We start from the raw sequence: 71346 nt of genomic DNA on the forward strand, positions 1-71346 counted from the left end.
CTGTCGACAGAGCGAGACGCCCGGCTCTCTCCTCCTGATGAACACGTCCCGCGAGGACAATGATGGAGTTCCTGCGAAATTTTTACCGCTGACCTTTTCTCCGCCGTGGAGCGGGAATGCGTCTCCCAGTGAAGGCTGGGGACAGCGGAGAACATGTTATAACGCTGGAAAATGTGACTCCGTCTTTGTGGAATGCCATTTTTTTTCCCCCCTTTGCTTCCCTTTTCTTCTCCCCTCCCCTTTAGAAAAATGCGGCGCTGAAAACTTGAAAATTTAAGGCAAAAAATTGCCGTCTGCTCCCCCCCCCCCCCCTTCCCAGCTCCGTCTGAACAAGCAGCCAAGCTGTTAAATGCTTTTACCTGCTGTGTCCAAGTCAAAAGTTAAATAATGTGTGAACGAATGTGGAAGGAAAACAAGAGGCAGGGAGGGAGTGCCGGAGAGAGCCCCTCTTACAACAAGATAATTGTTACATTATGAGAAACAAATAACACGCTGCTCCTCTCCGGGTCTGTGTCCGTGACATCTTGACAGGTACATCTGAAGTTAATTACGTGCCTCTCGTTGCGTTTCGCTCCGCTGCCGGGGCCGGATCCTGCAAACAGGCGGACCAGAGCTTCGCGCCCCGGCAGCCAGCGCTCACTTTTCGGAGGTCAACGGGTTTGCGCCGGGGTCGGTTTGCTTTCCCTCGCGGCTGCAAAAATGCCTTCTCCAAGAGGCTGGGATATCCCAACCGGCCGTGCGTGGTGGATTGGATGTTGGTGTCGCGGGACCTGCCTTTCACCCGTGCCCGCTAAGAGAAGTTTATGGCTCCTGCCAACAGGAGAGAGGTATATTATTCTTGCTAACTAAATAGCGCAGTTGCCACATCTTTTCTCCCTGAGGCTTGTTTGCTGTTCCTTGATGCTGGAAAGCTTTTGTTGTCTAAGCCGATGCATTCCTGTTCACATAGAGATGCTGGTTTAACCCTGCGTCTTTCCACCGTTGCTGAATCTCCTTCACCGCAGCTCGAGTCCGGCACTCCTTCCTTCTGCAAACCCTCCGTCGGATCACCCATCCCACCTTCGTCCCTGTGGTGGGGTGTCCTGGGTGTCCGTGAATTATTTTTGAGTGCTAATAGTTGGGTCAATGTGGTAAATGCAAGGGCCCTTGGTCCCTTCTGGACATCGATTCATCTCAGCTCCATCAGCGACCAGATGTCTTTGGTTGCCCCGAGCTGCCTCTGTGTTTGATGGAGAGTTTTGTGGAGAGCAGTTCATCTGTCTTCTTCCATGGCTGCATTTAGGAGAAGAGGTGCATCAAAGTGTCCCTCTCTCTGTGTTGTCTCTAAGGGAAGCTGGACATTTCCTCAGATGGAGGGGACATGCTGATGAATGCATTTGGTCAGACGTCTCCTGCCTCATGCGTAGAAATGTGTGGTGCACTCATTAAGGATGCTACTTTATTCTCCTCTTTGTTTTAATATTGCTTTTATTGTGGTTCACATTCAGACAGAGGAAGAATTCGATGATGGAGGAGTGATGTGGGTTTTCCTTCAAACTCTTCCCCCAGACCTGCATTTGTCACACTGGATCTGAGTTCCTTAAAGGGAGGGAACAAAGGGAGAAGACTGTACATGCACAGTACAGAAGGGACAACATCTCTTCTGCTGCCCTAGTTGGGCGGGATGAGCCCAGGGCCACCAAGGCTGACCCAGCAAAATGGGTTTGTCTGCATTGCTGACCAGAAGGACACTAGAAGATGAGCCTGAGGCCATCCCAATGGTCCACGCTGTTCACCCCACCTGCTCCATGCCCAGCCTGGAGCAAGCTTCCTCAACAGTCCTCATGGGCGTGGAGTGTGAGTCTGAACCTGGTCTGGCCCCTTCTGTCCCATGCATAGACCTATAGCACTATCCCAGCAGGCTTCACACCCTCAAGCATCAGTTTCGTGCTAGAAAACACCACTCCGGTGGTCTGCAGCACAGCCCGCATATTATTTCAGACGGTTTAACTTGGCCAAAACACACAAAACAGTTGTTATGTCTTGGGGCCAGAAGGGCAACACAGGAGCTGGGGGAAAGCCGGCTCCATGTGCGGTGGGGGGCGGACGTGCTCCAGACAGGGACAGCCCGGAGCGGTGTGGACACCCACCGGACCATAGCCCTTGGCCTCAGGGCCAGGGACACTTGCTAGGCAGTATAGACATGACCTACAAATCCCACTGCTAGGAGCTTCTGTGTCACTTTCCATGATCTTCATCCATAGCCCGACACTAACTGCAACTCCTTGGGTGTGGATGTCTGGCTACGTCCACAGCACCAGGCTATGCAGAGTGAAAAAGTGCTGAAGACTTGTCATCCACAGTTCAAAGAGGGATTTTTTTTTGGACTAGCTATAGCCTGGACCCATTCTTGGTCAGCGTGTGATAGACCCTGGAGAGGGTCTTTGGTTTGGGTTTGTTGTGAACTGAAACATCAGTGGAGATGCAGGCCCTCCCCTTGAAGAGGTGTGATGGTGAGGAAGACCATGAAAACCTTCCCCCCCCCGCCCAAGTCCATGTTCTTTGACTTTTGCTCCAACTTTGAAGTTAAAATAAAAGCAGAAACTTGAAAGAAAACCTCATCCCAAAGCTTCCCAGAGGCAGCTTCACCCTCGCAGCCATAGCGAGACCACAAGCTGTTTGCTCGGGGTAGGGTACCGTGCGCCGCTCTCTCACCAACGCTCGGCAGAGTCTCACCTCCGTCTCAAACCCCAAGGCCAGATGATCTCTTTCTGCCCAGAGTTTTGCTTTTTACTTGCACCCCACTAATAATGATGTTACTATTCCCCTGGTCATCTTCGTCAATACAAATGAATGTGTCCTGTGTCTTTTTCTCCAAGGATGAATTTTGATGAGTCCCTTCAGCTATTACTTTAAGGTACATTATGGATTTCCTATGATCAGTGCCTTCTGACTTTCTAACTTGGTTGAAAAATTCCCACAAAGAAAATAATCAATGGCGAGTAAATAAGCATTGCCACACACTCCACAACAAATTTATGATCTGGATACCCTCAAGACTTCTGAGTAAAGACCACATGTATTTTTTTTTCAAACATTTTATTTGGCAGGTGTTCCTGGAAGACCAGGGCTCAGTGGTGGGGTTGGGAACTGACTGAACAAGACCCGGAGCCCTGCTTATGAGATTGCAAGCATTTTTAAAGCTCTTGGAGAAAACACCAAACAAAATAGTTTGAAATTAGGTTGAAGGTACTTTCTCAAGGGCTTTTATTCCCCCAAAAGGCAAAATATATCACACAAGGCTCTCGTCTTTCTATAGCTCACAGATAGAAAGGAAGGTAACTCATTTGATGTTCACTCCTCTGAATAGACCTGCTTCTAGCCTACCATGCATTTTTAATATTAGTCCTAAAAACATTCCAGGTACAGTTCTAGATGCTGGAGGGATTTCAGAAATGCTTTTGTGCTGCATGCCAAAATGCTAAAAGCAGGGCTAGATCGTGTCATCAGTTTTCAATCAAGCCTCTCTGTGCCTCTTTTTGTAAGTTGCTAAAAAAGTTATACATAAAATGGTGAGCAAATACTTTCCATATAGCTTAAAAAATGAGGTTCCTTACTGCATCTGCTGTAGGTGGTTTGGGGTGTTCTGCTGAAGGACCTGGTCCTGTCTGGGTTCATATGGCAGTGGCAAGAAGAGGGGAATACTTTTGCTTGGCTTAGTTTGCACATTTGCTCTAGTTTGCACCAAATTTGATCATCATATTTTACAATTCCATTCCAAGCAGGAAATCTAGACTATGGATCAGTGGCTGCCCTAATTTTTATTGGCAAATCATGATCTTTATTGGTGGAATTATGAGCTAGCTGGACTTTACAGTCTTTGTGTAATGAAGCCAATATATTACTACCAGTGTGATGTTTTAAATTTAATGTAGCAAAGAACAAAGGTGGCTTTCTTCTTGCTTTCCTTGTCTTTCTCTTTCTTCCCTTCTCTCTCTTTTTTCTTCTTTCCTCTTTTCCTTCTTTTCTTCTCATTCTTTTCCCTTCCTTCCTTCCTTCCTTCTAATTATTTAGGTTGGAAAGGACCCTTAAGATCATCGAGTCCAACCATTAGCCTAACACTACCAAGTCCACCACTAAACCATGTCCCTTCTGGATTGACAGCAGGTCAGTCACTCCAACACGGACACAGTTACTTTGACAAAAGGGCTTGGTATTAGAAGAAGAAAAGAACCAATACTAGCAAGATGAAGGGGTTTTGCTGGTGCAGCTGTGGCGAGAACTGCGTCTTTACGCAGCTTGGGCCCACTGATAGGTGAGATGGAGCCCTAAATCCAGAGATCACAGATATAAAAGTCACTCTGGACTTTTCTGTTCTGTTTTTTTCCAAGCCAGAGATCCACATTGCCAAAAGCATCCTGCAGCTTAACAATCCTGGTGATTATGCTAGTCTGAAATGGGAAAGGCTTATTCAAGTCCCCTGCAGAGGAGTGTTTGAAAGGGACAGCACTGCCCAGCACCTTTGGAGGAAGCAGAGCCGGCTGGATTAGACACCCACCTTCAGGAAGGCTGAAAAAGGCGGACATGAATCCAAACTCTTGTGGCTAAGGTTTTGTGGTTATGGTTGGATGGCACCAACCAACCTGAAACGCAGCAGCTCCCAACCAAAATGCCAGCTCTGACCTCAGCTCCAGGGCTCCCAATTGCCCTTTGAAGCATCCTCTCTCCCTCACTGCCTATGGAAGGTCCAAAGGATCTCAGACAATTACTGTAAGTGCTTAAAATTATAATAACCCCCATCCCTTCACCTCCCCCCGGGGTCTGCCCCAAAGAGTTGGAGTCAGGATGGGAAGGTCAAGGAGAGGAATAGGGACATGGGGTGAAACCATGGGCTTGGCAACACCCCCTGGTCACTGCTGGAAAATCTCCATTTCTAAATCAGGATCGAGCCATCAAATTGCTCACCAGCGATAAGCTCCAGCAGGACTTTGTTTTTCACTTCCAAAAACCTAAAAAAACCCCTACCAGCCCTTTTTGTGATTTTGTGATTTTTTAATTTTTTTTTCAGGATAGGAGTGATCACAGTGGTGATGCAAAGGATGAGAAGGATCTGGCCCCTGGTACTGCCGGAGGTGGTGTCTGTGCCAGAGGAGCACATCTGGCTTCTAAGATCCTGGGACAGGTTGGCAGTACGAGCAAGAAACAGCGATGATTTATTTGTAAACCATGCAAAGTTACAATGGTGTCACTGCAGCACAATAACCATTGAGTCCCACAATACCAGTTTTACAGTCTCCATCCAGACCAAAGCATTGCTTTAATATTGCTTGCACATAATCTTCAGTTTGTAACATTTACTTAATTCCTTATTGTTAAAAACCCCAGAGGAAGAATAGGCTAGTCCTAACCTCTTCTGGACCACAGTTCTGAGCTATTAATCTGTCATGTCAGCATATTTTATTAATACTGTTTTCCTGCGGACGATAGGTGGAATACATCATAAGTCACTTACCATCTGCTCTGTAAGTGCGTTGTAAAGTATCTTTCTTCCACAGATTATTGCTTTGATAGATTAGGGCTTTGTACAGCCATGATACCTCATCCCATCAATTTTAAGCTCCCAGGAGAGCCTTCACGGCTGAAGTATCTGATCAATGCAAAAGTCTTTAACGGCATCTCACTGTGTCCCCGCAGGCTAGGAAAGTGCTATTACACCCGCTTTCCAGATGAGGACACGGCATCCCAGTTTTGTGCTGCATTGCTTTAATTAAGAGCATTTTCTCCTTCTCCTCCATCCCTAGGCAATGGGCAGAGATAAGCAGGTCTAGAGGGGAACAGCCTTTTCTCCAGACTGAATCGGGGACAGATCTGGGACTGGAAGCTTTCCTGGAGGTGCCTTGTAGCAACCCAGCCACCGAGCCATCTGCTCCGCTCTTTCAGCTTGAACACGTCTACACAACCCGTTTTTATGGGCCGACCTGCATCAGTGCAATGGTTGACCTAGAGCCCAACCCAGAGCGGCGGCGTCCGTGGGAGCAAAGCTCACCCCCTGCCGTCAGAATCCACCTCATGCTGGCTTAGCTGTATTTAAATAAAAATTCATGTCCGCCTTCTTCAGCCTTCCTGAAGGTGGGTGTCTAATCCAGCTGGCTCTGCTTCCTCCAAAGGTGCTGGGATGCTTAAGTGTAAAGAATTGTGTTGAGATAAAAAACGAGAAAAAGGGAAGCATGACAGAAAGGGTTTATCTCCAGCCTAGAGAAGGTATCTGAAGAAGGTGGGCTGAACTGGAAGTGTGCTTGCTCCATCCCACCGTAACTGCAAAACAGTGTCAGTCCCTTTCATTGCGCTTTTTTCCCCACGTTTACAGAGATGGGGAATCCGTGGGCAGCTGATACATCAGCCATCCCCATTCTGCCTTCCCTGATGCGATGTGTTCTGCTGGTTTTTCCCCCCAGTAAATCCTTGTCCATGACGCAGCTGTGTCTGTGCTTTGCTCGGGTCTATTGAGTCCTCGCCTTGATTTCTCCTTGAGAAGACTGAAGAGCTTTCTGAGCTGGTGGTCCATAGGAGCCACTGAATGGACGAGTGTGGCCCCAGGAACCAGTGGTTTCTGGTGGGCTGGAGCTGCTGTCAGACCTGAAAACCACCTGAACTTAAGGGGTCCTTTTGGGAAAATGCAGTTTCTCTGGAGGAGGGCTTGGAAAACAAGGACTGATCAAAGGCCTGATTCAGCAAGATGTAGAGCAAGAGGGACAAGGGGCTTCTGAGTGACATACATCTGGTAAAACTTGATGAGTGTGGGGTTTTGTATGAAAGTAGACATTAAATGCATTAACAAATTCAGCATGAAGAGCTCAGGAACAGATCAAACATGAGACCATGAGGGTGGGGAATAAAGATGTCAATCAAAGGAATAACGCATATCAGCCTGTTGTCCAAGGGATGCCAAGGAGACCGTGGCACTTGGGATGTGGCATTGCCCAGCCGGATTTTCCCTGCATCTTGGTCCCCAGCTACCCCAAACCAAAGTGGACCGCCCCTCCTTGCTGCCCCTAAGGACTCATCTCCCACACTTTGGCATGCTCAGCATCCCAAAGCCCTCATCTACCTGAAAGCAGTTCAGCATCCTCAGGGTTAAATCAGATTTGGTATCCAACCAAGACCTGGCAGCTGAATTTCAGCCCAGCATGAGTTTTTACGATCAAATTATAGACCCCAGAAAAAGAAAAAAAAAAAACAAAAAAAAAATCCAGTCCGAGGTTTATAATGGAAATCATGACAGAGCCATGATTGTAGTAACAGGAACAGCATCACTGTAATACAGTCGTAAACTGGTACCGTCCTGCGGGGTATTATAAAAGGAAAAAAAGTCGTCTAAAGTGCACTTGGTACCTCCAAAAGGTCTGAGGAGGTGGGTGCCATGACTGGATGGGAAAAGGGCTACTTGCCAAGATGAACTTGAAAGGATTAAATCTCCCCCCGGTGCAAAACGGCATCCATGGTGTCTCTGCGGCCCCGTGTCGAGGGAGGTGAGATGCTGAAGCAGCCCCTTCGCAGGGCTCATGCCAGCTCTTTGCACCCCTGAGATGGGCAAAACCAAATGTATCCATTTCCAGGATGGACGGCTGTCTATATATGGGTAAACTCAAATTATATTGGGCAAAGCAATGCTGGATTGCAGTGATTTTTTCATAATGTGGGTCTAACAAGGTAGAGGTGCAGCCTTTTCCAACATTTAAGTAGAAAAAAAAGTAATAAAGCTTCTGGATCTCATCTTTATTATTATCTGGCCATAAAGGGAGGCAAAGCATTTGTGAGCTGCTTGCAAATCCCAGCTTCTGAACTCCTGCTCTAGATCCTGGGTTTGCAACAAGTTTGGTCCATCGTCTCCAGGACCTCTTAAAAAGACAGAGCAGAAATGATGTTTGGCTCCGGCAGAAAGTGAAAGCCAAGAATGATACAATAAAGAAACAATGGTCACATTTTATTGCCTTACTCACCCATGGTTTCTTGAGTATGACTTATGGAAGCTTTGATTTACGCTGGTGCAAGCTTTATCTGCTGCTGTCTTGGCCAGCTCATTCTTAATACCGAGACCTATGGGCCTCTGCTGACTTTCTTGGTTAAATAAATTAAAGCAAATATAAACGTTAATGGAAGCCACTTTATTTATGGCTAGATTGGAGCACTGTCTCTTACACCATGGGTCCAATCCAAAACCCATTAATCCAAAGTCTACTGACATCCCTGCATCAGGCCCTAACTTTGGGCTTTTCCTTCTCACAATGAAAGGGGCAGTTAAAAAATAATTTTAAAGGAGATTACATTATCCCACGAAAGCCATTCTGCACAAAACTTTCAGCCCTTGGCACCTCTGGGGAGGTGGAGCATTCGGGATAGTTTAGTGGCTGTTGTTTGAAGGCTAAAGATATCCCTCCCGCAGCGATGCCTCCCCCCCATTTCCTCTTCATGCCAACCATCCCACTCTCTAAATATCTCCTCATGAAACGTTTTGCAATGCATCACAAGCTGTTTGTGGCCAAACGCATTTTTGGCTCTTCTGTATGATACTTCCAGCTCTTCAGACACTTTCTCAGATTGTTCCTTGCCAAACATTTATTTTTTGGGCCGGGTTGGATGGGAGAGAGCTTTCTGCTTTATTATTATTATCATTATTATTATTTTATTATTGTTTATTCAGGGATGCTTTCTGCCACATGTACTTGGATAACTGCTGGCTTGCCATTCCAGTGTCTGCCTTAATGCATTCTTGTATGCTCTTTCCCCTTGCCCCTATATTTCACTTTCTCCAGTTATAAAAAAACCCACCTCCAAACCACCACAAAAGCAAGAAAACAAAACAACACCCCAACAACCAAAGAAGAGTTGTGTGCTCTTTTTGTGCTGAAGAGAAGAAGACCAGAAGAAAGGGGAAGCACAAAATGTTAAAAAAGCAGAAAAATATAGGAGTTGTCCTGCAGAGTATTAGGATGAGTCGGTAACTGAAGCTGTTGTGTTTTCATATGGAAGTAGCAAGTTCTGGGTTATTCTTGTAGCGTAAAATCTTACTGTTATCACAGCTGTGGGAGGAATAAAAGGGGCACCGAGAAGGAGGATCAGCTCCTCAGCGAATATGAGTTATTATAGTTTATCAAGGCTGTGGCTTTTCACATATGATCATGTCCTGTTGATATTAATAGTTTTTCCACTGAGTCAAGTGGGGACTGGATTCAGAAGCTGAAGGACAAGAAGAAAGCATTTGGTTAGACCTCCAGTATGGAGAGGGATGGGGAATCTACCCAGGATGGTTACAGCATCAAGCCCCCAACCTCTGTGTGAGCACAAGTGCATCCTTTGGGATGGCATCCAGACTTGTTGGGCTTATAGACAGCGTGGTCCTTTCCAGCCGTGACTGTTAAAGCACACGCACACCCAGATGTGGTATCCATGGCTCTGCAGGATTAGGAAGTTACCAGAGAAGGCCTGATGCCTTTGTATCCGTGTTTAAAAATGAAGAATGCTATTTATGTTGCAGCAGTGGTGTTTGGGAGCCCTGGCTTGCTTTGTGCCAGGCAACTTGTGTGCACATAGTAAGAGGGATTTTGTACCCATGACACTCCACTGTCCCCAGGAAAAGGATGGGAGAGGAGACAAGAGCAGTGAAACTACACACAAACAAGTGGGGAATTGGGGCAGTCTTAAATTAACCCATCATCCCAAATATTTCAAAGACGACATGCCAGCTCTGACTCTCAGTACCACCTTCTCACCACCACATGCCTCTAGCAGCTAAACTGGCAGTGGTTTGGTGAACCTCACAGGTTGCTGAAGGGTGCTCTCCCAAGCTGGTGGTCCTATAGCCCAGTCTCCAGGCCAGATTTGGGGACTGCTCACAGTTTGGTTGCACTATTTCTTACTGAATTTAGGACAAGAACCCTCACTACGAGTGAAAAAGGCATGTTAGGCAGGTGAGGTGGGGGTGAGATGTCCCCAAGCCTCTGTGAGCTGAAGAAGCAGCACTAGAATCCCAGCATGGCCATCCTCTGCCAGGCACGTCTTCTAGAGGCATCCAGAATTCTCCTTAGACCTGTCTCACAGGGCTTGATGGGGACCAGGTATGGAGATGGGGACAGAAGAGGGGATTTTGCTTGCTGTCTTCAGACTTTCGTGGCTGCTCCGCATGCAGCTCAGCATGAGAAAAGTCTGCTGGTATTTCGCTTTCCTTTTCCATGCACGTCAGCACTGGTGGGCTGCGGGGATGTGCCCAGGTAAGGTGGCTCAAACAAGACCTCATTTCTGTTCCCCATTACCTCACGTTAATGAACTCCCCATAATCACCCTGCCAAGCCCTTGACTTTTTGAGCAAAGTGAGAAATGGCTTTCAAATCTGCCTTGCATTCTGCTGAGGAAAGAACGGACTTTGTGAATATTTACCCTGCAGATTTCCTCAATTAAAATAGCTTTGTGAATATTTGTTCTGTAGATTCCACGCGATTAAGTCAATAAGCGATACGTAACAGGCTGTGTTTTCCAAGAGCAGGATGGTGTCCAAGCGATAGCGCAGCAATGCTACAAGGAGGCAAAAGGAAAAAATGCCTGCCTGTGTTTTTATGCCATCCTATAATTAACCCCTGGAATACCTCAGAATAAAATTCAAGTAACTCAGTGTTAAGCAGGCCCTGAATCCATACTACAACCTCAAAAGTTCTGTACCTTGCTCAGCACCTATTTCACAAAGTTTTTATGACGGACATGCTCCATCATGGAAGAGGAACCAAAGCCCACAGTCAGGTGTTTGTAGGTAAATGGAAAGCCTAACGGAACTGTCAAGGTGGAATCAGAGAGAAGTCTCATCAAGATCAGAGAGAAATCCCTCAGGAAAAAAAAATCACTGCTGTCAACAAAAAGGATTAATCTCCATTGTTTTCCTGGAAGTTTTAGATAAGAACAAAACAACCAAGCCTGGGTGTTTCTGGGAAAAGATGAAGGGTTTTCATAGCATCCCCTTGAAGACCATTCTTTAATAAAATCAACTGGAAGGGAAGATAACTCAAGCTGGATGTCTTAAGAATATCTTAAGGATGTTTTAAAGGATGTGTAAGAAAATCAGAGGCCAGGTTTTTGGAAACTGGGCTCCCAGCAGAGCAAGCAGATGAACAACTCTGGGTGCCATTGCTGTTTTTAGGAGAAACTAGCACCCAGAGTTGAGAGAAGAGCCATGTATTAGCTGTGACTAAATGGGGTGAGGATGCTTGAAAATTAGACCCCATCTGAGCTGTCCACAGGAGCTTCAAATTTACCTCTCCAAGCCAGGAAGGGGTGAGTGAGACAGATGTATGAAATGACTCCTGTGAAATGCAGGGAAGATTTTAGGTAAAAATATAAAAGCCTGGTGTTACCTATGGTTTATGATTATCTAGAGCAGACTGTATCTGGGAGAGGTTTTCCTTGTCCGAATGGTTCCAGACTGAGTTCAAAGCATGGTACCTTGTCTGGCACCTTGCCAGCTCTTGTCAAGTTAGGTCCTAAGGTGATTATGCCATTAATCTTCTTACTGTCCCCAATCTTCACCAAAAACCAGCTTTTTCTTACAGTTGCAAATAGAAATATTTGGCTAAGATGGGGCACAGTGGGTTGCTTTAGGATCCTTCCCCAGTCGGCCAAACATTTTCCACTCAAGGCCATGGATTGCAACCAACCAAGGTGACCCATGTCCCACCCCGGTTTTGCTTTGTTTTGCCCTTCGGCAGAGCAAGTCGTGTCTGGATCTTCAGAAATGTTCAGCCCCTTTGGACACAGCTGGATTTGCAGAGGTGTTCAGCTCCCACTTAGGCAACAGAAATCCTATTTTTGAAGGATGTTCACACAAACAGCATTGGAATATCTGCCCGGGAAGGGTGGCAGCAGGGATGGCTGCCTTGAGCCCTGCAAAAAGTCCACCTTCTTTTCTGCAAGTCAATCTTGTCTGAAAACCTCCCCAAAGGCTGTTTGGATAACCTGGCCCTAATGCTGCCTTGCATGAGATGGTCCCAAGACCCACTGAGTCAGAGCAAAACCTGGCACAGCATTCTTCTGGTCCCTGCTTCCCATCACAGAATCAGAATGAATGTTGGAGAAAGGAACTAGATTAAAAATGGGCAGAAATAGGGATGTCTAACAAATTTCTTGCTCACAAATGAGGTGTTTTTACTCTCGGCCAGCATTTGCAAAGCTGGGACCATTAATGGCAGACGCTTCCCTGAACATTTTACATTATTCCTCCTATTCCAAAAAGGCTATTCAGGCATTTTATCAGGCAGTTGGTCTCTGTCCCTCCACTCTTGCAAATCACTGTTACTAATTATGCACCCACTGCTAAGCCTCCCTGCAAGGAGGACTCCAGCTCCAGCGCCGCAGCAAGGGAGGGGTTACTGGACTTCTTCATAGGGAAGAGAAAGCGCTACCCCACCCTGAAGGGATCCTTCAGCTTTGGAGAGAGGAGCTGACAGCTGGTTTTTATTAGGACGGAGGCCTTTAAAAGGCAGTGTTGGGGTAGGGGTGGGACCTTTGGTCCGGAAGAGAAGCATGTTCTGCTCAGTCCCTGGGCTGGAAGGTCGAGCTTGCGTGGTCTCCGGCCAAATGGCGCAAGAGTCGATAAGCTCTTGCTTTGATTTTGCTTTGGCTGGTGATGGGAGCTGGGCTGGTGCAGCGGGACAAGAGTTGGCCTCTGCTGCGGCTCGGACTGGGCAATCCTACAGCGCAGGTGATGAGTGATGATATGAAAGACAAGGTGAGGGAGACAAATGCCACTGAAATTTAGGGAAAATAAGCTATGGCTACAGCTCTGAATCCTGCCCCTCTGCAGGCAGGTAAGCAGGATGTTACTGTACAAAAATCTCTGTTATTTAAGGGCAGGGGGAGAAAAGAGGTGGAATAAAGCAGAGCTGTGAGGCTTCAGGCTTGCATTTCACCCTGGAAAATACTATAATCTTCTGCAAGATATCTGGTGGGGGGAAAAAATCTCAAGTTGCTGCAATCTTTCTGCTATGCAGGGATGGCCCTGCCGGCCTATGCTATAGGTACGAAGGAGTTTTCATATGGCCTCTGTAAGATCTGGCCTCTGTCACCAGGGTTTGGCCACTACAAGGAGAACAGCTGAGCTTTCACCTCCCTCTGGCTGCACCTTCTTGGGACAAAAACCTCTTTTCTGTTATTTGCCTTAGTGCTGCCACGCACCACGGAGCTGCATCCCCTCGACGCACGTGGCGGTGCGATTGATGCTCACACATTGCTCCTCTGCACCCCGGTCCCTTCTCCGTCCCTGCCAAGCTGTATTCTTGTTTTAACCTCCCGGCTGGCTTCAGATCAACCTCATGTTAAAAAAAACCAAAACACCTGTATCTGAAGTTGTCTTCCTCTTCCCAGAGATGTGGCATTTCTCCCTGGATGCTGTACAGACCAGGAAGGGCCATATCCATTCCTGTTCCAATGTGTTTACCCCTCAGGAGGATCAATGCTTGCTATTAAGCAGTCTAAAGAAAACGCTCCTTAAGTATATGGCCTATTCTTGATTTAATTTGGAGGAACCTCAGTTACCGAGTCCTGACTTTTATATATGCTCCTGCTGTTCAGCATTTTGCAAAAGATTTTAGCATCCAGTGTTCCTTCTTTGTTCTCCTCGTCAGAAGAAAAAGCATGTGGGTGAATATTCAAAACTCATATGATAGTAATTTGGCTTTTTTTTAGTAGATGGGGAAGGCTTAAAAAAAAAAAGTCCCTATCAATGCTTGAAATTGAAATTTAAGAGACCCAGTGAAAAACTTGTATCTGCTTAAACTAGTAACTAAATAGTGTCAAGGGCACAAACCTGGGCACTGACCTAAAATTTATTATTAATTGGTGTTGGTCACCAAAGCCTGGGCAGGGCTTGGGGGATTTAAGAGAGATGTTTCCCAATGCAGAGTGTGGATGTGGTTACCCTGTTTTGGGTAATGTAGCTTAGTTTTACATGCCAGTTGTGCATTGGGCCAGTAAATGGCCACTAGCCCAAAGTTATTTATATTTATAGCTGGAGCCCGTGTCTGAAGATGGCCAGAATACTTGTTTAAAATGGAGAAACGGCATCCTGTCGCAAGGCGTGCTGTCACATGCCCTGGCACCTTCCAGCCACTGGTCCCAGCTAAATAATTAAGAAAAGCCCTCCAGAACATTTATCAATGGCTCCTTTGACTGTCACATGCAGAACACACACTAATGCTGGGTGAAGTGCTATCCTAACCCCTCTGCGGGTATGATGGCTTTCATAGCTCATTCATAGCACACAGCATCTTGAAACTCACTGATAAAACCATAATACCACACCCCACAGTATACATAACTATGTCATATTAATAAATATTTGCAGAGTGCCACGACTTGGCACAGTGCTTTAGAGATTTTTTAAATAAAGGAGCATGGCCCCCTGCTCCAGGAGAGTTTACGCTCAGGTCCTGGTTCTTCATAGGTTTAATGTTATCCTGAGTCATCCATGGAGGGTCTTCTCCTCTTGCGGGGGGCATGGAAGACAAAGAGAGGGTGAGGAGACACATGCATAAAAAAGAATGATAAATGATGCTACCGAAGGCAGCATGGGTGGGCCAAGGACATTAGTAATGCAATATGCCTTTTTTGCATCTATGTGCTTGGTTGAGATCCAGTTGAGCTCCTCAGCACCTGAATGGTATCCTGGGAAAAAAACCAACCAAACAAAAAAAAACCCAACAAAATCTTATTTTCCAGACCAGTATCTTTCTGACATGCTAAAAAAATGTATTTATACAGCCCAAAGATATTTCTAAAGACTAACAAGAAGATGATTTTTCCAAACATTTCTTTGAATCTAATAATAAGGTCAATTAGGAAATGCAATCCAGAATATACTGTCCCACTGTCCCCACTTCTAATAATGGATGAATACATCCATACCCTACATAAAGACTGTGTCTTTGCAGGCTGCAATGCCAAAGAGGGTGGTTTGCTCAATAACCGCTTGCTTCCCATGGGGCTTAAATGCTTTTGGAAAGTCCCAGCTCTGGTTTATTTATTGTCACACTGCTGTGGCCAGTTGTCTTTTATGAAAACCCCATGGAAAATGGTGAATCACATTGTCTTCCGCTGATGAAAATGGTAATAGCTTTGACCCACAGAAGCAGTAGAAAAGCTAATGATTGCTAAACTTTTAGATTTAGGCCCCTGATTTAGCACTCAGGTCCCGTGAAATAAAACTCCATACGCACACTGAGGCAGCTCCCCACTTCCCAGGTACCCCAAAAGCATCCATGCTTCGCCCCCAGACCCACACCCCACTGTGTGCATGAGGAGCAGGAGACAAAGACCCGCAACGTTTCAGCAGTGGACGTCCCTGATTCAGCAAAGCACTTGGAGCACAATGTGTCACATAGAGATTAAGAGGATTTAAACATGTGCTGAAATATTTTGGCATACCAGGGCCTGGGGGCTTGTCTATGCATGAAATTGTCTCAGATTAAGTGTTTGGGGTGGTTTTAAAGTTCCTAAAGCTCTTACTGAATAACTCCCTATATGCCTGTGGTTAGTCCAGAGCATATTTATCCTATATCCTTTATGTACACATCCTTTCTCACTAGCCTTCTGGTTTCTTACTCTTTATCCCACTTTTTGACTTCTGTCTCCCATGTCCTTCTGTCCTGATGAACACCGCGGACAAGCAGCTCTCATGAACACTACAAGGAGTAGATACTTGTGCTCCCAATGCCATTTTTTTTTAATGATTCCCCAGCACATTCTCCCATCATAAGAAACCTTAACAAAGTGCTAGGGCTGAAGACAACCATGCAGACTGGGACCGTCTCCTTCTTTCCATATTCCTCCTCCACGCCATCATTTTTGGCTGTTCTACTCTCATCACCGATATTTAGACAGTGAAGGTCTGGTGGTAGGATTTGCCTTGCTGTGTTGTGTTTGCACAGCTCCGAGCACAGCAGGTGCCTACTGCAAAATCATGAGTATTACAACTACTGCTACTTACTACTTCTCCTCGTATTGATTAATAACAACTGCATTTTCCCAACAGCCCTTTAAAAATTAAGGTAATTTGGAAAAAAGCTATTCATACAGAAATCAGGGCATTTGCACAGCAAGCCGGACTGCAATAGATATTCCAGGCAATTTCCCCATGTAAGTAAGTCCTCCTTGGAGAACCCTGACAAAACCTCCTCCTCGTAGGTACATGTTACTGGGGGGCAGTGGGGTGGGAGGGGGGGTCTGGGGAAATGGGAGTCTCAAGCAGTTTGAGCACTTGTGGATAACTGTCACACAAAGAAAAATGGACATACTGTGCAAAGCTGCTGGCAAAACTGGGTCTTAAACAAATAATATAGTGGCTTTGGGAATTTGGGATTGTGTATACAGGGTTCTTTGCAGTTCACATAGGAAAGCCCATTAGCGACCTGTGTATGTGAACGCAATCTTTCCGGCACAGGGACACATACATAAAAATATTATCCTATATAAATAGCTGTTCTGAAAATAGACCTTTAGGAAATTTATTCTGAGTCTCTTGGTCCTGCGACTAAAGCATTTATTCTTTTCTTTCCTTTCACCTGAAACCCATGATTAAACTGAGTGATCAAAATGACACTGGTACTTTTGCAACCAGCACCCAGTTATTCACAGTCCATAGCCGACACAGCTGTCTTAAATTCAGAGTCATGAGGCTTTAGGCTACGAAGACAGTTGTGCTCTTTCTTAAGGGTTTTTTCCTTAGCTCTCTTTTTCCTTTTCCTTTTTTCTTTTCCTTAGCCCTCTTTTTCCTTTTCCTTTTCCTTTTCCTTTTTTCTTTTCTCTTTCCTTTTTTCTTTTCCTTTTCCTTTTTCTTTTTTTCTTTTCCTTTTCCTTTTTCTTTTCATTTTCCCTTTTCTTTTCCTTTTCCTTTTTCTTTTTCTGTTTCTTCTTCTTTCTCTTTTCATTTTTTTCTTTTTCTTTTCCTTTTTTCTTTCTCTTTCTCTCTTTCTCTAGCAGGCAATCACCAAGCCTCCATCCTCCGACACCGGCGTGAAAGCAAAAATCAGATCTCAACATCTGCACTTTCCACTGATTAAAGACAGATCAAAGAAAAAGAGGTTGTGAAACCTGAAGGCTGACAGCAGGACTCAATGAGGCACGACATGTGCTTGCAGCCCGCGTTCGGACTGCGGGGCAGTGATTTCTTAGCCTCGCAGGAGCAGGAAATCCACCTGACAGCCCCGTGCATGAAAAGTATCTTTGTCCTTTAATTGGGAAGTCGGTCGCGCAGCCCGGCGAGCGCTAATCACCCTCCGGAGAGGTAACTTTTAAAAGTTTCCGCTGAAAACCCCAACCGGCTATTTTAATTTTTTTTTTTTTTTTTTTTTTTTTTTTTTGGTTGTTGTTGTCGCCAATCATTAACCGCTCATTTAGAAAAACTCCCTTAACGGTCGCGGGGGACTTGCCACCCCCGGGGGACTCTACGAGGGGTCCCACCTCTCCACCCCCCCGTTCCCGAGGGGGGATATCCCGGTCGAAGAAGGGGATTTGGGGTGCTGCCGGTGGGTGGGTGGTGGGTCCCCCCGCCCGCGGGTGGGGATGCGCGGTCCGTGGAGCGTTCCTGGCGGGAGCCCTTTTGTTATGCTAATGCGGGCTGACATCACGCCGCATATCAAAGCCGAAGGGGCCGCATATAAAGGCTGCTCCGCCGGCTGCCCCCGCCACAACAGCCCCGGCCCCGGGCGGAGGTAAGCGGGGACCGGGCACCGGGCTCGGGGAAAGGGTTTGCGAACCTCTGGTGGGAGCTGCGAGAGTGTGTGTGTCCCCCCCCCTCCAAAAGGCGAAGGTACGGGGGTGGGCAAGAGCAGGGGGGTCTGCTCTGGGAGGGGGATGTAGGGAGAGAGGGGGCTTGGAGGCTGGAAGGGAGAGGGGAGAGGCTGGGGGGTGCAGGGAGAGAGGAAAGGATTGGGGGGGGGGGGACCACCTGAGAGGCGGTGGGGTGCAGGAGAGAGGGTGGACACGGAGGCTGCGGGGGGAGAAGGAGACCCAGAGGGTGTAGGATCGATGTGCTGCAGCGGGGGACGGGGGGGGGGAGAGGAGACTCAAGAGCTGTAAGGGAGACTGGACACCGGGGGCTGCAAGGGAGAGGGGGAGATGGGGGAGGGTCTAGGGACACCCGAGATTTGGGGGCTGCAAGGGAGAGGGGGAGATGGGGAAGGGTCTAGGGACACCCGAGATTTGGGGGCTGCAAGGGAGAGGGGGAGATGGGGAAGGGTCTAGGGACACCCGAGATTTGGGGGCTGCAAGGGAGAGGGGGAGATGGGGAAGGGTATAGGGACACCCGAGATTTGGGGGCTGCAAGGGAGAGGGGGAGATGGGGAAGGGTCTAGGGATACCTGAAGATTTGGGGGCTGCAAGGGAGAGGGGGAGATGGGGAAGGGTCTAGGGACACCCGAGATTTGGGGGCTGCAAGGGAGAGGAGGAGATGGGGAAGGGTCTAGGGACACCCGAGATTTGGGGGCTGCAAGGGAGAGGGGGAGATGGGGAAGGGTATAGGGATACCTGAGATTCGGGGGCTGGAAGGGAGAGGGGAGACTTAGGGCTGCAACCCTGAAGGGAGATGCAGGGGAGATGCAATGGGGAGCGCGGGAGACCCCAGGGTAGCGGGGGACACCCGGGGGTTGCAATGGAGAAGGGAGATGCAGAAGGCTGCAAGGGAGAGACCTGAGAGGTGCGGGGGGGGGGGGGGGGCGAGGCTGCATGGAGAAGGGAGACTTGGGGGCTACAAGCAGCCTTGCCACCCCACTGGTCCCTGTCTCTGCTCCCCATCCCCTACTACGGGTCATTTGGGGATGTACTACCCCTAAACCAGGCTACTGTGCTCCTGGGGAGAGCTGCAGGCTGGCGACGGGGTCAGGTGGATGTCTTTCCTTCTTGGGTGGGAAAGTTGGAAAAATATGAGATGGATACTTGCATGTTTATATATAGTTCATATTGCCTATTCCCATCCCCGGGACCGGACTCTCGGAGGGGTCAGATGGGAGCGTTTTCTGCACGCAGGAGCGGGGCTGGCTGCAAACAGCTCGGGGTGAAGAGAAAAAGGAGCTTTGAGTTAAAAACGGCTCCAGTTTTTAGGAGTCTGCAGGCCACTTGCTGCTGGTTTGATCAGTGACCCAGAGCTCTCCAGAGCTGTAAACATCACGTCTGCCCCAAAGAGTCTCTCTCCCTCCCTCCCCTTGCAAATTCCTCTTGCAAATGTAACCTGTGCTGGACTGAGTGGAAAAAGGCGTTATTACCTCCCCAAATAACAGGGGTGCGATTACAGGCCAAGCTTGCAGCTCTTGCGGTGGGGATGGGGGGCGTAGATTTTTTTTCTATTCCTTGCTTGGGGGTGGGGGTGGAACCTAAACTGTGACTTTTTCAAGTCGGGGGGGGCAAAGCAGAGGATGATGTTGGCTGGTCCGGGTTAGCGAGAGGGTTTTAGACCATCTGAGACATTTTGCACCCGACTCTTGTGTTGTTCAGCAATTGACAGGAGGGAGATAAGGGGTCTGAAATATCTAAATGGACACTAAAAGGCATGGACAGGATTAAGGGTTGAAGGTTTCCAGTGTGCTCATGGGGAAGGGGGGGGAAAAGCAAAGAGCTTCCAAAGATGAAAAGATACAGAAATACACTGAAACAAGAAGTACGCCTGGATGCTTGTGGGAGCACTGCCTTCAAGGGACACATCAAACCCGAATCCGAGCGGGCATTAAAGAAAATGAACCCATGGTGATGAAATCCTGCCTCCCTTGTAGTCAGTCGGAGTTTTGTCTCGGACTTCAAGGGAGCCGGGAACTTGCCCCTAGAGGTTATTAAAATCCTTTGTAATAACAGCACTTCTCTAGTAACCCTTTACACCAGGCATTGGGGTTGGGATAGCCAAAAAGCAGCCGGAATGGAAAAAATATGCTGCAGATGGCAGTGAAAACACCTAGGAATATTTCTTCCCCCCCGGACCCAATTGCTCCCCAAATGGGGGGTATCGAGGCAGAAAGCTGCAGGTGGGACAGATCCCGCGCTGGGGTCAGGTGGGATGTGCTTTTCCCAGCGTAAGGGGTTCCCTGAAGCGATGCCGAGTGCTCCAGCTCTTCCCAGTCCCATCCCAAACCCCTTTGAGGGGGTGACATGGGGGCATGAGCGGTCACAGCGTGGGGATGCCAGCGTGCCGTGCGATGGGCTGCGAGACTCCAGAAACACGGAGCCCTTCACAGCGGTACAATGTGGTGGGCAGGTTTTTCTGTTTATTTTATTATTGGCTTTCTCGTGGGGTGGGAAACCACCGCAAAGACCACAAAGAGTAGCCCAGAGCAGTGTTTGAAGTGAATAACTGAAGGGAAACCCATTTACTGCTATTAATACCGCTGCTAAAATAAGCAAGCCGTGCCCCGGAGACAGAGAGGACCCCTCTAAGAATTTAAGTCCTGCACCTGGTTTGTTTATTTGTTTGGGCTGAAGAAGGGAAAAACAACAACAACAAAAAAAAAAAAAGGAGGGGGAATCCTTGAGAGCTTTTGTCTCCTCCTGGCTGCTCCCCAGAGACAGAAATGTGATTTTATGTTTACGAAGTTGCAGCCCTTTCCGTGAGCTCCAGGTGCCCGAGGACTTGGAAGAAGTGAGAGGCAGAGTTAATGAGGTGAGAAGGAAAGCAGAAGGGAAAGAGCAAAACACATTTGTTGTAACAGATCAGACCGAAACATCTGCAGGGCATGGGCACCTGTGTGAAGTCGGGAAATGCAGTTTATATAATTTGTCTTCTCTGAAGAAAAAGAAGGGGGGGGGGGGGGGGGGGAAAATCTGGAGCGAAGGAAGGGAGAGATGAATAGCTGAAGATTTGGGCTCGTCTAAAGATTTATCTTTCTTTTTTTTTTTCTTTTCCTTCTTCCCAAGCAGTTACACAAACCTTTGGGGGGGGGGGGGGGGGCGAAAGTGAAGCAGCGAATGAAGTCTTGCCATGTGCAGGGTTAAATGGAAACACACAATCAGACCATAACTCAGGGTGTAATTCAAGCCATACGGTTTGTCTGTCTGTTGACTCGAAAGGTTGTATCAAGGCTTGTCGAGGGAGGGGACTGAGAGGGGATAATCCAAACTTTTTCATGATTCATAAACCACTCCTTTGCAATTTGGATAATAGATCTCTCGCGCGCGACGACTCGCTAAACTTCAGAGTTAACTGTAGCTTGTGCTCTTTCTCTCTCTCCTTTCAGGTTGTTCATCTCCAAGGAGGAGCAACACCCAAACTGAAGGGAAATACGTTGTGCAGAAAATTAGGCAAACTCCTTTTTTTCTTTGGAGAAGCTGATTTCCTTCGGCAAGTGGGGGACGGTGGAGAAAATGAAGCCGAGTCTGCGATTTTTCTTAGCTGGTTTTCTGTCTTTGATTCTGCAGACGGGGCTTTGCTATGGGATAAAATGGATGTAAGTACCTGGCTATCTCTCTGCATTTTTAAAGTCTTTGTAGGCATTGCTGGTCTCTTACCCGTTTTTGCAATTGCTATTTGAGGCACACTGTAAAGCCGTTTAAAGAGCAGCAAGCGCTGCATTTCTCGAGGCATTCATTGATTTCAAGTGTGTGTACTAGGGGCTTGTGCTAACAATATGCCTCCATCTTCTTTCCAAAATATGCATGATTTAGGCTTGCTTTTCCTTCTCCTCATTGATACCAAAGGAAAGGCACACACTTGAACACTCACATGAGCCACTTAATGAAGTTTCTAGCGTTAGCTCCTGCCACACTGGGAAACTCTCCCACCGGGACCGCAGGTCCTGCTGAGCAGGAGCTGAGAGCAGTAGGGACGGCAGCTAAGATAATGCCGCCAATCTCCAACCACAGGGGATGCTTGACAGATAACATGTTTTTTTTGTGGACCTTTTAACCTTTGGATTTCATGAAGGGTGTTAAAAATGAGGCGGGGGGGGGAGGAGGGTGAAGAAATACCAGGGAGTGTGGTCAAGTCTGGATCGAGTTTCCTCGGAGGTAATGTCGCTGCAAACAAAGTGAAAACATCACTATCTCATTTCTTTGCTTAAGCAAGCAATCAATTAGTTGCTTACTGCAAAATAAACAAACAAGCCCCTCCAACACCCATCTGGTTTCATGTCCTTGATGAGTGATCTGTCTTTTCTACCCGGGTTTGAAGCTGTGCACAAAATAAATAAGGGGATGTGGGCTAGCCTCAAATGAGTGTCTTCCGTAAAAGAAAAGGCACAATAAGATGCAATGCCAGGAAGAGTCTGTTGTGTAGGGTATAGTGCGTCGAGGTGATGATCTCGGGATTAGGTGGGGAAACTGAGACAAGAGGTTCCTGTTTTGTTCCTCCTTCTGTGCTATGTCTAATTCCCATTCCACTGTCCCAGTCGTTGTCATTTGAGGCTCTCCCCATGCCGTCTTTTATAAAGGGTCTCTTAAATTTGGACACCTTCAAGTTAGATGTCTTGTTGGAGCCAGTGTTTTCACTGCCCTGCATGCGGTCATAGGCAAGAGAACATTCCAGATGGCGATTCACCCTCTCCAAAGAGAGACATCCAACACAAATGTCAGGAGGTGTCCTCTGGAGATGCCATGCATGGACTGCAGGGAGCTGGTTGAGACCACACATCCACCTTTTATATGCCTAAAGAGAAGCAGGGTGAAGCCGACCGTAGGGTGTTTAAATGCATGTGGTCAGGCGGGAGGAATAGGCACCTACTTCAGGGCATCCTTCACTTGCTGTCTCCATACTTTAAGGACCACCTTGGAAGTAGAGGAGAGTCAGGATCTGATTTGCTCTTCACTGTTTTGGCTTTACACCTCGTAGCAGTCACCACAGCTGAATTACATAGCCCGGCTATTTCTTCCTGCCAGCTTCCTTGAACATTTAGGCTCTCAGCCCTGCATATACCCAGCACCCTGCACAGGGCAGGCATCTCCTCTCTGCAGGACATTTAGCAACATGCCCATGGGCTGGCAGAGCCTGGTGACTCATTTGCAACCTTTATTTCTATTCAGCGCAGAAATAGAGCTATTTTGTGGCAGCCTGATTCGGCAGGGCACTTAGGTCCAGACCCATAACTAAGCGGAGGGGCTCGCTGATATGCTTGGCATGAGGGTCCCGCTTAAGCAAGGGGCTAAAACTTGAGCAAAGGGCTGGGTTCCTCCAAAGGGCAGGAGTGAGATGAGCTTCAGAGGGAACCTGATAGCGTGGTGACAAGCTGTAGACATGAAAAAAAGGCTGGAAGGCAGGGCAAGGTCCTTAATAGCTTTGTTGGCAAAAGCAGCCTTTTGGCTGGTAAGCGGTTAAGCTGCGAGGGTTGCTTTTGGGGATGGGGTGGGGGGAGAAGCCACTCCTCCCCTTCCCAGCAGACATATCCCCCCTATCGAAAAGCGAGTGGGGAAGATGAAAGCTGGGATTAAAGCAGCATTTGAAGCATGAACTGCATCCAGATGCGCTGCCGGGGCTCCCCTCACACCTGTTGAAAACCTGGCGGAGACCTGCACTCCCTGTCCCAGGGCACTTCACGACTGGGATGCTGCCAGCTGGGATTTCACAAAATTGGGGGGGGGGGTTGGTTTTCATTTGCTGTTTCTCCTCCCTTCCCCACCCTTGTTTTTCTATGGAAACACAGGCCAATTTCCCTTCCCCCCCCCCCCCCTGCTCCTCATCACTCTCTTTTTCCCCGCTGCAGCTGTGCTGCCATCCTTGTGCCTAGGGGACCATCCTTGGAAATTGCACGGGTAAATTCTTGGTGAACAGAGATCGATGCTACCAAATACCAAGTAATACCTCGGAGCTGCAATCCCAGCCCCGGACTCATGTGCTGGGTGCTGTACAACCAAACCTTGCCCCTCGCCTCTTGTGCAAGGAGAGGGGGGGGAAAGGATGGGATGAAGAGGGAGGAAAGTGCTACAAGATGTTTTCGGTCGCGGGCTTGTCTCAGTGGTCTGCCCGCTGCGCCGTTGTTGTAGGCACGGTGCCAGAGGCGAGCTTCAAAGAGGATTTGGGAGGGGAGGGGGAAGATAAGGAGGTGAGTTTTGCCAGCCTGGGGAAGAGGGAGCGACTGATATGGAAGGCGATAGGAAATTCAATTTTGATTCAGCGCATGATGTAATTGCAGGAGGAGGGGGAGAAGGAAAACACACTTTCCAGCTGTTTAGGACTTCCCTGTAACACAAATATCCCCTGTAAATTAGTAAGAGTGAGGAGAATCATAGAATCAGAAGGTAAAAGGGAGCTATTTGTTTTATTTTATTTGGCTTATTTTTACGAGTTCTGCGGTCCAGATCCCCAGCTGTTGTAAATCGGCACTGTGCCCTTCCCTGCCGTGGAGGCATGCGCTGCCGAGCATCCAGCGTGGTGCGTGGACGGTCAGCATCTCTTAAACCTGCTCTTGCTGCTGGAGAAACTTCGTATTTTGGCGTCTTCCATCTGAGCTCCAGGGAGCTGCTTGGGCGTAAAGTCAGGGTAGGGACAGAACTTTGCAGGATGAGGGTTGTCATGGAAAAGAAGCCTTTCCATTCAATGCGTATGAGCCCCATAGTCTTATTTTTGCGTGCTGCTTTTTGCAAATACTTTCCCATCCTTAGAGCAGGGGGGGTTGCATAGCTTTGTGGTCCTCAGGACTTGTTTTGCATCACAGCGGCTGGGGAGGTGAGGCAGCCATCGGTTTCAGCGTGAGATGTCTTAGGGCCAATGCGTGTAGGAATTCTATTGCCTTACCCACCTCCTTTTACACCCCCTTTAGCCTTGCTAGAAGGGTTTGGGTTTGGCCAAGCAGGTTGCTGAAATAACTTATTTGGGTTGAGCTGAAAAATAGATGAGCACTAGAGGGAGCTGCAGCCAGATGTGCACACCACTGAGGTTTGCAGATGTTGGGATGTCCAGGCACTGAGTGGCTTTCAAGGCACTTTTTGCTCCTCGGGGGTTGGCATCTCCTTTGCCCCGGCACCAAGACACAAGGTTGGACTGTCCCTCTGTATCGAGCGTCACCTTCAACACAAAGGTGGTTGTAAAGAAGCCAAATGCAGCAAATGTGGGGGTTTTGTGGGGCTTGCAGGGTCAGCCCATGACAGCAAGTGGTGGCATTAGGAATCCCATCAGTTTTAGGTGCAGCTTGGTCACGTTAGGAAGTCTCTACCTGTCCCCGTTGTGGTGGCCTGGACATGCCCCGTGCCCTCTGGAGCCATCCCTAGCTGAACACCATTCCCAGCTACGAGGTCAGCTTTACTGCACAATTCCCGTGGTTAAATCACAGCCCTTCAGGAGCAAAAGGTGCCTGAGCCATGCATTTTGGCGGACCCAGGACATCCTCCAGCTCACCAACCTCAAGCAGCACCGCAGCCTTTCCGCAGCCAGCAGAAAGCAAGGGGGAAAATGGAAAGATTTTTGTGCTTCCCGGCAGCGCCTGCTTCTCTCCTTCAACCCGGGGAGGAGCGGAGGGGGGGGGGAGCTGGGACATCGGGACACGGGCGCCTGCGAGGAGACCGTCTGCCTGGCAAAGGGGCTGCTAGATGAACTGCCGTGAAAGGTCTGCAGGACGGGGATGGCGGGAGGGGAGCAGGCTGGGGGTGAGGTGTGGAGGGGGGGGGACAACGGCTTTGAAGTTTGCTCTTCGCTCCGTAGGCAGCTCGGGAAAACTTGACAAAGCTCCATGGCCTTCCTCGGCGCTCGGTGAGCCAACTCGCCGCTGGCATCAACTTCAGTCGAGCTTGGGCTGGAAGTCAATGGCCTTGTGCCCACTACTGCCAGTGCTGGATTTGGCACTGTATCTGAAAGCAGCTCTTATTTTAAGCTTTTACTTCAGGGTTGGGTTTTTTTCCCCCACTCCTTTCCCTCTTCCTCCTCTTTATTTCTTTTTTTTTTTTTTTTTTTTAACTATATAAATCCTGCTTCTCTGTTTGAAAAGGCATTGCAGAACAAGTGGAAGCATTTATCAAGGGACATGGTGGCTTTCCCAGAGCTTGTGGTCCCCAGACCAGGACTGGTGCAGGGCAGGGTGGCAGGGACATGAACCACCTCTGACTACCAGGAGCTTAGACAAGGTTACTGTAACAGCCCTGCAAGCCTTTTCCAGTTGAAAACCTGAGAAAATGAGGCTCCTGCAGATTAAAAACCTCCAATCTCTGTCTCTCTCTACTAAAGTTTACAGCACACTTCACTCTCCACAGGCGTGTAGTTTTGTCTAAATCATTTTGTTTCACCCAAATCCTTGCAAGATTAAGGGGTTTAAGAATAGGCATAAAAAATAGAGTGCCTTCGCAGAAAGCAAAGTGGACAATTTGGAGCAGAAGTTCATGGTTTCACCAACAGTCCCTCTGTGAGACCTTCTCAGGTCACACCACACAAGGGAGGATGGGCAGATGCCCTCCGGAGAGAGCCCACATCAAAAAGAGAGGAGATCCTTCTACCCTTTAAGGGTGTTTTAAAGGGCACCAATGCTTCACCGCTCAATTCAAAGAGTTTTTCTCCCTTTGGCTTGACCAGGAGCAGTGTCCTGCTCACAGTGGTCCTTGTAAACCAAATAATGTATGGCTTTCACTGATACCTGCTCAGATCTGAGCGTACTTCTCCCAAGCTGCTGCTCCTATGAATAGTCTTCTCATGGAGCCCAGATCTGCAGGAATGGGCCCGTACCTCTCAAAGGACCTAACACTGTAGAGCATTCATGTTTTCAAATGAATTTATTAACTGCCTGAGATAATTAAAAGAGTAAACGAAAGTCATGATCCATCCATGCATCATATTTCCTCTGTAATTACGTTTATGGTTTTCTGTCAGTATCCATAACTTCAGCTGAAAGCCCTGCTATGCTATATATAAAACAGGAGATGTTTGGTTTGGGGCCTGTTTATTTAAAGGGATGGGTCAAATATGTATATTTAAAAAAACCCAACAAACCAATCAACCACTCCCCAGCTGTCCTCAGCTTTCTGGAGAACGAAGGATGGGGCAGGAGCATCAAGGGAGGAAAGCACAACGTTAGCACGAGGAAACAGTGAAAAGCAGCATTTATAGGGTGTCAGCAGGTAAAATCCCCATGTGCTGCTTCTCAGATGAAGGGTTTGAGTCCAAAGGAAGATGTTTATCAGGGATTTTTTCCCAGACTGAGGACTAAAGGCTGTTCTGCTAACTATGCCCTTGAGGGCTGCTTTATTCAGGCTGGCTGCTCCCCTTTGGCTCCAGTTTCCTTCCCAGTGCTGATGGGCAATGGAGACTGGGTGGAGGTGGGTTAGAGATGCACCACCAAATCCCACCATGGACAAGACTCTTCTGGGGGAAGGTGATTTCCTTTCCACTGCCCCACAAAGGGACTTTGCTCTCCAGCAATGTCCTTTACAAGCGGTGGACATCCCCCCCTGGTGCTGCCAGAATTTGGGGATTGGGGATCGATTGGTGCCTTTCCATGGGGAGGGTTTAAAGTGATGAGGTGGAGAAGACATTTCTGAATGTAGGACAGAGACTGAGCAAACCTGGGCTGTCAGGGCATGGACTAGATGACCTAATAGGCCTCTCACATTCCTGATCTGTGATTTATAAATGCACTTTTTGGTCTCGGCAAGCAACTCCAGTAACTGTGAGTTTTCTTTTCCATCTCCATTACCCTTTACTTTTTCCTCCTGACACTTGGAGATGTTTCCAATTATAGGTTCTCACAAGCAAAGGCATGAAGTTCAGGCCTGGGAGATGTTCAGAAAACACCTTCCTGCGTCTTGCATTTTTATTCTTGGTGGGCTCCCTGGAGCTCGGCTCATTCGACGAGAAACAGCTATTGCTGCCATTTACTGAGGTCTCCCCAGTGGGGCCACAGTCCTTCCTCTCTTGACTGTCTGGCAGATATTTTTCCCTCTTCCACAAAGTGAATTTCTTTCTTGTTGCATTATAAATCTGCTTCTGTAATGGCGATGATTTCAGGCCATCTGTAATAACACGGTCTCGTTGTATCATGTCCCCTTTTTTCATAACGGGGATGAGTTTCAGTCTGATTTCAGCTCTCATCCCAACTTGTAGGTGGTTATTTCTGCTGTTCATGACTTGTCTGTAATGGTGAGATGCAGGTGCCTCAATGTAGGCTTCCAGGTCCTTCAAAGATGCCGAAGACATCTATACAGGATTCGAAAATGTGGTGCAGGACCTAGGCGATATATGTATCTTTGTGAAGGGCCAGGGGAAACATCCCAAGGCCTCTAAAGTGTCACTTGGCACCTCTGATTAGAAAACTGAGCTGGTGCCCCATAGTACAGTATCTCTCAGAGACCTGGATCATTCCTCGTTTGCCTGAATCTCGGGCTGTGAAGCTCTCTCATTTCATCTGCCTCACCCTGCCTGCTTATTTTGCTGCTGGGACATACTGTGCTGGAGTATTTATCATTTTTACTCTATTAGTGACGAGCTGCTTTGGCCCCTTGCCTGGTTTGCATTTCAGCCCATTCCTGAGAGCTGCTGATAGGCTTTCTGGGATAAGTTTTCACAGGTTTCTGGTGCCAAGTGCTAGGGGTTGGACACATCTCACTCAGCTCTGTGCTTATGCAGTCCAGATGTCCGCGTCCAAGCTCGGTGCCTGGGTTCCCTCTATAGGCAGTGCAGAAAATGAGCACTTCTAGGGCATGATGTTATCCTACTGTAGATCTCAAAAGCACATCAGGCCAATTACTCCCTAGACATGGCTTTTTCTTTCCATGGGGTGAAGAAGGACCCTGAAGGACTACCACGAGGTCCACACTGTAGGGGTTTGCAGTCAGGTGAATTCATACTGGCCAAAGACTCATGCCTCTACCTTCAAGGACATGTTATATCTGAGATACCTGAGCACCCAGAATATCACCAACAGGTTTTGTCTTCACCTGCTCAGGTCCAGCACTGGTTCATGTCTAAGGCAGGATGAGTTGCCTTCTGGAGGTGCCCCTCTCCAGACAGGGAGCGTTGCATGAGCAAAGGACCAAGATGAACTGCAGGGCAGAATTTCTGACAATTAAATACTCCACTTTTTCCTTTCCCTTGAAATTCACTGGCTAAAACTCCTGTTCGTTGTATATCTAATGGACCTCTTTAAATACATGTATGATGTATATATTTACATAGCTAGCAGAGTGGTGGTTTCCCTTCCAAGTGTGCCACTGATTATCTAGTGCCAGAAATGCCAAACTCTAGCCGCCTGGGAATTTGTCAGTGCAGACCTGCTCAGCCCTAGAAGGATCATAGCTTTTCCCCGCTAGAAGAGCAGTTGGGTTTAGCAGTTATGCACAGCCCAAAGAGAGCTCCAACATACACAGCAGCTGGTTCAAGCCAACGTTGAGGGAGCTGGTGGAACATATATGTGTTTTTCTGACAGCTGGAGATCAGTGCTAATATCCCGGATCTTGGTTAGGGCTCAATTTTAGCTCCGTTTCCATCTCATTTAACTTCTGAAGGACATGGATGTTACAGTAATAAAGTGAAATGCACCCAGAAATGTGTCTGCTAATAAGCCAAACTAACCAAGATGGCTTAGGATGAAACTGAAAGGCAATACATTTAACAAGGAGAGAAGGAAATATGTGTTAAGGCAGTTGTGTTGCCAGGATCAGATGCCAGTTACTGATGCAGCCAGCTAGAAAGTTGTTTTATGGGAATGAATAACATTTATGACTACCCTAAGCAGGTCATAAAGACACAAAGAGAGTTACACACCAGGCTTCTGCTGATCGTTGTGGGTGCTTGGGGAAGAAGAGCACAGCCCTGGACGACGCATGGCAGCATTTGCTTTTTTCTTTTTTTACCTGGAAACACTGGCAAATGCGCACTACAAGAACCAATGGGGTCTTTCGGGTGTTGTTGGTTTCTTCCATGGTAACATACATGCTGGTGTTAGTGGATCCCTTCTCAGTTTTGACCATGGTGCTTTCTCTGCACATACCCTCATTGCTCTTCTGCACTACATTTTTGGAGACTAGAGAAACAGATTTATCTATGTGCAACAGTGATGGAATTGGTGGAGGCCCTTGGCATTAACTCTAAGGGAAAGCATCTGTTTTGCAAACTTGGTGGCTTTTCCCTAGGCTTTGCAAGGGATTTTCTCCATAATTAATTACATGACATTCAGCATAATCCTTAGAGAGTGTGTGAGACAGATGCTGAACGCAAAACACTGATAACACCAACTTTGCTTTTTTTTTTTCTTCTGAATACCATAATCTTGGAAGATCCAGCTTTCTGTTATCGTGGAACTGATGGGTCATTTTTCACACTGTTGGGAGGTCCATTCTCTTCATTCTTCAGCAAAAAACCTTCCCATAAGGATTTACACATTCAGTCAACTTGGCATATGCCCCAGGAGCTTTGTCCAGGCTCCCCTAGGTGACGGAGAGAAATGGGCACTTCTAGAGGGTGTTTGTCCCCACCTACCTTAAACACCTACTTTAGATGAGATAGATCACTCTTCATAGTTGCCCATCTTTCTCACCAGCTTAAACTAAGCACCTATTTACAGGTAGCTAAAATGAAGTCAGATGAACACAGGCCAAAGCATTCACTGGACTGGACATAGCGGCGAAATTAATAGTGACCCAAAGGTTAACTTTTTTTGCAGGTTTTAATGCCTTTTTTTGCATGTTCTTGTCTCCTCAGAGCTCTGTCCAAGACTCCTTCAGCTTTGGCCCTAAATCAAACCCAGCACTGCAAGCAGCTTGAAGGCTTGGTGGTTTCCCAGGTGCAGCTGTGCCGCAGCAACCTGGAGCTAATGCAGACCATCATCCAGGCGGCACGGGAAGTGATAAAGACCTGCCGTAAAACTTTCTCAGACATGCGGTGGAACTGCTCTTCCATTGAGCTGGCTCCTAACTACCTGCTGGACTTAGAGAGAGGTAAACAGCACTGCTGGCTCAGCCGGGGACATGAGTGAGTAGAGTCAGCCAGCGTGTGTGTATGCGTGCTGGGACTGGGGAGGGTCTTGCTACTGGGGGGGGACGTGGAGGGACTACATAGCCTAGTTGTCGTGTTCTCTGAGACCGTGTTCATCGTTATGGTGCCAGTCATGCCCAGGAGCTCTCAAGTCCAAGACCTGGTCTCTCACAGCTCTTACACATCTCATTAGGAGTCACGGTGGACTTGCTTGCAGCCATGGAGCTGCTGTTCTGGGCACGCAGACTTGTCAAGCAGCACATGCTATGCGTGAAGCTGCACAGACCAGCTTTCATGGCTCAGAGCATCCTTGCATGCTCGTGCTGCAGCTCTGTGGCCCCCCCACCACTTCCCCCCCCCCCCCTCCGTGCACACCAGCTCCATGACCTGCCAGCAAGCAGCATCCAGCACAGGGACAAAAGAAGGCAGGAGAATCCATGGGGGGGACTTCTTCACATGCTCCAAGAGCAGATGACACCACGATGGACAAGTTGCTTAAGTCCACGTGCCTCCTTGCCCTGCTGGGATGTTGTCTCGTGTTGAGAAGCTCGCTTAGGAGACGTGCTCCAAGCTGGTGATGCCATGGGAGGTCTCAGCTGCAGTGAGTTGGTGTGCTTGCTGCTCTCTGGGGCACAGGCTGTGTAGGTCGCTTTTGGGGGAATGTTTAGCTGTCCCAGGAGGCTGAGCTGGAGTTCTTGTCTCTTCCAGGCACAAGGGAGTCAGCATTTGTGTATGCCCTTTCTGCTGCTGCCATCAGCCACACCATTGCCAGAGCCTGCACCACCGGGGACCTCCCTGGCTGTTCCTGTGGTCCCATCCCAGGTGAGACACCTGGACCTGGGTATCGATGGGGAGGATGTGCAGACAACCTCAACTATGGTCTTATCATGGGGTCCAAATTTTCAGATGCTCCCATGAAGATGAAAAAATCAGGATCACAAGCCAATAAACTGATGCATCTGCACAACAGTGAAGTAGGGAGACAGGTAACAAATCCACGAGAGTTATTGTAATTGTACAATCATCTGTAGTGGTCGGTCGCTCTGTGAGGTTCAGTGTCTATCAGCTAGCAAAAGGAGCAGGTTTCTCCCGGATTGCTCTGAACTCCTTTGGCCTGCTGAAGGCTGCGGCTATATACCGCACGCTGGGACTCAGGAGGTCCTGAATGCTATTATCAGCCCTATATAACCGCGGGTGGGATGTCTCATTGCCACCCTTTCTACAGCCAAGGATGCTTACCCCAGGAGGTGTGGTGGGGATGGGTCCCCTCGTGCTCTGCCAAGGGCGTTGCACAGGCGAAGTGCTGTGTAAGCGTGGAGGATTATCATCTGCCAGATGCGTCCAGCAGCAGCTGCCTCCCAGCCATCCCCGCAGCCAGGAGGGCTGATTTTTCCTTTTCAAACTGCTTCGCTAGTGATTATTCCCATATCTGGCAGAAGGCGCTTGTAACAGCTTGCATCCAGCGGAGGGATAATGCTTACCATGTGCAGTGCTTGGTGTGCACCGAGGTGCAAATCTCTCCTGCAGCCCTCCATGCAGCTGGAGGAATGGGTGGGGGACTGTAAAGCTGGCCCCTGCACCCATCTCTGGGGCTGCAGCAGTTCCCGAAGCTGGTCCTACCACACAGCTTGGTCCTTCCAGGGTTGCCTGTGCTCGGGCACTGGAGCAGATAAAACTTGGAGTGTGTTGAGCTCATTGGCAGCTTACTGCGTAGCTACAGGCTGGACTCACCTTTGCAGAGCACAACCATGCCAAACTTGCCTCCCCGGGTGTTTTTCTCTACAGTTCCCACTCTATCGGTTTTGTTTTGGTTGGGTTTTTTGGGTTTTTTTTTATTATTATTTTTGTAATGTCTTGAGTTTTTGTTTTAGTTGCAATGGGCAAATTTTTGTTTGGGACATAGTGTTGCATTCACCCCTTCCTGCCAGCATCCTGCCATGTCCCACAGAAATAAGACTAGTGCAGAACTAAAGTAAAAGGCTCTTTTGGCCCCATGGCCAGCAGAAAGACAGGGCGAGGGTGCCCTGAATTCATCAGAGCCTTGACATCTCTGTTACCCAAAGCTGCTGGAGGCAGAAATGGATGTTAATTATTTATGGATTGGTTTGATTTTCAGGTCCTTAGGAATCTAGAGGGTGGAAATGCAGGCTTATGTAGATATCTGATCAAAATTCAAAATACTCTTCTGTCTCCTGGCTGCAAAGGTGCCTTGGTGAAAGTAGTCCCGGGCTGATAGCGATCACCAAGGAGCTGTGGGATCTCATTCCCTTTGCACAGTAGCTACTCTAGAGTGACTGTGCAGAAATCAGAGCAGCAGTCCTTTTCTATAGCAGTCCCAGCCAAGAAAGTGCCTTGTTTAGCAAGCTTGTGGGATGTTTGGAGGTAAGAGAAGGGCATTTCCTAACTCCTGCATTCCTTTTTGCAGGTCTTGAAAGCCTCTCTTGAAATGAAATGTAAGTGCCATGGAGTTTCTGGGTCATGCTCTATCAAGACCTGTTGGAAAGGCCTTCAAGAGCTGCGAGACATTGCACTGGACCTCAAAAACAAGTATTTATCAGCCACCAAGGTTGTTCACCGGCCCATGGGCACACGCAAATACCTCGTGCCAAAGGATATTGATATCAGGCCGGTTAAAGAGACAGAGCTGATTTACCTGCAGAGCTCGCCCGATTTCTGCATGAAGAACGAAAAAGTGGGGTCACACGGGACCCAGGACAGGTGAGGGTTTCTGCAGCAGGCACTGACTGCACTCTGAGCCCCAAAGAGGGCAGGGGAATGTATGAATAAGAGGCAAATAACTGGGGAGGTAGCACATGCATGCAGGTAAAGGACATCTCTAACATATGGTATGGTCTACAGATGCCTAAGGCTATCAGTGGTGGCTGTGACCCAGACAGGGCTGCAGACGCTTTTTGCGTTATCGGGCAGGCACAAGATACCTTTTGAAATCCCCCAGGCAGCTCACCTCTGCAGTAACTTGTAATGATCAAGCAGGTGCTTACGTGTTGAGTGTCTCTAAGTCATTTCTTGCAATCGCTGCAGATGTGATGACTTGTTACTCTACTGTAAGGCTCCTCTAAGTAGGCAAGAGTTAACCCAATTAGGACCAGTGCTCCTAGGCAACCTTAAAAGAGCCCTGAAAACTACAAAGGTGAATTTTAAAGATTTTTCTTCCATTGCATTTTAAAAGTCCAGGTGCATTTGTATTGCTTATGTCTCTGCAGAGGAATTTCTTCATCTCATTAATATTAGTGATTTAAGATCATTATACCCGGCCTCCACTGGGCACAGTGCTGTCCCCTTTCACAGGCAGCAGACATGTCTGTCTCTTCCCATCATCTGTTTAATTCCCTCCAATACAAACCAATTCCACGTTTCAGCAGTCTGAGCATCTCTAGGTGGGCAGCAGACCCTTCGACAGCCAAACAATTGTGTATTTCCAAAAGTTTGCAGAATTTCCAGGTTTTTTGTTAGGTGGCTGTGATGGCTGAATTTCAAGCTGTCTCATTAGTTCCTGTCTGCTGGCTTGGCTTTCTTTAGATAGTTATCATAATTTTTCTTTGCTTTTTGTGTTACTTTGTGGTGGAGACTCAGACAGACACATTGCAAGGAGCATGCGCCTGCCCTTTTGTGAGGTGTCCTCATTTTAACTCTTGTTGGATGTAGTGGTATTTGGGCCACTTTGGTTCAATGAAGAGAAGGTTTTGCTGTAATGGAAATGAAGTAAATGACCCAAATGCAGAAAAGATACTGTTTGGATACCTTTGATTCATACAAAGTATTTGGTGAGGGGACTCTAGAAGCTATCTTTTGGCAATGGCCATTTAATCTGGAACCGCAGCTCTGTAGACAATATATCAGCATTTAACTGGTGGAGCTGATCAGGAGGTGACGACAGTTGAGTGAGACGAGTGTGTCCTTTTTGTGCTCTGACGTTTTGTGGCAGTTACAGTTTTGTATCCTCCAAAACCAATGACTGGACTGCTCTACAACAGCACTTACCTGGCAGGTTTGTGGTGGGAATGCCAGGCCAGCGGTGGAGCAGTAATTAGCAAGTGAAGATGTTTATGAGTCACTGAGGATTGTAGGGAAAAAAGCATGTGTTGAAACTGGTTTCTGAGGGGAAATGTCATTTGAGTGGATGCAATGTTTTTGGGGATTTGTATAGGTTTTGACAAATTTGTGTCTTGAAAAAGACCTCTTTGTTGTGCCACTCTGTTTTGCAATGAAAAAAATTGTGGAGGTTATTTGGAAATCAGTTTTATAGGAATTGCGTGAAATCAACAGCTCGTGTCAAAACCAAGCTGAATCCATTACAGATTTGCCAAGTAAAACATTTTCCATGAGCTGAAATCCTTTTAAGGTGTGACTTCTTCATCATCTAATTTCATTTTACAGCAGATTTTGCCTTTTTATCCCAGCTAGGGATGAAAAATATGTCAAGGTCTTGAATGACTTTTTTTTTTCTTCCAAGGATAAGAAAATGTGTATTGCAGGCGTCCGTTTATCCCAAGACAGGCGACAGCAGTGATTGTGAGCCTGCCAGGCGAGGGTCCGTGGGAAGTGAGATTGAGTGAGGATTTAGAGGACTGAGATATTAGAGGCAGGAAGGGATGACTTTCAAAAGGAACTTGTCAAGAAATACTCCTTATTCTCGGATGTGCAAGACGGTGATGGCCGTGGGAGGGGAGGAGGGCGAGATAGTCCCGTGTTGAGCTGCGCGCATCTCTCAGGCCAAGTTTTAAGGTCATGTGTAGTTACGCTCATTTTCATCGCAATCCATCTGCACGCTCTTGAGAAGATGCCTGGTGCCTCAAAATTGGCATGTGTAACACAAGCCGTAGCAGCCTCTTTTCTGCATTAAATTAGTAGAGGAAATAAGTGTAAAATGCACACAATGTGTTTGCAGATCGGTCCGTTCTTCCTGGAGGGAGCGGGAAAAAGGAGGGGAGCTTCCCTAACCTCCTCCTCCCATGCATGTCTTTTTCCCTTTGCAATTTTTCTCTCACAAAGAGGACATCTAAATGTCTTTTAAACGCGGTGGCTCTGTTCCAGCCAGCTGTGGGGCTGCAGAGATAGCACCTAATGACAGAGATGAGGGAGAAGGAGCACAAAAGGGATGCTGTTAGAGAGGGCAGGGAAAAATGTGGTTTGAGCTTACTCTGCAAAGATGTAAAAATGCTCGCATGGAAATAGCCCAAACGGGTTTTTATTTTATAAGTCAAGTCTCGGTGGCATCTTAACATTTTATCCCTGTGCACATCAAAGTTTTCGGGGGGGGGGGGGAGATCCTGCTGTTTCCTACTAGGCTAATTTTTAAGGTCTTTTATGGTAAATGCAATCAAAAAGGGATTTTTGGTGGTGGTCCCTCAGTTCAGTTTTTCTTTTTTTTCCACCACCTGCCTGTTCCCTCTTTGGCCTTTTTCTGGCCATGAACATGCAGGGATTAGCTCACGGGGTGTACAGTGCAGACCCCTCTCACCGCGCTCCAGGAGACTTTGGTCTGGGCATCTCCAGCATCTTCCCAGCCCTGCCTCCAAAGGGATGCAAAGGGGAGGAGACCCCATTAACAACCCCTCTTCCTGTTACTGGATTAAAAAAATGCAGATCGCTGCATTTTTATTTACCAAAAATGAGTAGTTTTGCATCATATGGAGAAAAAGTCCTTTCCCTGCTCCCTCTCCCCCAGGTCTGGGGCTTGCTCAGAGCATTCTGGAAGCAGGCTGATGGCTAAGTTGCAACACCTTGGACATATTGGGTTTCAGTGTATGCTGTAGGGAACAATCCTGCACCGGCAGGTGGGTGGAAGGGATAATCTAATCGGTGGCTTCCATCTCTCTAATTATCCCTCGCATTATGCAGACTTATTGTGCGTTTTTCAGGCAGGAAAGGGAATTGAATTACCTTGTAGTGGAACCGCGTGAAAATCCACTCAGAAAACCCGCACCCGGTTACTCAAAAGCCTTTCAGAGCTCTTTGCTGAAAGGATTTCAAAGCCTTCTTCGGAACAAGCCTGAAATGTTTTCTAAGACACCTTGGCCTTTCTTAGTTTGTTGACATTAGAAATGGTTTGGAAATCTGCATGCCTCCAAGCGCTTGGGGTGTATCCAGATTTCAGAGTCAGGGAGCTGAACCCGAACCTGAGATTTGAAGCCTCTTTGAAGTGCTCAAAATCTGATTAAGGAGCTGAGTTTTGCAACCGGTATCCAAGGCTCCCGCAAACAGGCTTGCTGCAACTGCAGCCAAACAAACTCCGTGTGCTTGTATGCCACCATCACACTTTCATAGCCAATAAAACATGGTCTGGAGAAAAATCTAAAGAAGCTGATCTGTGGAGCAGCAAGTGGATTGTACGACTTTCAATACAACAAGTTAACCACAGGGAAAAAATGTATACGTTCCCGTTTCAGAGCTTTCTTGGACAAAAGCACCCTATAGTTCATCTCTTAACAAGCTAGTTCAGTTTCTCCTGCCTGAAAAATTTGTTATCGGCTTTGAGTAAATGATAAATAATAACAGATTATAAAATTGAGATCTGTTTTGTGAGAAAAGAAGCAAATGTATTAACCTGCTTTATCAGTAGGGTGCAACGTATCATATTTCAAAGGCTGTTTAAGGTCCCTTAAGGAATCCAAGGAAAGGGAAATTCTGCCATGCATGCAAAAGCCTCCAGCCCCTGAAGCCTTGCAGAGATAACTGAGCTGTTTATTACTGATCTTTCCCAGAGCCCAGCAAACGCTGGTCCCTCCCTGCTGAAGATGGGAAGGAACTCTCTTACGCTGCAGAAATCGGGCTGCAACGCTGCGCTGCAGCTAAGCTGGGTTGATCAGCCACCACTCCTTAGCTGACTCAGTTTGGCAACGAATGTGGCCGTTCTTTGGTCCTTGCTCCTTGCTCATGTCTTCGTTCTTCTCCACAATATAAAATATTAGTCTTAAGTGTCTCCCGAGGTGTCTTAGGCTGGCGTGTTTTCTCGGATAGGAACATGCATGAAGTTAGCTGAGCATCATCTGCTGCTCGGTGGTGACTGCAAAGCCATGGGGACTGGTGGTTACCTCTTTGGCATCTTGGTGGTCCCAACAGAAGGGCTGATCAAAGGCTGCAAAAAAAGGATGCAGTCGTTTTCAGCGTTCAATGGCAGCCCTCGATACCGCTTGTTTCCTGCCACCCCCAAAATATGCTTTGCATTGCGTGATGATGTGGGCAAGGATGTTTCTTAGCAGCACTCATATTTAGATGGGGAAGAGTGGTAGTTACGGCTCGACAACAGCATTTGGGGTTTGTTTTTTGTTACAGCCTCTCTTAGTTTCTGTCACTCAGTGAGGGCACAAGAAGCAATATGGTGAACTTTGGCTTTAAGCACGTTATAACATGTTTGATGATTTAGCAGGTTTTGGAACTGTTACCAGGTGTGCCACCCTTTTTTCTTAGGAGCCAAAAAATGATGAATAGCAAATAGAAAATAATCTGTGACTGTCCCAGAAGTTTAAACTGGAGAAAAGGCAGAAAAATGGTAGCTTTGTGTTCCCCCCACTTGCTTTGCTATTTCTACTTTCCCAAAGCAATGTGCTCGTAGCTGGTGCCCATTTCAGTAGTCAGGGCAGCTGTGCTTTTTGGGGCTTTTTTCTCAGTTAATCCCTGGGAAAGTCTGAATCCTTCCCACTTTGAGAGACCTGGATTTGACCATAAAGTTTCCTGAACAGATTTGTGAATAATAAATTTATTGGTGGAAAGAGTGATTTCACACAGTAAAATGGCAGTGGATAGTGAATTCAGTGGATAAAAAAATTGCAGCCAGCTCTCCTAAACATATTTAGTCCCTTTGCATCAAAAAAGCATTGGAGTTAGGGAATATCAGGGCTGGGAATGACTTTCCGTGGAGCCTGATCTTAGGAGCAAGACTGAAATAAGACCACCTAGGCTGCTACCGAAGATGTTTGTCTACTCTGGTCTTAAAAACAGTTTCCCTAAACAACCTGTTCCAGGGTTTTACTATCCTCAGAGTTATGGTTTTTTTAATCTGATATCAAACTAATAATTTCTTGTCCTCTTTCCTCAGCATATAAAGAACATTTCTTCTCTCTCCTTTTTGCAATAATCTTTTATAGATGGGAAGACACCTCTTCCTACAAACTTCTCTAAATCAGTTCCTTCATCCTTTTCTACTTTCTGAACTACTCCTCTGACTCTCCTGGGAACATTCCCACATTTATCTGGATATTTCTCAAAGTGTGTTGCTTACTTTGCATTTTAATCCACTCTCACAAAATGCTCTCAGCTCCTTTAGCCCCAGCGTTATCCACAAATTTTTAAGCTCACTCTCTACTCCTCATTAATGAAAATACAGGCTGGTTCCAGGATCTCCCTTGACATGCCTTTGCTGACATGTACTATTGATAACTCTCTTTCGTACAGTTGTTCAGTGTCAGTCTCTAGTCGTTCCTTGTGGATGAGAAAGCGATTTAAAAGTAGTTAAGATTCTGCCCTCAAAATCTTATATGGAGCTGTGCACTTTGATGTATTTTTAGCAATGTCCATTGCGATACATACCTCCTGGGGGATTTGAATTATTTTTCTCTTTGTTTTATATACTGCTGTACAACTTAACATTACCGGAGCAAGGGGCACTAAACAAATTAATAGGAATTTGATTTAAAAGAGAAAAAATAAATTATTTCTTTACACAGCAGTACTGCCTTCTGGGACTTGTGGCTGCTGGAGTTCATGGAGGCAGATGGTTTCCCTGAGGTCAGAAAGGGATGAGACAAACGCACAGCCAAGCTGCCCTCAAGAGGATACTGAGATGTCTAGGCAGGAACATACCTTCTATCATCCCTAATGCAACAGCCCAGGTGCTGCTGGTGTATGAGGAAAACAACTACAGAAAGTGGCCAGGTTTGTGTTTTCCTCCCTGAACAGCATCTCCCACAGCTATTGGGAGATGTACTGGGCCAGGCAGGCAGCTGCTGTGTCCCAGAATGACTTTTCTTATGGACTCGTAGGCAGCTTCCACTTATCAATAGGACTGATGGAATGAGGTCCCAGTGGACATCTGGCCCATCCCTGTCATCATATGTCATTTTTGTGGGTGACACAGTACAGAGTTGGCCTCAGTTTGGCTCTCAGAGGCCGGCTGGCAACCCAAAGAATCTATCCTTATATCTGCTGATAGGACAAAAGTGAACTGGGACCCACAATGAAATTAAGCGTGACATCTCCCCATAGCTTTTAAAATGGAAATCCCCCAGGAGGTAACTGGGAGATGGCTTAGCCTCTCTATCTGGGGGAAGACTTTTAGAAGTGCTGGGGTGTCCTTCACCATCTCTGTCGAGGAGCTACCCCCATGATGAGGCTATATGACATACCACAGTGTTTCTGCAAGTGAGGGCTAGAAAGGGGAGATTTTGGACAGGCATATTGAGTGGGATTTGTCCAGTCAGCAGGGCTGACCTCCTCCCTTCTTGCATAAAGAAGGAAAAAGCACTGTGACAATGTGAAAGCCTGTTCCTGAGCCAGGACCTTGGCTGGGATTACGGCCGAAGCATCGTTTTTCACCAGTCTTCCAAGTGCTTCTAGAGTTTACGGTGTTGTGTTAAGATGCAATCGCCTGCCTTCGTATTTTCTCTCTGAGGCTCAGGAGGAGGGCATTTCTCTGAGTTGCTGGAATCGTGCTGGACCAGGCCCAAAACAAATGAGATTGAACTTAACCCATCAGCGGGGAGCCTGGTGAGATTGCAGCCGTGGGCTCTGAAAGCAGATGCTCGGGGGCAGCTTCTGTGGGTAAACTCTGGTCTTCAGGCTTCTTTGTCATCCCCCACTTGCTTTTTGTATGTATAGATGCAGCTGAGAAACTACCTCTGTTTCAGCTTGTTTAAAGAAAAATAAAGATAATTCATCCAGGCCTATGCTTTAAAACAGAAAACAAAATCTCTGGTTAGTGGCATTGTCAGGGAAGTTTTCTAGAAGCCCATTTAAGTTCAGGATGGGGTCAAAAGCTTTGTTTTGGCTATTCAACCCATCCATCCAGAATGTCCCTGTTCCTTCATCCAAAACTGAGGGAAGTTTGGGGATTTTTTAATAATATTTTGGGGTTTTCCTTTCTTTATTTCAGGCTGGGTGGGATGGGGACAGCTATGGAAAGGTATTTCTCCTAGTGGATCCACTTTTTTCTTCGCAAACTGCAGGAGTGGGTGCAAGGAAAGGGAGATTCCCAGGTCCCAATACAGAAGGTAGAAGAGTTTTGCTCTCTGTTTGAATGGGGTAAATTTGACTGTCGGGTGCTTCGTACATTTGGGGAGTGAATGTACTCCACAGTGACCTGGAGTAAGAGTGGACCCGTATTCCTTTTCTTGGCGATTTTAATGAGCTCTCAGCACGAGGTGGCACAGATGCACTGCACATCCATCACCATGCTTCTGCAGACTCCCCATCCTCCCTAGGTGAACCTCCGGGCAACAACCTTTCCATCCACTGGTAAAGCTGAGTAAGGTTGTCAAATACCCTCCCCTCTTCTAATGTCAACACACCTATATTTGAACCTTTGCTCCGAATATTTAATGCATTTACTAATACATTTATGAGGAGTCATTCGGAGGTTTCCTGGTGGAGGGGCCCTGGCTCGCAGGGGCAATAACAACGCCTTTGGTTCAGCGTTAGGCAAACACGCTCAGTGTGGTTGCAGACTTCAGCTTCGGTAGAGGCTTTCAAAGGTTTGTAAATATTTACACACACTCCCGAATGAGGGGGAGCAGGGGGGGGCCTTTAAACACTGAACCTGGAGAGGAATGCGAGTCAGAAATAACAAACAGGAGGCCCGCCTGAGTCAGAAAAAAATAAAGGAAGAACAAGAACAAAATCTCAACACCTCATTAATCCCGTAACTTCTCCTAAAGCATTACCTCATGAGGAATTCCTATAAATCTCATGGATTTGTTTTCATCTATTAATGGAGTGCTCAGCTCAAGAGTCCGACTCGTGCTCCTCTCTCCTTTCCCTGCCCCAAACCAGCCTTAGAGTGTTTCTGTCCAAAATAGGCATGCCAAATAAGATTTAGGAGAGATGTCAGCAATTCCCCCACTCTCCAAACCGCCTTTCTTGCAGCAGTTCCAGGACTCCACCAAGTTCACAGCCTCATGGTGTTGGGTGCATAAAGAGATCTGTTACCCCACAGTGCTAGTGTCCAGCCAAGCATCTGACCAAACATGAGCTCTTCCACCCTGGGCTATCTTTACAGCCCATGGAGAAACGGGATCTCTAGGATATGGTTCATCTCATCCAAAAGTCAATGCCTGTTGCGCTCTCATGTCCAGTGACCCAACTTGGAGTATTTTAGGTGAATGTGACAGCTGGTTTCTGAGAATGGCTGTGAATCCATGATCAATGGACCAGTCAAAGAGATTTCCCAATTCACGAGTTACTTCTGAAAACCTCAAGCCAGCCACTTGCAAGCGAACAAAGCGAGGGAACCCCACACAATGGCTGACTTATCCCGACGAGTCTGGCTTTAATTAAAAGCAGAAGCAAAACAAGCAGTAAAAATCCGTGTGATATTTGGCGACTTGTCATCCTACCCTGTGCTCCTGCCGTGCTGCCTGCTCCTGGGTCAGGACTCGGGGTGTTATAGGGCCAGCTCCCCGGCTGCTCATGCCGTGCTGGGAGAAACTCGTGGGGGGAAAGTGCAAAGTCCGGCCCTCCTAGTATCGGTTGTGATTTCCCTGATAGGGTCAGGTCTGGATATTGGCTGTAACAGCCTGCTTGGGAGCTTTCCCAGCCCAGGATCATTGGCATGGAGCCTGTGCAAATACTCTGTGGCTGCAGGGTTCTTTCTCCATCCTTTTCAGGTTAGGTAGTGTTGGACAAACACCGGTGTTTGTTCTTCAGGGTATCATCTTCTTCCAGCTCCTTTCAGACAGCTTTGGAGCCTGTCTAGGACTACAGATTGCTAGGGACCGTGAAGTCTTGTTTTGGTGGAGGTATCACGATAGCTTTGCTCGTCTGCCTGTACGGGAATTGGTCCTGGCTGACGGGCAGCCTGAACGCCGCTGAGCCCGAACCGAGAGTCAGAACAGGAGTTTAATGTTATTTTGGGTGTCACAGCAGGTGATGCAAGCGCAATCCTGGGCATCAGAGCAGGCGATGCGAGTGCAGCCCTGGGGCTCTCCCTGCCTCCCGTGCAGGTGTAGAGGGCTGGGTGCTCACCCCTGCAACCCTGCCGTGTGCATGCTGCAGCTGAGATGCAGCCGTGCTGGCTTCACCCGGTGCCACGCAGAGCTGGCAGGCTCCAGCACCACCTCAGGGCGGTGGTTTGGAAAGCCCTGCGGGGATCTGTGCTTGCTCACTGCCTTCTCTTTCTTCCAGGCAATGCAATAAGACCTCCAACGGGAGCGACAGCTGCGACTTGATGTGCTGCGGCAGAGGCTACAACCCCTACATGGACAAAGTGGTGGAGCGATGCCACTGCAAGTACCACTGGTGCTGCTACGTGACCTGTAAAAAGTGCGAGAGGACTGTCGAGAGATATGTGTGCAAATGAAAACCCTCCTCTCTCCACCTGGGAGCTGAGACGCCGGCGGCACCCCAGCACTATTCAGAGAAGAGAAAACCTTTCCTTGACTAGACGTCTTGTAAAGACACAGACTTGAAGAAAGATGGTAGGAGGAAAAAAAACCAATCCCACCAGTAAAAATAAGACCCTTAAAAAACACCCAGCCAAACCCACAAATGTTTCCCCCCACCAATAAAATGCTCTCTGAGAAGACAAAAACTCATTTGGGATGGTATCTTCTTCCAAAATATTTCCTATGGTTGCCAATGACGTCCGGCCATCAAGTGCCTTAGTATTTTGAGAAACAAAAATAGAAACTTTCCCCAGGGAAGAAAAGCAACTCTGGTTTGAAAATAACTAAGGCTCACACCTGCCTATGCCTTCTAGCACAGGTACTGAGTCTGCATTAGGACCATCCCAGAAGGGAAAATGCTACAACTTTTCAGCAATAACTGCTTTTGTTGCCAAAGACTTTATTTTTAGCAGGGAAGCATCCACTCCAGATGATAAAGGTGGAAAGATTTCAGGTCAACCCCCTGAAATGAACAACTCATTTTAACCTTTCTTTTACACAGGTCTGTGACTTTGAAGTTACTTACTGCTGCAGGAAAAGCTGTCCTTGATTTGTCCAGGCTGGACGGGGTTTCAAATTCAACCATGCAAAAAATCCCCTGGGATCCCGGAGGCAGTGAGAGTAGGGTACCTTGAGAAGGACTTTATGGGGTCCACAGGATAGTAGTGGAGCTGTTAGGATAAAAAACCAAAGTGGACTCAAAATCCAGTGGAAAAGTAAAAAAAAAAAAAAAAACAAACCAGCTCCTGCTCTCTTTCTCTCTTGCCCTTTGAGTGTGATGGCCTTAGCCACCAATGTTCTGCCACATTGGGCCATCAGATCCTTAGGGAAATATGCTGCCGCCTCTTTTCCCCCAGCAAAACCATTGACGCAGCCCCAAGAAACTGCAGAGAGCGGAGCGAGTCTGGTCCTGGCTGTAGGGAGTGCAGCCATGCAGGGCAGCAGCTATTCCCAGCAGAAAAGAATGGGAACGTGTCAGTCCTTCACGTGGCCCTGCCCTGACACAGCAGAGAACCACTATCTGTGGCTGTACATATTTTCTTTTGTATGCAGACATACAGAAATATTTATAAGATATATCTTGCGCTTTTGTCTACTCTACTTCCTACATAAATATATCTATATATTATAAACAAGCATTAACAATAGTATGAAATAAATGCTGAAGTTACTGGTGCAACAGCAAAATGTTAGATTATTATGTTTCACTCTCCTACTTGGAAAGCAACCCTGATTTTCCTCCCAAGGACGGGAGAAGAGCATGGCTCGAGGCACTCGCTGGCGTGGGATAGATAAGTTCTTTTATTCCCTGTCTCCCCAGCCTCTTCATTTTAAGCAGAATTAGCCAAGATACGGTCAAGACAATGAAATGGAGCACTTGGACAAAGGAAGAATCACCGTTCTTGTTTTGCTTCTTATATCAGCAATCACTCTCATCGGTAAAATATCCCAGTGCCCCCAAGGAGCTTAATAACAAACGTGACTAATACCTCTCATGGGTAGTTTGCTCCTCGCTTCTGCATGTGGAGAGGAGTTGCTGTGCAGGGGAGGTTTTAGCTCAGGTTAGGTTGCCTTTATTGCTCTTTTTTTTGCAGTGGGCATCCAGCTCTGTGTCCATGTTAGGAAAGGTGATGTTGGAGAAGGATGTCTTCTCCAGGAGCAGAAGGCAGCAGAGCCTTTGAGGTTCTTCAAACTATTTTGGGGAACCCCATTCCCCAAGAGAAGCACTGTAAGCAGCCAGAAAATCACTCCTATACAAATGTGGGCAGACAGCGGCACTTTCCTAGGGGGAAATATGTCCATAAACCCAATAGTCTTCCTCCAGATCCCTTTTTTCCCCCACCCAGCCGCTCTCTAGGAAGCAACTGCCTCTGACATGTCTCTGAGCAGTCTTAGAGAGCTGGAGGAGAAAAGCATCATGGGCTATAGAGCAAAATTACAGATATTTTGTTCTCCTCAGCTATTTTGCTTTGCTGTAACTGGTTTGGGCTCCTCGCCTCCTTCCCTCCCCCAGCCACAAGCAGGCAAAATGAGGCCTTTGGTGGTTTGTCAGTGGTTTGTGTTATTGTCACCCCATAAAAGCTGGTGGACTAAAACATCTCCTCAGTGCGGTGTGATGAGCAGTGGGTGTCTTTAGGCTGACATGCAGACAGGCTGGTGGCACAAATCCCACTGCTCTCCAAAGCCAGAATTTGGCTTCATTTGATATGTAAAGAAACGTTCTACTTTCATTCTTTTAAGGAATTTTATTTTTATTTCCAGTTTCTGATGAAGCCAACAAGGCAGGGATGTTCTGACTGAAGAAAAATTTGAGCATTTCAATGCTATTCTGTAATGACTCTTTTTCTTGCTCCCTTGCTGATGTCCCGAGTCTTTCTGCTTGGCGAAAAAATAGCGAGATGGAAGAAATGCTCTATATGCACATTGTTTTCAGCTGCATTTCACTCCTGCGGTGTCAGACCTGTGTTCCTCAGCTGGTTTTCTTATGTCAGAAGAAACCATAACTTTGCAGAGCATGAAAAGATGTGAGGAAGCCTGCTGGGCAACTGCAGGTCCGTCAGGTGGGGAACGACCCCTCAGCAGACCTTTAGCCACAGCAGTACCTCGTGCTTTGTGTCTGCCTCTGCCCACAGCTATCTGTTACTGAAGGTGTTGAACTGAAATGGCTTCAGTGTTTGGAGGTTTGCAGTTTGGGGCATCCAGGCTTAAAATCTCTGCTGGCTCCTCTAGATCATGGGCTTCATCTGAATTTTGCTTTTTTGAGCTAAGAGTCCGTGTGGCCTCAGCCCATGTCCTACGCTGTTGGCCTATGAATTAACACTCTTACACCACTTTTTTTCCGTAACTCCTCAGTTTCAGTGACCTCTATTAGCAGTTTCAGTGCTGTATTTGCAATGCGCCCAAGGTGATGTGCCTTACTGAGACGACAGTCATTGCACAGGGCAAGGTCTGATAAGCTGCAGCCTCCCTTGTTACACAGCCCTGCTTCCTCCAGCAAATTAGGGTCATCTCCCTCCTGATGGTATGGCATTTTCTAATTTTTTCAGAAAAATACTTTCTATGAGAGGGAGGCAGTGCTTTCTGTTTTCTTTTCCTTATAATACAAACTAGGAGTAAAGAGAGTCTGTAAGATGGGTCCATACTGGTGGAATGACCCGTGGTACTTCTTGCTCCTTGCAGCCTGGCTCTGATCCTTTCCTCCTGGCATCAGCAGCAAAGCACAGAGGGGCCAGAAGAGAGAAGTGTCTTTGTTCTCAATTGCAATCATAGAATCACAGAATGATTTAGGTTAGAAAGGACCTTAAAGACCATCTCGTCCCAACCCACCTGCCATGGGCAGGGACTTCTTCTACTAGACCCGGTTGCTCAGGTCCCCATCCAACCTGGCCTTGAACACTGCCAGGGATGGGGCAACCACAGCTTCTCTGGGCAACCTGTGCCAGCACCTCACCATCCTCACAGTGAAGAATTTCTTCCTTATATCTAACCTAAATCTACCCTCTTTCAGTTTAAAGCCATTATCCCTTTTCCTATCACTACATGTCCTTGTACAAAATCCCTCTCTGGCTTTTTTATAAGCCCCCTTTAAGTACTGGCAGGCTGCTGTAAGGTCTCCCCGGAGCCTTCTCTTCTCCAGGCTGAACAACCCCAACTCTCTCAGCCTGTCTTCACAGGAGAGGTGCTCCAGCCCCCTGATCATCTTCATGGCCTCCTGTGGACCCTCTCCAACAGGTCCATGTCCTTCTTATTTTGGGGGCCCCAGAGCTGGATACAATACTCCAGGTGGGGTTTCATGAGAGTAGAGCAGAGTAGAAGGGGAGAATCACCTCCCTCGACCCAGTGGCCACGCTTCTTTTGATGCTCAGTGCAACAGGAGTCCAAAATGTAGCTGCTAAATTATTTTCTGCGCATGTGTGGTCTGAAAGATACTTGGGAGAACATTTGTCACAAACCAGTTTTGCAGGGAAAATATGTCCCTACAGGCGGGGCAAGACCTTCATGTACCAGACTCATTCCCTCCCCCAGCCCTTCAGCGACCAGATTTCAAGGCTTTGCTCCGAAACACTGAGGTCTTTCAGCTTCTGAATGAAATGGCTTTAATTATTGTGAATGCCTCTGTCGGGTGATGCTACACTTCCCTCTCTCATAACATAGCCTGCCAGATCCTAACAGCTGGTATAGTTTGGCCCAGCTCCATGTCCTACTACACAGCTCTGTTGATTTACACTAGCTGGGAAAATACAGCTGATACATTCCCATAAATACTATTATTTCAAAAATATTATAATATTACTCCTGAGGGAAAAGGGCAAGCTATCTTGAAAAGTATTATGTCAGTGGCTTTGTAGTATTTATTCATTTGAAAAAAATATCTGTGATTTAATAAAACAGTTTGGACTTAATGCTATTTCCAACTCTGAGGATTTAGGCCTTGTGTGCATCCAGCTGGCTTTATATTTTTTGATGAATTTCCCCCCCATCCTCACCCCCTTCCAGCTTTATATCATTTAGTTTGCTCCCTAAGGTAGGCAAATTACATTCATTATAGAAAACTCCCATCCGATTGTTTGGTTTAGTCTACAAAACAGAAAGTATCTTAATCACGCTAAAGCGGGCAGCCCACGAGTGCTTCATGTGCAGCTACAAAAGCCCTCGCTGAGGGGAAGGGAGGTGGCAAAAGGAGCAAAAATTCTGAATACAATTAACAGTGCCTTTGTCAGGAAAGTGATAAAAGAGTCCCTGAGGGACCATCCCTTTTCCTACTAGAGAACAGATCCCTGTAGACGACCATTAGCATCCTCCAGGTGAGCTGGGCTTGTGCTGCCCAGGTCCGGGCTACCTGCTCGGGGAAGATGCTGGGAGGAGGCTCTGGAGGTACTTGGGGATGTGGGGAGCAAGAGGAAAAACCAGCCCTGGGATCGCTTGTCCTTAACACCCTCACCCCACCGTGAAGGATTTGCCTTCCCTGCATCGGGCAGAGGGTCGTGAAACACCATCACTTTGCTCCCAAGAGCAGATGGGAGCCAGCACAGGAATGACTTTGTCCTCTACACGTGGGAGACGGAGCAGAAAGCAAGATTTGGGAGAGGGGGAGAAAGAACAGGAAACTTAAAATCCACCTGAGATTAATGACTTTAACATGTACAACATGTTTTGTTTTGTTTTGTTTTCCCCTCAGGACCAGTTTCATCAGTCAGACAGAGTTTGATTAAATATCTCAGCAGAGCCGTGGTTTATTCATCTAGAACAAAAGTTACCCCCTGTTCAGGGAAGCAGCATTAGCTTTGTTTTCTAATTGTAAAAGCAACAATAATAATAAAAATCATAACAATGGTATGCATTGTGGATCATTTTTATTTGTTTTTTTTTCTTAAGAGTAAGTGGACTGTATTTTGTCTGTATTGTAAAGATGAAATGAGTTATTTTAAAGATCCTTTCTGGGTTGTGCGGGGTTTTTTTGCTCTTTTAAGTGGAATTTTTCAAGGTATTCACCAGGACCACAAGGCCTCAAAATTTCTCTTAAGAAAATAAAAAGGCAGAAGAGGTTATCATATAATTGCAGGACTTTGGGAGCTGGGACGTGAAGGGAAATGCTGCAAAGGCTGCAGAGCTTGTGAGAAAGCCACTGGATCCGTAATGCTGTGCTGGGTCTCTTGTGCTGCCATCCACACAGGGACGAGCTTCAGACCTAAAAATTGTCGTGGGTTGAGCTAATTTGGGAGTCTGCCCACTGGTACAACGCAGCGACAACTTGAACGGGGATGGCTCGTGCGCTTAAGGCTAAACATGTGTGTAAGTGTTTTTCTGGATCGGGGCCAAAGCGCTGAAAACCTTGGAGAATTGAATCCTATAAATGCCCGTTATCGATATCTCAGATCTCTCTAAGTGGTAACTGCTGACAAACATGGGCTTTTTAAAATGGAGACCCACGTTTCTCTCAGATTTTCTAAGGCTGGGCCCCAAATTCACTCAGTCTGGGACTGGGTCTGTGCCGTTGCTCAGTGGTGATGAACGACGAAGCCAGGCTGGAGCGAAAGTGAGACTATACAACAAAAACAGGTAAAGTTGGGTGCTCACAACCCCCTGTTTGTCCAAAGCTCTAGGGGTGTGTGGCAGCTCAGCTCCAGCATCCCTGAGGATTGGCTGCTTTTTCAAAATTCATACTGAATTTCAGAAGAAAGAGAGATTTTAAGTCCATCATTCTAGGGGGCTTCCTTCCTTCCCCGTTGTTTCTCATCCTAAATGTCAAGCTATTTAGGATTATCCTAAAATAGCTTGACATTTAGGATGAGATGCTATAATCTGGGTCATTATAAGTCATTAATAGTGGCAACTGCACCACCAAAAGTAACCAACCGGGGGGCATATCTCAAATAAAATGCCCCCAGGCCCAGGAGGTTGATCATGCAAAGGAGGATCCAGACCTTTCTCTGCTGCACGCTGCATGCAGACACCGCAAACACGCACCACCTGCAGCTCCTTTCCACTCCGCTACCTGCTCAATTCACAATTAATTTTACAAAGTGCTGCACATGTTGACCAGGGCCAGGCTCAGGCAGGAAAACTGTTTTCTTTTCTAAACTCCTGCTCTGTCCAGGGCTGTTCTCCTCATCAGGGCCGGACAGATTAAAATATCACCTCGGTGCTCACCTCTGCAGGTGCTTCCTTCCTTGCTGCCGGCAGCGTGCAAGGTGCTGGGGGCGAGCTGGAAGAATCTTTGCATTTGGAGAAAGTGGGAAACGATGGCTAGCAACTCCCTTGCTGGAGGAGCAGCCGTCGGCGTGACATAAAATCATCAAGCTGACAGTTGCAAAGAATTGCCTGATTTACAGGCAGCTGCAACTCCCCAGCTCACCCTGACCCCCACAAGTAACTCTTCCTCCGCTGCACGTAGGAGTCTTCTCAGCAGTCTGCAGTGAAGCATCTGGTGCCATCTGAGGCTTTGCACGGGACTTCAGAGCGACCTCGGCCCCGCGGGAGTCCCCTGCCCACCAAGGCTGGAAGGGGAACGTCAAAGGGACACCCAAGGACATTTCAAATGGTATTGACATATAAGCCGTTGAGTTGCACCCCTGCCTCTCGTGATGCAAAGTCTCAAAGACGCTTCCTTCCCTCCACGGCACTGGTCCCAAGGGTTCTCCCAGGTCCACCGTGGACCAACAAACTGGGTGACACTCAGAAATGAGCTCTGCAAAGCCATCGGGCTGGTCCTGCCTCATAATTGCCACTGACACGCATAGGCCAGGTCAGACCTCCAGATCTGATCCTTACAGCCCCAAATCACCAAGAGGGGGCTTCTGCGTTGAAGAGGACCTTAGTGAAGAGTCCCAAGCTGTTGAATGAATTACCCCAGGAGGAAATCACCTCCTCTGACATTGCACAGGTTATGGAGCAAGCTGTCCTCAGCTCCCTGCGCCGTCAATAAAGATATTTCCAGAGTGCTAGAAACCTGGCGTGCTTCCAAAGAGGGGATCAGGAGAAGATGAATTGTGTCCATTGGGAGTTAGCATGACCCTTTTCATGTAGACATCCATAGAGCAGATGTCAGAAGTCAGATGAGATTTATCCCTAGCGTGATGCTTCTCGTAGAGGTCCTTCTGTTTTGATGTTTGGTCTTGTTATAAACCAAGCTAATTAGTTGTTAAGCTTAGCTTGACTATTAGCATCAGCGCGTGATCCTATATAACTCTTGTGCCCAAAATGATTACAGCTGGCATCTATTATTTTACATAAATTGCTTAAAGACACTTCCAAATAAAACAATGAAACTCAGTGGATGAAATCAAGCATTGTAAACATGTAAATGTAGCTAGTAAGATTTATTTTTTCCTTCTCTCTCCATTAGAGGGAACATTTTCATCTTGGGATTTACACATAATTCCAAGGAAACTAAAAAGTTACTTTGGGGGGAATTTATAAAGAAAATCAAACCATTCAAGTGCACTGTCCACTTTGTGGTTGCAATCAAATGTCAGACTCGAGGCCCCTGAACTTGACTCGTATTGTTAATTGCTCTGGTACAAAGTAACTTTTTTTCCCAAACATTAAAGAGTCTGCTCCAGATAATAAAGTGTAAACAAAGAAACTTCAAAGAACAAAATGAATGCATACAGTAACTGTGTTTTACATGAACACTGAATTGCTTGTAGAAGATTTCTCCTTGCAAAATAGTTTCCATTACTCTGTGTAGTCTGGTTAATAGCCTAAGTGCCCTGGCTTACCTTTAGGAGACTTAGATAAGCTGAGAGATCTTCCTGCATAGAAATACACTGATCACTCTTTCAACATCATCCTTTTTCTCCTCAAAATGATCTTGGCCAGTCTAATGAGATTGACCTTCTTCCTTGTTACTGATATCCTGCTGGTACTTTTGAACGCCTCTTTCAATAGTGTGTGTACTGGATGAAATACATGAGAATAAAAGAATCATGGAGAATGAGCTGAAATACTCCAAAGCATTAAAATCAGCACTCAGGAGGAAGATGCTCCAAAATGCCTTTTAGGGGCCTAAATTCAATGGTGAGAACTGAGTGCCTCAATGAGTAATATATTATTGTATATTTTGTCTTGTTTGAGTCCAGACCAATTGTTCCTTCCCAGCTTTACAACTAATGTGGGTATATAAATAGGATAGTTATAAAGGATTTGGGTCCGGGAGCTCACCAAAATTTCTATTAAATAGAACTCCCATCCTCTTTTAGCACAACCAAAAGTAACTCCACAGATCTCAAATCTGATCTGAGTTTTCCTTCTGCACTGTATCCCACATTTTTTCAGGTGCTCTCATGCAAAGAGGCACCTGGTGTGAAAATCATCTCATGCAGCTTCAGGTGACAGTGATGGGGACACCTACATCTTCACCTTCATGATGGATGGGTGCGAGGAAGGGATGAACTGACTGTGTCCTCTCTGTTATTCTACCTTTTAGCCTGGTCTGGGGTAGGAACATACGATTTGTGTTTCACCTGGCTTGCCTCTCAGATCTGGCCAGCCTCACCTAATTCTGGATTATAACTGAATCCGGGACCGGTTCTGCTGGGTTTCATGCTAAGGGACTTTTCACTGCTCTGGCTGAGGCTAGGTAATGGAGTTATGTTATGATAGAAATCCAGTGGAGATGGGTTTATATTTATCATCACCCCGTAACTAGGACTGACACAGAAAAGATTAAAGCAATAAAACCCAAAATAGAACATCTTCTTGCAGGTTTGTTTTTTTTGGTTTTTTTTAAAGGCCCAAAGTTTTCAACTAGGATTTGCCTTGACAGGATAAAGCACATTTTCAGACTCGGCTTCTTAATGGGCTACATCTGCTTAATGTAATTCTACATCTGAACTGTGTGTCTTGTCAGACGCAAGCACAGTCAGAGCTGCACTCAGCAGTACTCACTTTCCCTGGAATCAGATAAACTCAGCCCAATAAATTAATTTTACTGCTCTCGGTATCACCCTGTTATCATTGTGAGCAATTTAGTCTGGGCTTCCCAAACTTCCCCATTCTTTCCCAATGAAAGAAATTGAGCTCCCAAAATTAAAAAAAAAAAAAAAAAAAGAAAAAAGTATTTATTTATTTCTCTCTCTTTTTCTTTCTCTTTCTCTTTCCTTCTTTCTCCCCCCCCCCCCTTTCCTTTCTTTTCTTTCTGCTGCTCTCTCCTGCTCTTTCTCTCTTTTTCTTGCTTTCTTTCTCACTTTCTTTCTTTCTTTCTCTCTCTTTCCATTGATGGGCTATGTAAAGTAATTCACAGTTAAACTTTTTGAAAGTATATCTTTTTGCTCAAAGAGAAGCTATTTAATTAGGCAATTGTGACCTGGTTCTCAGCTGGTGTAAATCAGCAGCAATGATTTATACCAGCTGAACATATGAATTCTGGTGTTTGGTAGCAGGTTTTAGAGGGCTTGCCTTGTAAAGTGCATTGGACTGTGTATTATATTAGCTACAAGAACATTTTGTAAAAAAACAGTTGTGTTTTATGCCATCTTTTTTTCATATCCTTTATATTGTCTCATTATTTGCATGATTAAACAAAAGGAAAGATGGACTTGTCATTGCAGAACAGGCCAGGAGCTGGGTGATAATGGTCTAAGCTCCCTCTTACATCATGGGCAAGTCACTTGAAGCTGAGGTGCTGAATATCCCGTATGAGGTATTGACAGCTTGCAAGCCCCGCTGGAGCCCACAGTGCTTTACAGGGATCTGAGGGGTCTCCAGAGGCATCTGGAGCTGGGATGGATGCAGCCCACGGGTTGGATGCTCAGGAGGGAAGAAGGAGGGAATAGGTGTCCACCCACCACGGTGATGGATGGGAAGGAGAGTGCAGTATGAGGGCAAAGAGGAAGAGGCATTTGGGTTGTTTTTTTTTTTAAATGTATTTCATTTTGTCAGAAAGACTGATGGATCTGTTCCTGGGGCAAATGAATTCAAGTGACGATCGATATGTGGATCTCTGGTTAGGAACATCTGAGGAGCTAGTGAACATCTACTCCTCTCACAAGGTTAGCTGGGCCTGGCAGAGGGATAAGAAAGGAAGAAACACTTGGGAGTGGCAATATCCTAAGCCTTCTAGCAAACTTGGCCAGAGTTTGTCTATCAGAGCTGAGAGCTGCAGGAGAGGTGGCAAGTTCTGGTAAGCTGGAGGGACTGAAGTTTGGACCCTGATTTGCTAAGTATATAAGCTTTTTGCGACATTCTTCTTCTGCCTTTCTGAATGTCTGTATGTCCATCCTCTGTCCTTTCAGATGCCTTCTGCTCTCAGTGGCCAGTTCCAGCAAACTTTGGCAGAGGGTTGAGGTTTCAAAAGCATCAAAGGTGGACAACATCCCATCTGCCTAGATATGCTAGCTCTGTGGTTGAGCAAGTTCATCCTGGAGTCCCTCTATAAACAGTGATTAGAAATCAGCATCCAGGATATGTTTAATCCTTGTGTAAAATAGCCCAGAACTTCTTTGATTAAGGTAGCACACTGCCAGGGTAGTTCAGTGTTAGGCTACTAAATGATCAATTATACTTGGGATACTTAGAAGAAAAAATGAAGAAAAACTGTACTCCTGGTAGAGCTAGGTAAATTAATATAGTGATAATAATCCCAAACTCTTGGAGCTGAGTTCCTGTCTCTACTCTGTCTAAATTGCCTTTGAAACATGCTATATCTATGGGCATAATAAGTCAAAGAAAGACATTTCTCTATGAAACACCAATTCATCTTCCTGCTCTCTTTTGTGCTCAGTTATAACCGGGATTTCATAAGAGTGTGCCTGAGAGTGGAAAACCATATTATTCTTTAAATACGGTGTCCCAGCTACAGCTGAACTTTCTGTTTGGACTTTGACCAAGCTGCTGGGCTTAAATCCCAGCTCTGGAGCTACCAGATGGACCACATTACTCTCACTTGCAGAAACCCTATCAGACAAACTGTTTCAACCAGAACAGGTCTGCTGCTCATGGAAGGTGCGAGGTACTAATGGGACATTGTGTTCCTGCCATGGGTGCCATGCTTCTTCTGGTACCCATCCCAGCTTGCATCATGCTTGTTTTTTTAAAATTCCCTGGGTCAGAGGAATAGTGGAGACACAGCCCTGTTAGCAGATGGGGCAAGGCAAGATGGACATGCCTAAATGAAGACCACTAACATCTCAGCATCACAGCAGCCTGAAGTGCTTCACAGGGGAATGTCTCAGCCCAGCCAACAGGCACTGCCAAAGAGAGAGACGTGTTGGAAATCACACTTCTTTCTTGGACTAAAGCGCCTGTGTACAGCCCCAAGATACCTGCATCTTTGGCTGCATTCGACTGGTAAATAAACCAGGCTGGAGCCTGTTTGCTGGCTGCCCATGGGAAGTGGCACAGCAGAACTTGCAACCAGATGGTTTTTATCGCCCAAACAGATGACTTCACCCCTGCTGAGTTTTGTCAATGATCCTTGCCCTTTGCTAGGATGACCATGCCTGGATGTTGTCTGGACTCACTAGCTGGTGTGGGCCTCAGACATGATGGGGAGTAAGCTAAGATTTAAGCAGTCTGGATGATCATAGAACAGAGCTGGAGCCATTGCGCTGGTTCTTTAATACAGACATAACCTTGGAGGCTTAAAGCATTTTGTAACCCTTTGGTTTCCCTTTCCTGAAATAGTACCTTCTCCCCTTGAGCTCCTGTCACCTTTTCATATCCCAGCAGAGAGTCCTGCAGTTCACCTTTGCTGAAGGCACCTTGTTGGCTGAAGAGCTAACTAACTCCCTTGTTTGTCGTGAACCTGGCTCCCAACAGCTTCGTTTGGTGTCCCTCAGTCCTCCTTCTACAAGAGAAGGTTCTTGTACGGAAAAAGATCCCTCTTCATCCCTCCTGGATGTCCTTCCAGGACATCCTCTCATTTCCATGTAGCTATCTCCCTCATAGTCCTCAAGGGTGCGTAACAGAGGTATAAAAGGGATATCCTGCTATAGCTATAGCCGGTAGTCAAACAACACACAGGCTGCAGAGCTTTCTTTTTATCCCTCCTCAGAAATGAGCCCTTGCAGCTTTTTGACTGCGGGGACCCAGAGTCGCTGTGATGTCCATCCAGGCTTCCCTCACTGAGGATAGCCAAGGTAGGGCTGGGTCACATTTGCTTATTTTTCTTGTCCCAGTGCCTTCCAGGAGATTTCATACCCAAAGGAGAGAGCTCAGACAGTGCTCCCAGGCCACAACATGGTGAAGGGCCAGGAGAGCGAGAAACAACCTTTTTTCTGGTAAAAACCCACCAATGTCTCAACCACAAGATATGGACCACATCATGCTCACTGGTGTTACTAGGTCAGGTTTTGATTTAGTTACTTACCTTCTTGCTTAATGAATTGGAGGCTGAGAGAGGAGATTGAGAAAGAAGCAGTGGGTCCCTTCTGGTTCTCCTGAGCTACTCCTTTTTCTCCATAGCCCTTTGCAGACAGGCAGAGAGGATGGAGGTGCTGGCAAGCCCTAATCCCCCATGGCAGGCTGGGAACAACGATCAGCGCTTCGCCTGCATGTAGGTGAGATGTAGTTGGAAAGGCTGCCCCGCCAAATGTTCTTCTGGAGAGAAACAAGCATGTATCACCCTGGAGGGTAGTAACAGAGGACACAAAAACCCCTTCCATATCTCCCAATGGGACAGGAGAATGGGACAGCTAACCTGGAAGGACTAGCAGCAAACTACTCTTTTCCCCATCTCTCAGATTTGGCAGGAAACTTCTGTACCTCTGTTATACTTGTTCCCAATTTATGAGATCCCTTCATATGCTCCTCAGAGAGGGGAGCACACAACAAGGAGCAGAGATTGATCCCAAAATGCTTCAGGAGCAGGCAGCTTCCCTGTCTCCTCAGCTCAGCTAATTTTGGGCACTGGGGATTCAAGAACAAACTCCTGAGAAGTTCATTGCATGGGATCACCTGGGCCACAGAGGTCTGTGCCTCTGCTGGAGGTCTTAGCACCATCCCTGAGACCACGGAGACACATTCAGGTATCACAAGGTGAGGCCTTCAGGGAAAGCAGAGGTCTCCCTGTCTCAAGAAACTGGGCAGGGGGCTGGTGAATCGGTCCACAAGATCTTCGTGGCACCACCAAACCTCACCAGTGTCCAGCACCCTCCATTCCTGGTGCACAGCTGGGAGGGTGAGGAGCTGAGCTCCACAAGCATCTGGGGAAATACAAAACCAACTGGCTTTTCTGGCTTCATGTCAAGATGGAAAACAGACGGGATTCTTGTAGCGAGGCTTTCTTCCACCCTGTCGAGCAGATGTTGTAACCTTTTCTAGAGCAGGCTGGAGAAACGTGCCCTCATCTCCAAGAGCTGGCCAAGCTCCCTGACAAGAGAAGGAAGATTAAGAGATACAGACCTCTTCTTGGCCCAGCTCACAGCCTGCAGCCCGACTGGCCTGCAAAGAGGGTGCAAAATTGTGTGTATGGGGACACTGACACACGCTTCAGCATTGCTTTGCATCCACGGGAAAGGATCTGCAACGAGAATCAGGAGTGTTGGTTGGCTCGAGGTGTTGTTCCTTGCACAGCCTGTGCGGTGTTTTTTTAAACATGTGTAGTCAATTGTGACCTAGTTGTAGAAATGAGTGGGAAGTCTGGGTCCTCTGTGTGCACGAAGAGGCAAGTAGTGGGTTTAAGGGTGGGCTGGAAGGCGGAAGGTTGGGAACCATGGAGAAAAGAAAGTGCAACAGTCAAGGAAAAGAAGGCAATGAAGTCACTGATTGCTTCTCAAGGCTGTATTTTAAAATGTCACCTGATTGGTTTTCAAGCCAGAAAGGTTTCAGGTCCAGTGGGTTTCCAGTAATGATGGTAAAATAAGGAGGAGCATTGAAAGGAATTTGTAAACTTTGTATTTCTTTCCCAGTTTTTTAAAGTTTCATGAAAAGGACTTTTGTCCTTCCTGGCTTGAAATCAAATTTGGGAGTAAAAATCTGTCTATGTTCACCAAGAGAAAAGACTTTTTCTTAGCAAGGTTTCCAGTACTTGGATTTGTGACGTTGGAGGCTTTTTTTTTTTTTTTTTTTAGGAAGAAATGTTTCTCTGTGTCTATGTTTTGCAAAATTTCAGGTTGTACTCCCTTATCTGTGTGGAAACAGCTTTTTTTGTAGGGAAAGACCCCAGAGCCACATGTTTCCAGCCCCAGGATGGGATTGAGACACTTACAAGGAAAATATAATGCTGCTACGTTGATCATTTGAAAATAGCATTGCAAAGTGCATGCCATCTTCCAGTTGATCTGTGCTCCATCAGCTGGAGCAGTGCAACCACAGGCCAAGGGCTCTTCTGGGTCTGCTCTTCTCCAACCACAGATAGTGCCAGAGCAACCCACAAGATGTGCAGTACTGAGTTTCTGAAGTCCCCATTATCTCATTATACCAGACCATGGGCAATTCGCTGCAGCCTTTACACCACACCACAGAGAGGAGACAACTAGAAAACAAGAGGATGACTTAGTAGGCATCTCAGCTCATACAGTAGATGTGGCACTTAGGGATATGGTTTAGTGGTGGACTTGGCAGTGTTAGGTTAATGGTTGGACTCAAAGGTCTTTTCCAACCTAAACCATTCTATGATTCTAAGTAGGGAGCACCCAGTCCCTACTAGCACTGCAACAGACACTGAGACTGTGTCTTGACCTAAACCACTTGTTAAATAAGTCATAGTCAAGCCTGGGGTTTCTACAAAGGTTTCTTTTCAAGAGAAGGAAATATGACTTCATCATGCTAGCAAGTATCAGAGAAGGAATCATGCACCAGAGTCCCAGGAGCATTCAGGAATCCAAAATGTGCAGAGCCAAAGTTGGGGACAGGATTGCTGGAATAGGGAAAATAGCAGAACTCTAGCCTGGCAGCTTGATCCAACATTAGGGCTGGAGACTCACCTGCAAACCAAGCTGAGCAACACCAGCTTGTGCAGACCCCAAAATAGAGGGAGTCAGCTCTTATGTACTTAGTGTGGAACAGCTTGCAAGGGATTTGGTGAATTCAGCTTAATTTCCATGTGTCTTCTGGTGAAATCTGTACTGAAGTCGTTATGATAGTATGGGCTTTTCCAGATGTGACAGTAAACGTCTGCAGGCACACTTTTTAACAGCCTGCAGGGTTAGGAAGACATTTTATGATCTAGGTGGACGAGGCTGTTTAATGTCTGAGAAAAAAAAAATTAATGGCAAAGAGCTGCCTAACAAGCTTTTTTCTGAGTGATTGCTAGCCAGGCTAATGTGTATTTGGTCATAAAACAGCTGGGACATTTGGGATGTATTAGCCAACTTTTGCATAACATATGCAGGAAGATGCTGAGAAGATATAACTGGTATGTTATGATGTTGTACAAAACTATTGAGTTACATGGTACAAAATTTGAGTTTCTTTAACAAGGTGACCCTCGTCACTGGTGTGGATGTGGTTCACATGAAAGGCATAGATTTTTGGTATGGCATTTTCTTACGATATTTCATCTGTATTTCCCTTTTTTTCCCCTATCTGTAAGATGAGGTTTTTACTTTCCTATCAGTTTGAGGATCATTCAGACATGACAGTAACAAGAGACAGATGCTTACCTCCAAGAAAGTGGGCCCACTTCATTTTAGTGGCAGGAGACCAGTGACTTTTCTCATTGTCTGGGAAGTGCTGAGTCTGCTACTCCCATGTGAAATTACACTTTTTATTAATAGCCTTGTTTAGTAATGGCGTTGCCTGTGTGAACGGCCTGTGGAAAGTGCATGGTGGTCTTCTCTTCTAGCGTGCCCTTCTACTTGAAGGTGGACAGTGCTGCTGCTGTTGTGTTTGATGAAGGAGAGCTGGGCAACCATCTAATTTCAGACTGTATTATAAAATACAATCTGAAGTCCTTAGCAGTCCCCATGAGATGGTCCTTACTGCTTCTAAGCCACAGAGGAGCTGTTTTAAAGATCCCTGAAATAATTCCTGGGATCTCAGGGAATATCTTCACTGCTAAGTGAGAGGTCCAGGGTGCAAGCCCAGGTCTTGGAGCACCCCTTGTCCACACTGCTTCGCCATTAGCTCACTCCCAAACCCTGCTCTCAGGCAGAGGAGAGCTGAGGTGTTTGGACACAAGCCATGCTGTGACACTTGGCCTCAGGGCCAGCGAATCGGCCCCGGCCGGCTTTATTTAGTAGAGTAGGTGTTGCTGATGAGACTGCACCGCTTTTGGCTCCCTCTGCCCTGTGCAGTCCTTCAATACTGTCCCAGCAAGCTTTGCACCTTCAAACACCCCCACAAGTCTTTATGCCACATCTCAGAGCTCATAACACCTACCCTCAGTTTCTTGCTATAAAAACATTACTCTGGCAGGCTGCAGCACAGCCCACTTAATATTTCAGACACTTTGAACTGAACCCCTCCATCCCTCCTCCAGTAATTACTATGAACTAGGGCCATGGGGCATCACACAGGACCCAGAGGAGGCTGAAGGCCAAATGCCATGTGCTGTGGACCAGGCAGTCTGCTGGCAGCCCCGAGCTGTGTGCGGCGATACAGACCAGGCTGCGCAACTGGACTTCAAGGCTAGATGGGAGTACAACCCTCTTCGCTTTAGTGCTACAGAGGAAATTGTTGTGGATTTAGGGGAACCATGCCCTTAGAAGGCAAGAAAGACTTTTACCAGTGCAGACATTGGAAATAGTTTGTGAGACGTACGTTCATCTGACTGACTTCCAGCTCACTGTCATGTGTTGAAGATTGTGGCTCAGAAAAATCTTACTTTGGTAAGACACGTGGCAACACTCAAAACCCAACAAGCCTCCATAAATACCCCTGGTTAAGTCCCTAGCACAAGAGACTTGTTTAATAGAGTTATCAAATGCAAGGTAAGCCATGGCAGCCAAATATGAGGTCATTCACATCAACTCGGCTTACCATGCAGAAGTGTCCAAATTCTGCTTGCCTTGCACGGAGAATGTGCACTGGGATAGTTACTACATCTCAGCCAACACGTGGCAATGCCATATGGGCTACCATAACTGGGTTGTCTTTTTGAGCCCCAGCATCCAGCTGTTCACAGATGATGGGTTGCATCTCCACAGAGGGACGGCAGATGTAGACTGCTCTTTGAGAAAGAAAACCCAGCTTGTCTTTAATCCAGAATGCTTGGGTTTGACATTCCAGGCATATCTTGACATTGCTTGCAGATATTACAGCAAACCTCTAGGCCCCCGTGCAGCACAAGCACAGATATGTTGTTATATATACAGAAGGACCTTGTGCCAAAATGCTTGTGGTCTAAATCTGTTCAATAGCCTAGATGTGGTCTACAGGAATATGAGTTACTTGACTTTGTAGGAACAGGTAGGTAGGTAGGTGCCTCAGGCAACAAGTTAGTATAAAATCATGGACATACTTTGGGCTCTGTTTGCTTAACGAGCAAGTGGCGGAAAGGTCACTACTGAAAAAGCCATCCTGGCTTTGTCTTGAGGAATTTGCATCTCCTGACCTTGCTGTTGGCCAGGAAGAGCCAGCCTGTGGAGGTCCGAAGGCCAACAACTCATCTCCCAGCCAGTCAACTTCATGAGCCTTTTCCTTCAGCCCTGAGAGTACAAGGGCACTGCTGTCCCCTTTCTGTACGTGTTGGGAGAAGATTCCTCAAAACTTGCATCTGGCCCACCTCAAAGGGGTCAGGTAAGGCAAACAAGGCAGGCTTCCCAGCTGAGATACCAGTTCATCTGCAAGGGTAGAAGCGGCGTGCCTCTGTCAAACAATATGAGAGGTTTGATACATCTTCAGAGATAATGTGGAAGAAAAATCATCTCTCCTGCAGTGAGCCTGGAGGAAGAAGCAGCTTCTTCAGCACCCACCTCTCTGCTGACAAGGAGATCACAGCGGGCAACTGTGGCTTTTATAAGATGGACACGTATCTACTTACTGACTCCAGGCAGTGAAGAGACGGCAGGTTTTCACTGCTATCAAACCAGGCTGGATTTGAACTAGCATCCAAAACACATCCCAGCAGGCTTACAAGCCCTGAATGTCTCCCTTCTGTACAGTACTCAGCTCTCTGAGGCCATGGGTCTTATTACTATAATAAACATTGATGTTAGCTCTCTATCTGCCAGGTATGTTGCACTTTAGAAATGCCACACATATTCCCAGCCTTTAGGAATTTCCCCAAATCCTACCCATTCAAAACAGATCCCACAGCTGCTTCCCCTGCAAAACTCCAGCTGCATCTTCTGTTGTGCCTTTACAGTGATTATCAGAAGATTTTCCTCCAGTTTAGCAGAGCTGCAGCTTATACAATCTTGACCTCTGAAGCACGAAGAGAAAGAAGAAAATAACAGGGCACAATGTCTCCTTTAGCTATTATTCCACCAGGGCCAGCCAAGCTACTGAAAGGGAAATCCCTGCACAAATTAAGGAAATTCAGATATTTCTTTCATTCTAAGAGGCATTCCCGACAGAGCCAGGGCTTGTTTCCAAAGACATGGCTGCATTCCAGCATCAGAGAAACTTTATTATGCAAATATTGACCAGTGTTGAAGGAAACAGCAATAAAATACTGTCAAAGGTGACAAAAGCTATTGCACTTGGGCTGTAACATCTGAAGCCAAATTTTGGGAGCATTGTTTCACTGATGAGATGGCTTTTGCAAGTAGAGGGTAGCAGTGGATGGTCTGTGTTTCTTCTTTTTTTTTCTTTTCTTCTTACTTTGTTTTAATTGGGGAAATTTTAGTCCTGGAAACGATGACGGAAACACTAGCGAACGCACAGAATCCTGTTATTGTCCAGGACTTAGTCGTGCAACGATCCAAACAATGATCCAACACGTAGACCAAAACTAATAAAGACCTACCTGGCAAGAACATGAAGAGGAACATTATGTGTTATGGACCGGCCCCAGGAATGAGAATGCTGGGTGGAAGAATATTGGAAAAAGATGGGAACTCCACCTCCAGTGAAGCTGATGGAAAAGTCCAAAGGAGGCCCAGGAATGATGGGGCAGAAACTCAGTAATGATATACAAGTTGTAAGGTTTGAGGCAAAAGTCAGGGGTCACACAGATGAAAGTTTAAGTTACACATTGGTGAGTGAGAGCCAAGAAGTCTAAATATTTGCAGCTTATGTGCAGAGGGGCTGGAGAAGACATGAGGATACAGCACAACCCCGCAGGCTGTGTAGGTGTGAGTCAGGGCAACACCTTGCCCTTAAAATGACTTCATCTGCCTCCACAGCAGAACTGAATTAAATCTTCACAGGCTGGGGAGAGACACTTTAAAAAGCCATCTCTATGCAGAACCTTGTCCTTACAAAAGTAAGGATAAAAGAATTACTACATTAGACCATATACACACAGTGTCCTACCCAGCTGTAGTCAGAAACAAATGTTTGAAAAACTATTTTAAAAAGCAAGTAATGACTGCTCTTTCCTCTGCAATACCCTCCTAGCTTCTGACATGGGTGAGTCTAGGGTACAGTTTTGTTGCATGCAAATATACCAGACCCACATTTCATTCTCAGGAACTCCTGCTCAAGCTGAAGGAGAATTTGGCCCTGAGATAAGGGCTACTTTAACTGATATTCTCTATATTGCTACTTATCTCCTTCTGTCAGACATGCCAGCTCTAAGCCATGCTCAACTCAGCAGTATCTAGGCACTTCCCAATGGCTCTGTAGGATATCCTCATTTATTCAAAAAGGACCTCTTCCTTTTCCCTTCAAGCTCCCCTCATCGTATATATTATCAGCAGCAGCATGGACAGTGTAAAAAACAGAGTTTATACCCCATCCCTGAGCTGGCATATGAATCAGATGCCAAGGATGGGCATTGCTTCTAAACACTGGCATCTAGACAAAAATTGTTGTCTGCATTCCCTCACTACCTCATCTTCAATATCTGGCCATGGTGAATAAACTGTCCTCTTGCATTGCCTGCCTTCTTCCATTGACTATGGAGACAGTGTAGTTGGTGTTGCACCAAATACTAATTTGTCATGATGATTAGCAAATTGGTCCAAAAGTTCACAGAGGGCATGAGCTTTCCATGACCCCCCTATTCCCTGTGTGTGCATGGCATCAAGTGCTTGTTCAACCACATGATGCCACCTTGCTCTACATATGATATTGCTCTTTGGGTTGGACATCTGGGAGTGGTTCCAGTGCAAAAAGTTAATTGGGACCTTTGGGAATGTCACAGGTCCTTCCAAAGCAGCCTGGTGTTCATGGAGTCTGGCTGGGAGTCACCAAACATGTGTTGTGGTTTAACCCCAGCCGGCAACTAAGCCCCACGCAGCCGCTCGCTCGCTCCCCCTCGGTGGGATGGGGGAGAAAGTCGGAAGAGTAAAAGTGAGAAAACTCGTGGATTGAGATAAAGACAGTTTAATAGGTAAAGCAAAATCCGTGTGCGCAAGTAAAGAGAAAAAGGGAATTCATTCCCCACTTCCCATGGGCAGGCAGGTGTTCAGCCATCTCCAGGACAGCAGGGCTCCATCACGCCTAACGGGGACTTGGGAAGACAAACGCCATCACTTCAAATGTCATAGAATCATAGAATGGTTTGGGTTGGAAGGGACATTTAAAGGTCTAGTCCAACCCCCCTGTAATGAGCAGGGACATCTTCCACTAGATCAGGCTGCTCAGAGCCCTGTCCAACCTGAGCTTGAATGTTTCCAGGGATGGGGCATCGACCACCTCTCTGGGCAACCTGGGCCAGGGTTTCACCACCCTCAGCATAAAACATTTCTTCCTTATACTAGTCTGAATCTCCCCTCTTTTAATTTAAAACCATTACACCTCATCCTATCTCTACACTCCCTGATAAAAACCCCCTTTAAGTACTGGCAGGCTGCCATAAGGTCTCCCCGGACCCTTCTCTCCTCCAGGCTGAACAACCCCAACTCTCTCAGCCTGTCCTCATAGAAGAGGTGTTCCAGGCCCCTGATCATTTTTGTGGCCCTCCTATGTCCTCCCCTTCCTTCTTCTTCCCCAGCTTTATCTGCCGACCATGACGTCCCATGGTCTGGGATATCCCTTGAGTCAGTTGGGTTCAGCTGTCCTGGCTGTGTCCCCCCCAACTCCTTGTGCCCCCCCAGCCTCCTCACTGGCGGGGTGGGGGGAGAAGCAGAAAAGCCCTTGGCTCTGGGTAAGCCCTGCTCAGCAGGAATGAAAACATCCCTGCGTTATCAACGCTGTTTTCAGCACAAATCCAAACCATAGCCCCATACTAGCTACTGGGAAGAAATTTAACTCTATCCCAGCCAAAACCAGCACAATGCGGCACCACGTCTGCTGTCCTTGCCCAAAAGCCCTATTAAGGTGTGAACCAGTAGTTTACCCCTGGAAAATCCTGGTGTAAGGCTGTGCTGCTGCTGTATGTTCAATTTGCTTATAAAAGAAAACGTTGCTCTGTCTGAGCTGGTGTCTCTGCCCGGGTAAGATCTGTTACTTGCAGCACTGGTTACCTCAAGGTTCAGGAAAATGGGGTAAAAAGGTCTGACACTGATTCTCTACAAGTTAAAGAAAATAGATGCTGGTGCTTCTGCAAATTTCAGTGTTTCTCAGCACTGCACCTTCAGAGCTGGCGAGGGGAGACAGCATGCCAACCCATTTCCCCACAGCTCTCTCTCCCCTTCCCCATCTTGTTTATTTAGGTGTAGGAGGCTGATCTGGCTCTGAGGAGGACTCTGTCTAACCTGATGCAGAAACAGAGATGGGGAAAATATTTTACTTTACATTTGCTGGGAGGCAAGCATTGAACAAAACCCACCAGATGACACCTTCTCCAAATGGTCTGCAATGCGGGGGGGGGGGTGTAAATCTGCAAGCATACCCCCCAAAATATGGGAGTTAGAGGGGTAGATGTAGAGGTATAAGGATTGCTTCTTCCTACTTACCAGACACAAAGTGGTCCAGGGAGCTTTTACAGTAAGAGTAACAACACATACACACACACACACACACAAAGATGCAGAGGAGTCTAGACTTGTTAAAGCCTTTTCCTTGCTGGCTCTGTCTGGCAGAGCCTGAGTTTTAAAATACCAATGCCTTTTCTTGTCACTCTCAGCTTTAATTTATTATTTTTTTAAATCAATAAATATCCCTCCACTCCTCCATCTGGAGGATTCCTTCTTCATCCCACCACTGCCAAGCTGATCAGAGCCACCTATGCAATGCCATTTGATCCAGAACATATTTCAATCTTGGCCCGTTCTCAGCCTCATAAATTCCTGACATGATTCGGGAGGCGTTTCTGTTGGAAATAGCTCTCCACTCCGATGTCGTATTTATAGAGATTGCTGCTGCCTCTGATCTGAGGCCAAACATTAGGAATAATTGCAGCAGGAAGCAGGACAGAGCTCGACATATTGTTTGTCTGGATTGTTTTAATTTCAAGATCGTGGAAGTACCCCCACTTACTGATGTTAGGAGGAAAAAAAAAAAAAGAAAAGAAAAGCATTGTTCAGGAATTTTCTATTTTAATTTTTTTCTTTTTATTACTTTTGTTAGAGGCAAAGAGGGAATCATTACGCTTGCTGCTGAGGACAGGGAGGTGAATTAGATGTTGGTGACTTATTAATTCAGGAATCCTGTCCCTGCAGATTAGACCAGAGGTTCCCGCTTTATTTTCTGCTTGTTGAAACAAAGCCAGGAAATGCACATGGCTCTGCGTACGTGTATGTGTGTCTATGTGTGCATGACGGGAGGGAGGGGGGTGCAGAGCTGTAGGTGGGCCCCCAAAAACCTTGTCCATGTGCAGCTTCAGCCCTGACCGTCACAGCCGCACCGCCACACCGGGAAGGGCTGAAGCTGCCCAGGGACAAGGTGCTAACGCTGGCAATTTGGACGGAGCCGCACATCCAGCCAGGCGATGGCCCGGACTCAAGGCGTGAAGTCCTTGGCCATGTGGCTCAGAGCTGAGCAGGAAAGCTGCGGGACGTGGATGCCAGGAGCCTTCAGACACGCTGCGTCTGAACTGGGGTGGCTGTGTTTGGAAGTGAGAGGCACATGCGCACGCTGGGAGCCTGAGCTGAAGCCCGTCGAAATCGGCAGAAACCCATTTTTCACTTCAGTAAGCTTTGGACGACTACTAGAGGTGCAGCTGAGAGGGAGGATGGGGAACAGGACAGAGCAAAGTCACCCCAGTACAGGGATGCCGGGCAGTCTGTGAGGTGGAACTATTGGGCTCTTGGTGCTCAGAAACCCCGTTGTAAATATCTCCCACCCTGTCTGACCATCAACAAAAGTGCCAGGCTGTCTGGGACATCACTGAAGCACAGAGTGAGCTGATGAAGCGGGACCTCACTGCAGAGAGGCACTGGGGTTGTCTTCTCCTCCCACCGCTGTAGTTTCTGGGTAGTGTTACTCTGCTACAGCAGGGATTTAGCCTTGTCCCAGTCTCACTGCCTTCAGAAGAGAGTACTGAAAGACTTGTTTAAGTACCCATTGTTTTGGTAAAACGTTAGAGCCATTCTTAGGTATGTGTTGAAATATGTTCCTGAGCAGGGATCTCGAATTTGCACTGTTACCTCTTAAGAAAGAAACCTGACTGCAATTTCATTGCTGGGTAATAGCTTTGGGAAAAGAGAACTCTTCTGCCAAACCCTGGGCTGTGTTGGTTCAACCCTACCCCTTTTGCTTGTTACCAAGACCTCTCTTAATTGAGCATAGATATGGGGTAAGAACTGTTCTAAGTTCAGAGGAGAAAACCCTCTACGCTTCCAGCAAGAGCTACAATCATATTAGCTTAACACAAGGGAATAATAAAGGGCTCTACTCAGAGAAAAAAGTAGCAAGAGCCAATAGCTGGGAGCTGAAGCCAAAAAAACGTTGGTTACAAGCAAGTGAGCCTTGTAAATTGAAGGGGGAGGTTGACAGCCTGGGGCTATCTATCAAGGAATGGTTAAAGTGTTGGCCAATCATTAGGGTACCTTCAGGAAAAGATACTTTAAACAAATCCAGGTCACTGGGCTCAGTCCAGTTTTGAGGTGAAAGCATCTGTTCTGTGCTATGCAGGAGATCAAATTAGGGGTTCGATGGTTTCTGCCACCCTTAACGTTTCTGAACAGAGAAATGCCGGGAAGCACTCGTGTGCTTCTTAAGCTGATAGAGAAAATGGAAATGAAGGCATCTCACATTGCTTCTTGGACTGTCAGTGACATTGTGCATTTGCATTTTACCCCCAGCAACCTGCAAAATAGTTCAGACACGGTTTTGAAAAATATTGCAGCAGTGGAAAAGAGATAAGGAACAAACTGTGCTGTGTGTCCGGTTTGATAGGGGCAGAAAGCAACCGACCTTTCTGGCTGCTGACGTGAAGGTACCTTAGGTATCCTCCACTACATTTCTAACAGCAGTGCCCGGCACTGCCATTGACTCAGATGTTGAGACTACTGCCTCAATAAAAAATGCCAGCAGCTAGGAGGATGGAAAATAAATGTCTTTTAAGGTCCTGGAACAAAATGAGGGCAGACCCAAAATAGGTCTTGCTGTATTCAGGCTCGATCATTCTTTCCTGAGCTCCTGCATCTTCTCAGAGGTAGGACAGAGAGGTTAGACTAGTGCAGCCTTTCCCTATATGGGGGAAAACTCATAGACATGCAGTCAGAAGTACAGATGAAAAGGTGGAAAAATGGATGGATTAATTCTGTTTTTCATCCAGCAAGCTGAGGCAGCGAAAGCTATAAATGAAGGCTATAGCAAAATGGGGAATTAAGCAATTATTTTGAGTCTAACTACATCTCTCTCATTCCAGTAGCACCTTCCCATGGAGTTGACCACCTCAACCCATAACTGTGGCTGGCAGTTACATTACCCTGGAGTCTTCTCCACAGTTAAGTCACAATAAACTCCCACTGGGAAAAGAAGTAGCCCTGAAAAAATTAACAAGCTCAGCATTGCCTTGAATCTTTTAAGTGACTCCTGGCATGCTTCAGTCTCCCTCAAAATCTGATGCTAGTAAAAAATATTCCTTGTATTTGAAAAAATTAAGGATAATAGAAAAAAAGGAGAACATAAAATAGATTATAGAGGAAGACTGGGACAGATGCCAGAAGATCTGATGCTAATCAGATCCAGTTAATGTCCAAGTCCAATATCGCCTTCCCTGGGGATGGTACCCAGGAGACAATGCCAGGAGGATGTCAGTGCTGAGACTCCAGCTTTTGCCTGCACCACTGAGGAAAGGGAATCTGCAAATATTTAGTCTGCAGAAAGACTATTCCAATTAGTGGATGACAGATCAAGGCCTGAATGATTCTGAAACATGTAAGGGTTTGGACAGGGCTTACCCAAGTCACACAAGGGTCGTCACTTACTTAAAACTATTAGTATCTGACAAGCATGTACATCTCCAGGCACTTAAACCAGAAACTGCTTAATTTACACTAACCATCGTGGGATGGATCCCATTTAGTGTGAATTCCTGTGTTCCCAGAAGGCTGAGCCTGGGCTGATTTCATTGCTTCTCATCCCCCGGAAATTTGCTTATTCATAAATAAAAACCACCATCATTATCTGAAATGAGGGAAGCAGCCTTTGTCACAGAAGACAGGGTGTCATCACTCAGCTGTGTTGCTGCTAGCTTCGGTCTGACCGTTGGTCCTAATATGGTTATAGTTAATGCTTACACCAACAGTCGCGGACAAGTGAAGACTTTTTTGGAAATGAAGGGAGAGGGACCGCAGAGCCCCACGTGATAATTCGAGTGAAGAGAGTCATGTCATCAGATGCAGCAACGCCGGCATTGTGCTGGTTGCGGGAAGGGTGCTGTTCTCACCCACCTTCATTTTTCCACGCTTCAGTTGGGTTTTTTTCTTCAAATAAGGGCAGGAAAATCTTGCAGGTCAAGACAATGAACAACAAAGAGACCAAGAGCAACTGACGGGGTGGAATTTAAGGCTCAGCCATAAGTGCAGACACTGGTTTAATCCCTGTCCCAGCTCCAAAACCAGTCAGGATGTCCTCAGCATGGTGATACCCAGCCATCCCCTCCCAGAAAGGCACCGACACCCCAATAGCAAGTCCAGGTTTCTCTGCCAAAAGAGCTAGGCACCTTCTCCCATTTGGGTAGTGACTGAGAGTGCAGAAGATGCATTTTCAGCTCCCCCTGATCCCTCCTGTGCAGCCAAGTGGGTCACAAGGGTCTGCATTCTCCTCTCCCAACTCTGGTCTCTGAGCTCAACCTCAGGCCAACACTGACCATCCAGGCTACATCTGAACAGGTAAGGAAAGCAGGTCAGGTTTGACCTCAGATCGTGACTCACATCCACACAGGTAAAATCCCCATTTTCTGCTCCAAAACTGTGCATGGTGAGTAGTCTCTGGCCACTGCTCAAGCAACGTTGCTAAAACCATCCAAGGAATACGCTAACACTCAGCCAGCCTCTACAGGTGAGCCCATGCCCTGGGTCTGTTGACTGTGTAGATCCCAAAGGCTTCTAGAGATAGACGAGAGAGGCAGGCACCCTCTCTCCATCCCAATAGGATGGGATAGGATATTCAGGAGATGGTGGGATGGACCAAGCTTTGGATGTGCACTGGACTGTGTCACAGGGTCCTACTCTGATGCTTCAGGGGGCTAAACTTAGGTGAGATGAACCCCTGCAACCCCTACATGCTGCCTTAGGTCCTTCATCTGGAAGGATAAAGGATAATGATATGAGGGAGAGCAACTCTACTGATACTCACAGAGGTGCAAATTTTGCACTCTAAAAACAATGGGCACCGGAGCCATGTTCAGAGAACTTTTGCGATCTCACCTCTGCAGATATTGAATGCTTTGTGACCTCAGCCCTTGCTTTTCCTTTATTGTCCCAGAAGGGGAACTGAGATGAAGTACTTTGGCCGAGGTCACCCTTCAAGTGAGTGGCAGGGTGGGATGCTGAGCCTGGGTCTCTGTAATACCAGGCTGGTCCTCACACCATCCTAGATGCAGAAGGAGAGCACCGGGGAGATGGAAGCAACCCTCTTTCTGTTAGTGATGGTCTGTCCAGACTATGGACAAGCGCAGTGAAGCACAGTGTCTGCTGAGCTTGCTTTCCAGTGACTGCTACACTTTTTAAAAATAAAAGTTTTAAAGAGGCTTATAGCAAATACCTGCTATGAAATAGGCTTTTTATAGCTGAAACAGGAATAAAACCCTCCAAAGGTGACAGGAGAAACTGTTCAAACAGGACCAGACCAGGGTGTAGCTCCAGGACCAGACCTGGCTGGATGTATCTCCAGGGTATAGCTCCATAGGCGGCAACGCAACTTCCCTGCTTTATATCAGCTGGGATTATGGTTCAACTGCAGACCTCTGCAGGTGGCCATAGCCAGCTTCTCCCATCTAAGAGCTCCCTAGAGGTATTGCCTTAAACATTAACGGGGCAAAAATGGACCACAAAGGAGTAACTTCATTTCTGCCTTTGTCTGTGTGGT

General features: G+C 46.9%; 1 protein-coding gene across 1 annotated transcript; it reads left to right on the forward strand.

Annotated features, from left to right (window-relative positions):
* The first annotated feature begins 21357 nt into the window (after window positions 1–21357).
* On the forward strand, window positions 21358–43595 carry WNT11 (Wnt family member 11). Its single transcript, XM_049823161.1, has 5 exons — window positions 21358–21440; window positions 30602–30837; window positions 31583–31860; window positions 33300–33592; window positions 43232–43595. The coding sequence occupies exons 1-5, from the start codon at window positions 21358–21360 to the stop codon at window positions 43404–43406; spliced, it is 1065 nt and encodes a 354-aa protein (XP_049679118.1). The 3' UTR covers window positions 43407–43595.
* The last annotated feature ends 27751 nt before the right edge of the window (window positions 43596–71346 follow it).

This window comes from Accipiter gentilis, chromosome 19 (genome assembly GCF_929443795.1).
Source record: "Accipiter gentilis chromosome 19, bAccGen1.1, whole genome shotgun sequence".
Lineage (NCBI taxonomy): Eukaryota > Metazoa > Chordata > Aves > Accipitriformes > Accipitridae > Astur > Astur gentilis.

What these genes read in the sequence shown, in the direction of transcription:
- WNT11 (XM_049823161.1), top strand. Translation starts at nt 21,358, where the DNA reads ATGAAGCCGAGTCTGCGATTTTTCTTAGCTGGTTTTCTGTCTTTGATT. An exon ending in ACAGTGAAGTAGGGAGACAG is followed by an intron (nt 31,861 to 33,299) that starts GTAACAAATCCA and finishes TCCTTTTTGCAG; the next exon opens with GTCTTGAAAGCCTCTCTTGA. An exon ending in TCACACGGGACCCAGGACAG is followed by an intron (nt 33,593 to 43,231) that starts GTGAGGGTTTCT and finishes TCTTTCTTCCAG; the next exon opens with GCAATGCAATAAGACCTCCA.